Raw genomic sequence first — 72,089 nt, 5'->3', positions numbered from 1 at the left:
TGTTGCTGTGAGCATTAAATAAAATGTTGTGTGTGCTGTGTATTGCAAACCTTAAATTGTTATAGAAATTCTAGTTAAAATTAACATTATTATTAGTAATTGTTTATTATTGCAGTGCTCATTATTTTACAAAATGTACAGTCATTCAATCTTCAATTATATATTCTTCAAGCAAGTGTATGTTTGTCTTTACTAAATTTCTCTTTTCAAAGTTTTTCGAAGAAGTCAGGTGAGAGAAGCATTTTGCTTTAAATATTGAGCACTGCCTCAGAGACCCAATAATTGTCTAGTGTGGGACATGTTATAAAATTTATCTGAGTTTATACTTCTTCATTCATCAATGATAGGTAATAGTATCAGTAATGACTATTCAATTGAGGAAAATATAAATGAAAAAAATTTCAAAACTTGAAAGTCTTCAAAATAGTATATGTAAATATATATTTTGACATATATGCAAAATATACAAACATACATATATATGGAGAGAGAGACAGAAAGAGACAGTGACAGAGAGACAGAGAGAGAGACAGAGAGAGAGAGAGAGAGAGAGAGGTTTCACTGTTAGATGTAGATTCTCAGAGAGGGTATTGAAAAACAGAAATATCTCTCAACATGAAAATATTGATAGCAACATTTCTGACTGTAGCAAAGTGATAAAGACAAAGCAGCTACCCAGGAGTGGTGAAAATGTTTACATATCGTTGGTACATAGCTGAATTAACATATTCAATGCTATAAGACATTGTGATTATGAAAGCTAGGAAGACTTCCATGAAAAGATACAAAGCATTGCAGAGAAAAACCAAAAAACCATCAGGTGTGTGCTGGTGCAAACTGTCTCTCTAGGAAGAAAAATATACTCATGACAAATGCAAATTTAGAATTTTCTCTTATCCTTTCAAATTTTTAATCTGCTAGTCAATGAACATTTAGTACAAAGGATTAAACCCAGCTCTAATTTGTTGTATTTGTTGATTTCTGAGCTGGAAATGCTTACTTTCCATTTTACACTTGCCTCCTAAGATCCTTTAGGAGCTGATCCCATCCAGTACATTTCTGAACAAAACATTATTTACAATGAGTCTTGGAAATAATGTAAATGGAAAGAATGACTACACTAAAACCGAATCAAACATAAGCTTAGAAAAAAAGAAGAGATATTATACCATCTCTTTGTATAGGTGAGATTTATGGATATGGAACCTTGCTTACATTGTTACAATCCTTTTATATTTAAATTATTTTGCTGAGTAGTCTCCTTCCAAATATTCCTCTGTCCATTTTTCATCTTCCTTTTTCATTCTTTCTTTCAAGAAATAGTTCTCTAGGGAAGGGATAGAGATACATTATATTTAAAGATGTGAATTATTTTAAATCAATAAGAGATAGACATCACTAGTTGTTATCACAAAACAACTGAATAACACAGAGTCCATTGAACCTGAACACAATATTCACTCTTGTATGAAACATAATGACATGAGAAGCATGGCACATGATACAGGGGAGATGGTAAGGTAAATCATAAAACTCCAAGCTACTCAAATTTCCTCCTCCAATGAGACAAAATGTAGTTCTTCAGGGCGAATGTAGAATGGCAAAAAGAAAATGAGGGTGGCTTAGAACCATGTTCTTCCTGGGACAACCAGAGAATATTTGAAGAAAGATCCGGATGGACATGTGATCTGAATGGATTGTGAGCTCCTTTAGCCTCACTCCTCTTAAAGAACAAGTCCTGGGGTAGCTAGTTTGGAAGAAACCTCAGTTTCAGCCACAAGAATTTTCATCTCCTAAATGGTATGGGGAGTCAGGTATCTCAGTAGAAAAGATTAAGGGAACCTATGCTGACAGGTACAATCCCAGGTGAGAAGGAACTAGCACATGCTTTATAAGGCAAAAGCAGTAGTGTAGGAACACTACTGGCTATTGACCCTTGGGTTCTTTGGTTGCAGTTTCACCACAGAGAACAAAACTGAAGGTTAAACAGCCAGTTCAGTCATTTCAGGGTGTAAGTAAAATTATTTCTTACATGGGGGCAGCTAGGTGGAGCAGTGGAAAGAGCATTGACCCTGGAGTCAGGAGAAACTGAGTTCAAATGTGGCCTCAGACACTTAATAATTGTCTAGGTGTGTGACCTTGGAAAACTACCTTATACGCATTGACTTAAATAGAAATATTGACTGAAAAATTTTAAAAAGGATTATTTCCAGCACAATGTTCTCTGGAGACCTACCTAGGCCTAGGTGGCACAGTGGATAGATCATTCAAGCTAGAATCAGGAGGATGGGAGTTTAAATTTAGTCTCAGACACTTGTCACTTAGTATCAGTTTGATCTTGGAGAAGTCATTTCGCATCTAGGAATATCTCGAGTCTTCTTATTCATATCTGGCCATTGGAGCCAGCTGACTCTGGAGGAGAGAGTGAAGCTGGTGACCTAGCAGAGCATCTCTCACTCAAATTCAATTCCTCTGATGTCATGGTCTTCGTTGAGAATGAAGTACAAATATCATCACCTATGCCTTGCAAGGGGAAAGGAGATCAGAGATTGAATTCAGGAAAATGCTCCAAAAATAACAGAAAGTTGGTTCTGAGGTAAGAGGAGCACCACGCCACAAGGCAGATAACAAGTTGTTAAAAAAATCTTTCAAATTGATAAAAGAGCAGAAAAAGGGCCAAGGGTTCAATGATAGATAGTTAAATATATAATTGGAGCAGATTGTGGTTCAAATGTAGATGCGGAAACCCCAAGATCTCCCCAAATCCTTCAAAATGCCTCTAAATAATGTCTCAGAAACTCTAGCATTACAGAAAAACAAGTGAAATTATTTTCCAATTCAAGAAAACTAGAAAGTCAGTAGCAAAATTCCATTACACCAGTGTGAGAGAAGAGTACAATCCAGTTCAAGCCCTGGCAGCACAGTCCTGAGCAAAGCAACCCAGGAGCAGACCTCTTGGTCAATACTTTATTGGCAGCAATGGCGATTTCCCAAGCTCTCAGCCCAGACTTGGGAACCACTGCTGCAGTGGCTATAGCTGCTTCAGTTACTCTCGGGCCACAGACTGTAAGGGGACTGAACAACTGATCAGAAGATCTTGGCTAGCACTGAGCCAGAATTCCCTATCCTTGCATCAGGATCACAGGCCTGAGTGACAATCTCAAGAAGAGAAGAAACCCTAGACATCAGAGTTCTTGGCCACAGTGGAGTAGGTTAGGAAGGAGTGTTTATGGTTGCTCACAGAGCTCAGGCAGGAGAGGAGTAAATACCTTTCCTTACACCATATACCTGAAAGAACTGAAAACTAGCAGTTTCTTAGAAGTATCTTTGAAATAAGTTGCAAAATGTCCCTGAAGTATGGAAGACTATGAAAGCAGAATCTCACTTTAACGAAAAGATAAAATCAATTCATAGCCTGGGAAATTGAGCAAAGAAAAAATAAAAAAAATTGATCATAGAAAGTTACTATAGTGACTAAAAAGCTTAAAACACATACTTCAGAAGAAGACATAAGGTCAAAGTTTCTGCATCCAAAGCCTGCATGAACAATTTGAATTGATTCAGGATATGGAAGAGCTCAAAAGGGATTTAGAGAATCAAGTAAAAGAGATGGAGGAAAACTGGGAAAGAACTCTAAGTAATACAAAAAATAATACAATAAGAGTTTGGTGATATTGGAGAATCACTAATTCATAAAAATTGAACGTATTATTTTAGGGGGGAAAGATAGGCATTCAAAGAAATGGGGGATTTTCAAACTTTCTTAACGAAAATACCAGAACTGAAATAAATTGATCCTTACATTCAAACCTCAAGAGAAGCATAAAAAGTAGCCAGGAAAGGCAAGTCATAAGGGACATGGTGATGTTGGACAGTTTATATTCCTACATAGGATCATGATGCTGGTCACTCATATGAACTTTCTGATCAAATGGCCATCTTAAGAGTCCCTTATACACAGAGACTGTATCCTGTAAGAAAGACTTTTTTTTTAAAAAGGAAAAGAACCTGTATAACCAAATATTTATATGACAATATCCATATCTTAGAAGTATCTTTGAAATGACAAAGATGGTGGATTATCATTCTGTTATAAAACATGATGGGCAGAATGATTTCAGTAAAAATAAAACCTAGGAAATATTATACAAACTAGTGCTAAGTGAAGGACCAGTAATAATATAAGGGGACTAGGTGTCAATGATTTAGCTTTCCTCAGAAATACATCAAGGCATTGGGGTTAAGTATTTAAGTAAGTATTTAGTGTAGGTAATTATTATGTGTGTGAGATTTAATTTGAGTTCAGGGCTGGTGCAATAACCACTATAACACCCAGTTTCCCTCCTAAAAGACCTTTTATGCAGAATGCTATCCATTCCGAGAGAAAGAGCTAAGATTTTTCCGAACAAATAGTGAAATATGCTTCTCAAAATCTGTTTACCTTGGGATTTGCCTTTTTAGCGGGGGTCTACATTTTCTTTCCTAACATGACTATTATAACAATATTCTGTATTACTAAAGAATCTTCATATATTTACAGAAAGAGAGAGAGAGAGAGAGAGAGAGAGAGAGAGAGAGATAAAGGTGTCTAAATTCAGAAAGAAACAAGAGGGTAAAGGGAGAAGAAAGGCAGGTTAAAAGAGGGATTTTTGGAGGAGACAGTAGGTTAAGAAATAGGAAGGTGAGGTAAGGTGTAGATGCAAAGCAGAGAAGAAAGGAGGGATAGCAGTAAGGTGAGCAGGGAAATAAGTAACTTTGAATTATAGCTTACAATATGAATTAGCTGAATTCATTCATAAAATGAAAACAGATACCAGAGAAAAAAGTGATATGAACAATATGATGCTTTCACAAAATATTATAAAAATATAAAGAACATACAAATACAAAATAAAGATCCAGAATAGAATTTATGCTCAAAAGGGGGGGATTGTAATCATGTTTTCAGACAAATTTAATGCTAAAAAATATTTGATCACCAGTAAAGAAGAAAGTTACACAATTAATCCATATTTTCTTATACATGTTAAACCACTGAACATATAAGATTAGAATATGACTGTGGTATAAAAATGATGACCTGGTGAATTTAGGGAAAAATGGAAATATATGGACATTTGGAGGATGATGTTACCAACTATCAGAGAGACACAAGGCAATGCAAATAAGTGTAATAAGGTCTTATATAAATATATGTACTGGTGAATCTATATGGGTATATATGGGTAAGATGAACTATTTCTATATATACATATATATATGGATCTGTATGAATATATTTGTATGTGTACATATGTATATGGACATGTGTGTGTATGTATGTAGTACATGTGTGAATATAAATGTATCCTCACTTAAAAGACATAAAGCAAAAAGTACACAGCAGTTAAGAAAAGAAAACCCACAAGAAAAGAAACCCCACAAGAAAAGAAAGAAGAGGTGACTTAGTGGCACAGATGATAGATCACTGGCCCTGGAGTCAAGAGAATGTGAGTTCAAATCTGACCTAAGATACTAAATGTTACCTAGATGTGTGACCTTGTGCAAGTCCCTTAACTCCATTGCCTTACCAAAAGAAGAAGAAAAAAATCAAAGATGGACAGATTTTATCACCCTCTTTAGCATTTATTGTATAGGTTTTCTTGAAATGTAAATTTCTTGCTTTCTATTGAATCCTTTCATATTCTGATGTGTACATGGCATTGTTCAATTTCCTTATTGTTCATTATAGTAAAAGGTGAATTTAAATAAAAAGAAAAAAATGAACTGAGAAGTTAGGAGCAAAGCCAGAATGAATTGGGTCAGACCTCTCCTTGGATATTTACTACCCATGTGAATTTACTTTGCCTATTTAGGTCTCTTTCTTCAGTTTTCAGAGGAAGAAGATTGCCGTATTGCCCTCTATGCACCTTTTATGGTCATATCTTTTATTCTACTTTTTTTTAGGTTTTTGTAAGGCAAACGGGGTTAAGTGACTCACCCAAGGCTACACAGTTAGGTAACTATTAAGCGTCTGAGGCTGGAGTTGAACCCAGATACCCCTGACTCCAAGGCCAGTGCTTTATCCACTACGCCACCTAGCCACCCCTCTTTAATTCTACTTTAAGAGTGGCACGTTTGATTGAATCACTCAATCTTTCCTCCAACCTTTTTAGCAAGGCTAGTTAAAGTAGTGTGCAGTGAGGTGGTTGATACATGGAGTCAGTTGACTCCAACACTTTCACTATGATAAGTCTTTTCCTCTGAGCAAGGTTCATAAGATTCCTTATCTACAGAATATAAGAGTTAGATTAGTTGGAATCTGGGGCCCTCTTTCCTCAGATATGTATAATTTCATCTTTAACCAGGATGGGTTTAATGAATGGCACATCCAAAAAGTTTATAGTATGAAGTCAGGGTATCACTCCTTCCTGAAGTGAAATGACATATTTTCATTTAGAAACAGAGAAAGTCTATCTGACATTTCTATCTCTATATCCTTTATCTCTCTATTTCCTTCATGTTCAATCCACAGAAAGATTCTCAAATTATTGAAATTGGGTAAGTATACACTTGATTGATGAACTCAAGATGAGGTATACGTTCACTAATGCAAATCTGAAAATATTCTCTTAGAGTTTTAGAGAATTTTTCTGACATAATGAGAGAATAAACTACTTACTCAAGGTCCTCTAGCCATTTTGTGTCAGAGACAGGACTGGAACCAAAGCCACCCAAGATCCTGGTGATCTGCCCCAACATCATACTGCTCAAAGTGATGATTCATTAAAATCATTAGGGCAGATTCTCTTATCCCCTTCAGTACTGATGTGGAAAACACAATGAAAAATTGTCTTTAAACTCTATTTTTCCTGGTCCAATCAATAATGAAATATAAATCCTGTGTTCAGAGCTAGTTCAGATGCCTTACTAAATTGGCCAACTAATGGTGCTGTGGTTCCTTGAATGTATAAAGCTATCATTTCTCCTCACCTGGTGCATCCAGAAAATAAAGTGGCATGAAGAATCAGTGAGGTATCCAAGCAGAGAAGTCACTGGAAACTTCTGAAAGATATCAATGAGCCTTCTCTCTTGTTCCTAAGAGAAATATTTCAGATGTTCGGAAATTGATCTTTAAGTGACAATTAGACCTTTGTCATCTTTGTTTTAAGGGAATGAAAATGGTCTCTTCTTTGAGGTTGGAACCATTTCAATTTTTATCTTAACAAATTGCTCAGGGACAGATTTCTTATGGTGGAAAAAAAAAGAACCATTTAGGACCCAGGGCTCTGATTAACCTCCAAAGACTGTAGCTCTTGTCCTCTGATCAAATCACCCTCATCATGGCATGGGACAGAAAGGATAATTATAGCATCTCAGTTATAACTGATACTCGACAGCATGATGTAAAAATGATCCCAAGTTCCCTGACCACTTCCCACTGAGAGGGATCTTAGAAGTGCTTAGCAGGAACATGTTTGATAATATATAGTATCAGAAAAAAGGAAACAAGTTCTGAAAAAGTTTACCTATATTGGAAGTTTTTATAAAATACAGAAGGTTATGTGTTATACTCTCAATGATATCAATGACACCTAATTGCTCAGAAAGCAACTTATAGAGACTTTTCAGAAGGTCATTTTATACACTGAAATAGCCAGAAGTGGGTCTTCAGTAGGTGGGATGTTTGTACTTGTCCACCAGAGGTTCCTGATGTATCACAAGTCACGACAATCTGGAGGGAAAGGATCCTTGTCAATAAATTCATTAACTTCAGAAAAGGGTCCTTTACTAATCTTGGTGTTGATAGGTTATGCTATAAGGGCTTCCACAAGTCCAGGACAGAGGGTGGAGACTATTGATGTGTGTGGTGGTGGGGTGGGGGGGTGTTTGCTTAAGATTGGAAGCCAGTATTTTTGTTCTTTAGTTTTTTTCAATGCAATGGGGTTAAGTGGCTTGGCCAAGGCCACACAGTAAGGTAATTAATAAGTGTCTCAGGCTGGATTTGAACTCAGGTTCTCCTGACATCAGGGCTGGTGCCCTATCTACTGCACCACCTTATTGTCCCTGGAAGTCAGTTTAAAAAAAAAAAAACAACCACTTCAAATCTTAATTTGATCTGATTACCAGAAGGTCCTGTTTAATAGCTAAGGGAAAGGTAACCTCCCAAACATTTTTCTTCATAGAGGGAATTGCAGTGATCATTCTAGTTCATGAGAAATGATTATAAATTATAAATTTCAAATATTTGGGGGAATCTCAAATTTTCTTTTTTATTTTTTCATTTCAACATTACTGTCTTTGAAGCTTGATGTAATCTCTATCTGACTCTATTCAAACTTACAAAATTGTCTAGTCCTAGGTGATTGCCATTCAGTCATGCATGGGTGCAGACCCTTTTGCCTGGATTGTCCAAGTGTGGCTACGGTGTGTGCATAGCTGTGATCTCTTGATCTTAGAGGGACATGAAGTCCCTCTCAGTCTGCTACTGGAAGAAGTTCACTTGAGTCCAAGAGCTCTTTTTTCATACATGAAATGTCAAAAGATATCCCAAGCAATGAAAAATAGCACATGCAGCAGTCTTTCTGAGAAGGATTTCTAGGAAGAAATGAATGAGAATAATACTAATGGGAAGGAATGAGCTGGTTATATTCTCTATCATGGAAATAATGGGCTCCTTACTGAGAACACAGATGTGACATATCATAATGGTGGAAGGAAATCAGCATTCCCTCTGAGAATATTTGATATCTTTTTCTAATTCAGAATTGTAAAATTCTTGTCCATGTCCAAATTTGGCAAAATACCTAACAATCAATTAACAGGAATTTGCTACTGATATACTAAGCACCTTTTTCCTGTACTAAGTGCTAGAATGAAGGGAATAAAATGAAATGACCCAGACTGACAGGTCCATTTCTAACGGGAAAGATGTTATGAGCCTATGTAGAGAAATTCATCATACATACAACAGGAATACAAGGCAGGTTAGAGAGGCAAATAATTAAAGGGGAGGGGAACCAGAAAAGGCTTCTATAGAAGGTAGCATTGACACAAATCCTAAAGAATACTAGTGATTACAGGATATCCAGTTGAGGAAGGAAAGGATTCTAGGTATGAAACATAACATAGCTACTGCTAAGGAAGAGAAGGGAGCTGGATCATTGTGTGTGCATAATGGAAAGGAGGAAGTTGCTTAGCTAATAGTCAACAGCACAGAACCAATAATGACATTTAAAGAAATTTATCAGAAAATCAGCGAATCTAAGAGTACATGAAGCAAGAAGACTTTTATTTGAAACATTTTTCACTTCCATTAAAAAAAGGCATAACATTTGCTCCTGGTGTAAAGTCATGAAGGGACAATAGACCAGGCAGAGTGGTTTTTTTTTTTATTATCTGATACCACTAGCACTGCTATATTAAACTAGAGAATGAATACAGTCTCCACATCTTCAGGGGATATCTCCTTCTTTGGGATCCAATAGGGACCTCAACCCTTAAAATTAGTGAATACCTTGACTATAAGTAGCAGCCATGGTAGAACAAGGTTATGTCTCTTTTATAACTTTCAAGAAATTTGAATGACTTTGCTTGCAGGATGGAGAATAGCATTTGATAATAATCTTAAAAGTTGAGATTTCTAGCAAATTGATTTAAAATTCACTAGCAATTGAGGGGATGGCCCATCATTATTGATGTGCTATATGAATGTAAAGGAATTCAATTGTGCAGGAAGATTTTAGTAAAAGCTGTAAAGACTGTACTAACTGATACAAAGTTCTTTGACCAGGAAAATTTTATACATAATATCAGCAATATTGGGTGAGGATCAACTATGAATAATTCAGCTTTTCTCAGAAACACATTTTTCAAGTCAAGTACAAAGGAAAATGATATCCAAATCCAGGAAAGGAGATAATGCACTCTGAATGCAGATGAAAGGTCCAATCTATAATGAATTGGAACATTATTTCATAGGATTATATATAGCTTTAATTTTTTCATTTAAAACAGCTTATTCAGATTTTTTTTTATTTACCAATTGGAGAATGATTTGGTACCTTATAAATTTGTTGCAATTCTCTATATATTTTAGAAATGAGACCTTTATCATAACTCCTAAATGTGTACATGTTTTTCCCAGCTTTTTTGTTTTCCTTTTCCTTTTGGCATCAGTGACTTTATTAGTGAATGAATATTTTATTTTAATACTGTCAGAATCATTCATTTTTTTAATAATGTTCTCTACTTCATAATTTCATCACCTTTCCATAGATCTTATAGATAAAGTAATTCTTGGTCTATTAATTTATCTTTGGAATCACCCAGCATCCTTTTAAAATTCTTTAAATTTGGTCTCTTTTTGCTTTTGCTTTGTCTGATATCTGGATGGCTACCCCATTTTTTATTCGTTTTATTAAAAACACTATATATTTTCCTTCATCCTTTTACCTTTACACACACACACACACACACACACACACACACACAAACACACACACGTATATATATATATATATATATATATATGTATATATATATATATGGAAATAAAATACATAAACTTATATATATATATATATATATGTATATGTGTGTGTATGTATGAATTTACCTATGTTTCAAATCTTTTCCTGCCAAACAACATAGCATAGGATTTCTGGCTTTTTATATACTCTGCTTTTTTGCATCAATTTCATGGGATCATCTAGCCTATTCACATTCAGAGTTAGGACTACTAACTCTCCATTTCTCTCTATTCTATCCTCTCTATTTCTAATTTTCTATCTCATTTCATCCTCGGCCTCCCTGCCAGTGTTTTACTTGTCACCACCCTGTTCCTCAACCTGCCCCCCTTTCAATCAACCCTCCTCCTTTTCCTTTCCCCTTATCCCCCCTACTCCTAATCTCTCTTCTCTCAATCCCTTTTTCCCTATTCTTTCTCTTTACCCCTCAGTTCTTTGTCAATTAAGATAGATTTTTAATCCCAAATATGTGCATAATTTACTCTGTCTTTAAACACAATCTGATGACAGTGACATTCAAGTTGTCATCACCTGCTTCTTTCTCTCCCTTCATTGACATTAGTTTTCTGTGCCTATTCATGTGATGTAATTTACCCTTTTCTGCCTCCCATTTCCTGTTACTAGTACAATTATTTTTATGCCTCTTGTTTTTTTTAAGAATACTTAGAACCTCTGTCTAAGTATAATCCATTTAATAAGAATACAGTTCTCAAGATTTATTAGTACCCTCTTCTGATATGTTTGTGAATTGTTTTATCTAATTGAACGTTTGTTCTTTTCTGTTTACCTTTTTATATATTTCTTGGTTCTTTTATTTGAAGATTGCATTTTCTGTTCAGTTCTAGTCTTTACATCAGTAAAGTTTAAAAAGTACATATTTTGTTGAATGCTCATCCTTTGCCCTGAAAGAGTATGCTCAGCTGTTCTATGTTGGTGACTTTTGTATTCCAAGCTGCTTTGCCTTCTGGAATATCATATTGAAGACCTCCTAATGCAGAAGCCTCTAAGTCCTAGGTTATCCTGTCTTTTTGGTTTTCAGCAATATTTTCTTCTGGACCTGAAACTTCTGAAATTTGTCTACAGAATTTCCTAGATATTTCACTTTGGAAATAATCAGTAGATTCTGTCAAATACTATTTTACCTTTACTTTATAAACTATCAGACCAGTTTTCCTTGATAATTTTTGGAAAGATGTTTTCAAGGCTTTGTTTTAAATCTTTGCTTTCAGGTAGTGCATTATTCTTAAATTTCCTGCTATAGATCCATTTTCTGGATCAGTTGTTCTTCAAATAATGTATTTTATGTTTTCTTCTATCTTTTCTTACGCTTTGAGATTTTTTTAAACCACTTTACATCACAAAATCACATTAGCTTCCACTTATTGTATTCTAATTAACGTATTGATATTTTTCATCTAGCTTTTGTTTCGTCCTTTTGCAATTTGGCCAGTTTTAGGGTGAGAGAATTTTTTTTTCCTTGACCAATTCTATTGTTTATGGATTTGTTTTCTTTAATCGAGTTGCTGATTATTTCCCCTAAATCTCCTGCATGCTTCTCATTTGTTTTTCCAATGTTTCTTCTTCCTCTCTTACTTGATTTTTAAAATTCATTTGCTGATCTTCCAAGAAAACTTTTTGTTCTTGAGTCAGTTCATATTCCACTTTGAGATTTCACGTCTTTTTATTTTGACTTTCTCTGTACTTTAATGAAGTTTTCTTAGTTTAGGACATTTTTTTCCATTTCTTAAAAACTGATTTGCCTTGTTTATAAAGTTGACCTTTTCTCCTGAGTGACAGGTGGCACTGGACCAAGCTTCTTGTGCTCAGTGCCTTGGGTCTGCTAACTCACTTCCACATGATGCCCTCTTTTGCTATCAGATTGTTCCCAGCACTGGGTTTGCCCAACCTAGGCACTGTCCCTCTCATCTCATTCTGGGGCATGTGATGCTTTCTCCACTGGCCTGGTATATATTTGCCTTACCAAAGTAGAAATAAGGGATCTTAGTTGACTCTTTTCTGTTGTAGCTAAGAGTCTCCCAAAGGCTTCCACACACCCAGTTAGCAGTTTTCTGTGCCCCCCCCCCAAATATGTGAGGCACATCTTTGCTGAAGTTATTGTAAGTTATGTTATACTGGGAAACTCCTCCAATCTGTCTTTTTGTGGTATTAGAAGTTTCATTTAATGTTGTTCATGAGGAAACCTGGGAAGAGCTCATGAAAGTTTCTGCTTTCTCTTTGCTATCTTGGCCATGCCCTCTTAGGTATATGTTTTATTCCAAACCAGTAAAAACATCACCTAAGTGTGGGAGAAAGGAGAAATGTGTTTGATAATTGTTTGGTATCTTTTGAGGAGATAGATAAAAGTTGAAAAATGGTATATTCTTCCCAAAATATTTTGTCTTCCTCATGGAGGATGTCCTGAAATGATTCCAAAAGAAGAATCCATCATCCTCAAGTTGTGAGATTCTTCATGTCTTTCTCCTTGGAGATGTTATTGTAGTGATTATATGAAGGCTTGGAAGAGGAACACATCTTCTATAAGTGATCCAGAATCAACCTCATGACAATAGCTAGCCGAGCACACAGGGAGAAACAAATAAAAGCAGGGAAATTTTGCTCCTACTGAGAGCATTACTGGCAGCTGTTGGGTGCACTCATTTAACAAGGTCAATAATTTATTCATGTTGTAAAGACTGAAGATGGAAAACAAACTAACATAAAATTAAACTGAGGTATTCATTTTAATTGTCCAAATGAAGTTGTCTAATCCTTTTACATATCTTTATTTCTTTTTTTACATAATCTCATTATTTATCCAAGATCTATTAACGTCATTGACTTATGCATTGACAAAGACTCTGAGGAATTTAATTTTTGGATAAATCAAATTCCTTCAGGTATATGTATGATGCATAGTAAATTTAAGGCAGAAAGTAATGATAAAGGTGGATCAAGAAGACACATGCCCCCCAAAAAACAAATCTAAGGCATTTATGATTTGAGAATGAAGGATGTATGAACATAGTCCAGGAGGACCTTTTTCGCCCATGAGATGTCAAGAGACACAACAAGGAGTGAAAAAGAACATATGCAGCAGTCCTTCTGAGAAAGATTTTCAGGAAGAAATGAATAAAAATCATACTAACAGGAAGGAATGAATTATTTTTGATCTATATCAAAGGAAATAATTGTCTCCTGGCTGAGAGCATAGATGCGAGTTATTACATAGGTGAAAAGTATTAAACATTCCATCTGAGAATATTTCTTATTGTTTCTAATTCAGAAAACTAAAATTCTCGTCAACATACAAATTTGCCAAAATATATATCAATCAACTATCATGAATTTCCTACTGACATATTAAGCACCTTTTATTACGCTAAGTGTTGGAATTAAGAGACTAAAATGAAATGATCCATAGAGACATGTCCATTTCTTCTTTTTTTTTTTTTAGGTTTTTTTTGCAAGGCAAACAGGGTTAAGTGGCTTGCCCAAGACCACACAGCTAGGTAATTATTAAGTGTCTGAGACGGGATTTGAACCCAGGTACTCCTGACTCCAAGGCCAGTGCTTTATCCACCATGCCACCTATCCGCCCCTACATGTCCATTTATAACAGGAAAGAGGCTATGGGCCTGCATAGAGAAAATCAGTACAAATACAAGAAGACACAAAGCTGTTCAGAGAGGCAAAACACTAGAGGGCAGGGGGATCCAGAAAGGACTTCCATAGAAGCTAGCATTGAATGTGAATCCTAAAGGGCAAAAGGGATTACGAGATATATACTTGAGGAAGGAAAGGATTCTAGGCATGACACATGACATAACTACCACTAAGAGACAGATGGTAGCTGGAGTATTGTCTGTGCATAATGGAAAGGAGATCGTAGCTTGGCTAGTTGTCAAAGGAACAGAAGTCATGATGAAAGTTATGGAGGTTTATCAAAAAAATTGGGAATCTAAGAGTTCATGAAGCAAGAGGACTTTTATTTGATGTATTTTCCACTTGCACAAAAGTATGTCTTGAATGTTATTGCTGGTGTGAAATCATGAGGGACAACAGCCCAGTTAAACTGTTTTCTTTTTTTCTTTTTTTTTAACTCTGATGGCAACAGTACTGTTGTCATCAACTGGAGAATTCATATGGTTTCTTCATCTGCAAGGTATTTCTTCTCTGCTAGGATCCCAAGAGGAACCTCAACTTTAAAACTTATGAATACCCTAACTATACATAGTAGAATTATGCTTGACCCACCAGTTATAGAGTGCATAGAACAAAGTTATGTCTCTTTTATATCTTTCAAAAATGTTAATGACTTTCCTTGCAGGTTGGACAATAGAACCTGGTAAAAAAAATCCGAAACATTGAGATTTCTAACAAATTGATTTAAAGATAACTGGAAATTGAGTTAATAAAAATCAATTGTGTATATCACTTGACTGTAATAGAATACAATTGTGCAATGAGAAATAATGAGGCAATAGATTTCAGAAAAGACTGTAAAGATTGTATTAACTGATACAAAGTTTGTTGTGAAGTTAAGCACTTTATACAATATCAGCAATATTGTGTGAGGATCAACTATGAATAATTCAGCTCTTTTCAGGAAACACATTTTTCAAGTCAAGTGCAAAGGAGTTAGTTACACAGGAAAATGATTTATATATCCAGAAAAGGAACCGATGAATTCCAAATGTAAATCAAATTATGCTTTTCACTTGCTTTATGCTTTATTATATTTTTTAATCATTTAACAACTTTAACTAATATGAAATAATTTTTATGTAACAGTACATGCAAAGCCTATATTAAATTAACTACTATTTTAAAAGAAGTTGAATAACGAAGGGAGAAACATTGGGAATTCAGTGTTTTGTATATATAGTAAATTTGTTTTTACAAGTATTTGGGAAAATAAAATACTTAAAAAATCTTTAAAGCAAGGGGAAAAAGAAATCAAAAAAATAAAATGTAAAGGATTTAAGGTTAACATGTGTAATTTCTGAAAACTCATTAGAAGTTTTTTAATTATCTTGGCAGCTCGTACAAAGTCATATAGAAATACAGATAGGTGAGCAGAATTTGATGGATGATATCTAAAAATGAAATTCAAGGTATCAAATAAGGACATGCAGTGGGAACAATAGAAAATAAATGATAGAATTGGGTAAATTTTCTGATACAAATGAGGCATAATAGAGTTTTTGCAATAAAGGGAAAGATGTTAGTACTGGCAAGAAATGCTAGATGTTTATTTCTATCAGAATTGGTTCAAATATAAATTAATGTACCCACTCAATGAAGAATAAAAACCTATATTACTCTACAAAATATTTCCAGGAAAGAACAACGAGAGGTTGGTATATAACCTCATAAAAGAACTCTATCGTGGAGTATAGTGAAAGGAAACAAAATAGGAAAAAAGAATAAAAGAAAGGGGATAAAAGATGTAAATATAAAGTGATTTACCGAAAACGAGTAAAGGCTTGCCTCATTAACTTTGTCAGAGCTGTCTTCATGACCTTGTTTCTCAAGCTGTAAATGGCAGGATTCAGTGTGGGGGGCACCACAACATAAAACACAGATACCAACAGGTCAATTACAGAAGGGGTGTCAGAGGTTGGTTTTACATGAGCCCCAAAAGCTGTTGTAAAAAATACAGTGGTCACGATGAGGTGGGGCAGACAGGTGAAGAATGCTTTGGACCTGCCTTCTGTGGATGGCATCCTTAAAACAGTGGAAAAGATGTAGACATAAGAGATAATAATAAAGAGAAAACAGCCCAAACCCAAAATTAAAAATGCAATTATGGTTCCAAATTCAGCAGTATTTAACTGTGAACAGGACAGTTTGAGCAGATGGGGGATCTCACAGAAGAACTGGCCAAGCTTATTACCCTTACAGAAGGGTTCAGAAAAGGTGCTGGCTGTGTGCATGATACCTGAGAGACTGCCACTGACCCAAGAACCAGCTGCCATCTGCACACAGGATCCTCTGCTCATTAGAGTCTCATAATGGAGGGGGTGGCAAATGGCTGCATATCGATCATAGGACATCACAGTCAACAGGGCCAATTCAGCACAGACAAATAAAACAATGCAATAAATCTGTATGACACATTGAGTGATAGATATGGAATTTCTGTGGGTCAAGGAGATGAGGATGGCCTTGGGTACTGTAACAGAGATAAAGCAGAGATCTATGAAAGACAAATGCCTCAGAAAGAAGTACATGGGAGTCTGAAGGTGTGGGTCCATGGCAGTAACAAGAATAATGAGTAGATTCCCCATTAGAGCTGCCAGATAAATCAGGAAGAAAAGCACAGCATGTAAGATCTGTAGCTCCCAGACATCAGAGAAGCTCATGAGGAGGAAATTGGTGATGAATGTTTGATTGTTCATTGCTTTCCTATGGACACAGAAGAAATAATGGGAAGAGACCAAGGAGACATTGAAATATTGCTCTTTATGCCTCGGCAAACAGAAGAGTAGTTTGTTAAATTCAAAGCACTGAAAGGGAGAACAGTCAAATGGGTAACCTTCGATGATCTTTTCTATTCTTATGAATTTCTCCTTGAATGCAGGAGTCAAGGCACAATGTAGTGTTCCAGTGCTTGTGCTTCAGTCCTCTCCATCAAGCTCAATCTTATTTCAGAGGTCCATTGCCTAGAAGAGCAATAATTAAATTAGAAAGATTCTGATGATGGGAGTTCAAAAGACTTTTGAGGTCAGATTTTTGCCTGGGGAAAACAAAAAGATTATGAAACAATCCAGATGTTGTAAACCAGAATATAGAAAATTGTGATGCACAAATGGAGTGATAGGAGCATACACAAAAAGGAGATTTTCCATTATTGGTGAGCGTCCATCTCTTCAATATTTTCTTAAGCTCTACTCAGTATATAACTATATAATGGAATGACTTCAAAAAATAAGGAAAGCATACAGAAAACAATGGCCTTGAATTGAAACTTATTTTGTATATAAAGAAATATTTAAATATCCTTTTAAAATGCAAGGGACAGTTTAAATAGAAAAGAAGTCAATAAAGGAATTAAATGAACATTTATATTGGGTCTAGTATGTGCCATACATTGTACAAATAGTTGTTTCTTTTATACTTCCTCCTTTTTTTTTACTTCCTTCCTTCTTTCCTTTCTTCCTTCCTTTCTTCCTCCCTTCCTTCCTTCATTCCTTCCTTCCTTCCTTCCTTCCTTCCTTCCTTTCTTCCTTCCTTCCTTCCATCTTCACGTCTTCCATTCTTCCTTCCTTTCTTCCTTCTTTACAAAACTATCTAAACTGTTCCTTACAGTGACAGACTATAAGTGACTTCTCATAACAAAAGCCAGTAAGTGTCTGATTCCACATTTGAATTAATATCTTCCTGATTTCATGACTAGCTACTATCAAGTTTGCATTATGTAACGAGCAATACTGAAGGCCAAGTCTACAAAGAGAAAACCACCAAGTATGGAATAAAGACGTGTATTGCTACACCCAAAACGCAACAAGTAAGTGTATGTCCTTTGATCCAACAGTAACATTTTGGGGTCTATACCCTGAAGATATTAAAAAGGATAAAATATAACTTGTATGGAAATATTCATAGAAGCCCTATTGGTGATGCCAAAGAATCAGATATTAAGTAAATGTACTTCATTTGGGGAATGGCTTAAAACACTGTGGCATATGCACATCATGGGACACTATTGTTCTATTAGAAACCAGGAGGAATGGGAATTCGGGGAAGCTTAGAAGGATTTGCATGAATTGATGCTGAGTGAGATGAGCAGAACCAGAAAAAAATTGCACACCCTAACAGCAACATGGGGGCGATGATCATCCTTGATGAACTGATGTTGAACGAGATGAGCAGAACCAGAACAACATTGTACACCTTAACAGCAACATAGGGTTGATGAACAGACTTGATAGACTTTCTAAATCATTCAATGCAATGACCTGGGAAAATTTGGGGGTATCTGTGATGGAGATTACTATCTGTACCCAGAGTAATTATTTTGCAGTCTAAACAGAGACCAAAGACCATTACCTTTAATTTAGAAAAAATACTGTTATCCTATTAGGTAATTTTGCTATCTGTTTATATTTTAGTATTTTATTTCTTTAAGGATATGATTTCTCTCTCCATCACATTCAACTTAAATCAAAATATACAATGGAAACAATTTAAAGTCTAACAGACAGCCTTCTGTCGGGGAGTTGGTGGAGATGGAAGCAAGATTATGGGAAAAAGGGGGCAGCTAGGTGGCATAGTGGATAGAGAACTGGCCTTGGAGTCAGGAGTACCTGGGTTCAAATCGGGTCTCAGACACTTAATAATTACCTAGCCGTGTGGCCTTGGGCAAGCCCCTTAACCCCATTTGCCTTTCAAAAAGCTAAAAAAAAGATTATAGGAAAAATTGTAAAATTTAAAAATAAAAAAAAATCTTTCTAAATTTGAAAAAAAAAATGGCTAATTTTGCAAGCCAGAAGAAAATGTCTAAAAATTCAGAGTTCAACAATGAAGCCAAGGACAAGATTGAGGTGTCCTAATAATTCACCAGGAGGTCAAGGAGTAGTTCCTGCTGGTCTAGGTGCAATGAAATGACACATTGGCCCTTTATCTCACTGGAAGAATTGAAATTAATTATTCCCAGAATGTGAAATCAGTATTAACAACCATATCAGTCTTCTACAGTGATCATTTTGCTGAGGTCTGGGCAGTCTCAGTGTTTATGGAAAGGCCATATGGTATTTCGTTTTATCCTCAAAACCACTATGTTGACCAGAGGTATATTGGGAGATGGGGGCAGAGAACCATTAACATGATCCCTATGGAAACTTGCACTCAATCTTTTTGTCAAGTTTTTACTTGTGAAGCCCAGAAAATATTTAAATCTTCCTTCCACTTGCCAACCTTTCTCAAAACCTGAGCAAGTTCCCATCCCCTCCACTAATACTTCACCAGCCCATAGAAGCCTAGCTCCTTCTTATTGTATGAACTCAAAGAGGTTACTGTCCTGATTTCCATCTTTTGTAAATTTTTCAGCCAATATATCTTTTCATATCTTGAGTACCCAGGAATTGACATGAAAGTATATCTTACTAGGGGAGAAAATATCATGGATGAAAGCTCCAAGACATAGATACCAGTAGTTCCTTTTCCAGCAAAATGGTAGCCTCATTCTTCTATGGTCTGAAGTAAAAAAGAAAACATAGGGTGACAATAAAACTGTCCTCAAGTGTACAAGTTTAGTAATATCATTGATTAAAGTTGAAAGTAGGTCCCAGCAGATTGGGAAGAAGTCACAAGAAATACAAATGTGACCTTAGGTTACGAATTACATTTCAACATGCCAATTTTGTCATAGATACTAGATAATTTTACTCCCTAGATGGGTTCAAAGAAAGGAATGAAGTGAGAAAGAATGATAGTAATCATTGATTGGTTCTATGACATAAACTTTAACTTTATAATGTACTTGAATAAGTATTACATTATCTATGTTGCATGATAAAATAAATATATTATATTTCAATTTTTGTGATTCTAATTTACAGAGTGACCAGTTCATGTTAATTTATTAAACTGAACTTGTAAAATTTCACAGTAAAGAAAAATTCACTTCTTGCCTTTGTAATAAATATAATACAGTTTACATTGTCTAAAATGATAGATGAATGATAGATATATAACAATTCATGAGTTATTTAAAAGGAAGGAGAGAAATGGTTTTCACTCTAATTTGTCAGTCAAAGATGAGAATGAAATGTAGATGTTAATTTCTTTACAGGGGTGTGTATATGTGTGCTTCTGTGTGTGTATGTTTGTTTGAATGTTAGTGAGTGTATGTGAATATGTATATAAAAAATGGAAATGTGATGGCTTGAATTCTCTAGGGCTCAAATAATTTTTCTAAGTATATGCTTTAAGGATCACTGGAATAAAGGAAAAAAGTATACAAAAGCCCTGGGTACTTCCAGAAAAATGGTACCCAACTGAGGACAAAGTTATTTCATTTTACTTTCATATATTCAGCACCTAGCACAGAGATGGCCCAGAGTAGACTCTTAAATAAACAATCAATGGGCAATTGATCAACTGATGTGTCTTCCTGTCAAATAATCTCTTTTCTATAAAATGTAATCTCTTTCAGTGTAGAGAATACTGTATTTAGTCTTTTCAATAATAGTACCTAGAACAGAATCTGGAACATGGCAGTGTTTAAGGAATGTTATAGATTAATAATCCTCTCAATATTTGACCAAGGTAACTGTACACTCATGAAAATATTGAACAAAATGCCTTGGCACACATATTGTCTCATTCAAAAATCAAGCTATAAGATGGATAAGTGAGGAAGAGTTTCAGAGAGGATAGTGTTGATGAGTTCATCAAACAGGAAACATATATTAAGTATTACAGTACACTGACTTGCCTTAAACCTTGTGGAGTGGTCATGAGGGGAAAATTCAATAATTCAGGGAATGGTTGCCTCGCTAGGTCTTCCCCTCACAGGAGTAAACACTTCAAAAATGGCCAAATTGCCTCCTAAATTTCCAAACTGGAAAAAGAGGCATGCTGCATATTCTGTCACTGAAAATTATAAGAAACTGGGCTAACAGAAAACAAAACTTTATCAGAGAATTGAGAAGCTAGAAAGTGTAGCAGCTAATACAATATCTCTGAAGAATGGCCTGGGACTTGAAAAAGCAATTCATGATTGTCTCTTGATGCTCAAAGAGAAACAATTGACATGTCACTTGGATTATCTCACCATACCTGGGGGCACTCTTACAGTGGAGAGATCAGTTCTGGAAACCACATACCAAGAAGAATGAGAATCACATGAATATCATACAAAGGAAGCTCGTGGAATGGAAGACTGAAAGAGCTAGACAGGGAGGGAGAAAGGTGTATTGAGGAATGAGGATATTAATTAACTTCAGGTACTTGAATAGCTATGGAGTGAGAGATAAAACTATGCCTGTGATGTAAGAGTTAGGGACAGTAGATGGGAGATGGAGACAGCTAAATTTAAGTGTGATTAAATAGAAAAAATAGCAATATTAGCAAAAGCAAAATTCTCATGATTATCAAATGGATTTATCCACAGAAACATGGACTTTCTCAGAAGATCATCAGTTGTCTTTCACCAGAAGATTCCAAGCAAATGTTGAAAGGATGAATACCTATTAGGAGTATTGTTAAAAGGAATTCTTGGACTTAATGACCTCTAAGATTGCATTTCATATTTTGTGAAATTCTGAGTAATATAGAAAGGATATTCTCTAAATCAACTTTCTAAGCCTTCCATATAGCCCTATTACCATCCAGAAAACCCTTCCCGATCAAATGTATACAGCTTTATAATTGCTTTGCCCCTTGTTTCACAGAGAATCTGAATTAACCGAAAAAAATTCAGTTGAAGTTTTTAGCCACTTAATGTTTTCACAGTGTCATTTTTACATTTGAAAGAAAGAAATGTGAAGAATTCAAAATTATAGGATGTGAGGGAGGGAAGGAATTTTTAGCATATCTCTCTCTCTCTCTCTCATTAGATGTATGAGCCTTAATAAGTTAGTTAACGGATCTCAGTCTTAAGGGCCTCATCCATATAATGGAGATAATATTCACACCTACCTCCCAATGTTGCTGTGAGCATGAAATAAAATGTTATGTGTGCTGTGTTTTGCAAACCTTAAATTGCAATAAAATTCTCGTTAAAATTAACATTATTAGTAGTAGTTGTTTATTATTGCAGTGATCATTATTTTACAAAATGTACAGTCATTCAATCTGCAATTATATTCTTCAAGCAGGACTATATTTAAACCTGCCCAGTTTGTCTTTACTAAATTTCTCTTTTCAAAGTTTTTCTAAGAAGTCAGGTGAGAAAAGCATTGGTGGTTTAAATATTGAGCACTGCCTCAGAGACCCAATAATTGTCTAGTGTGGGACATGTCATATAATTTATCTGAGTTCACACTTCCTCATTCATCAATGATAGGTAATAGTATCAGTAATGAATATTCAATTGAGGAAAATATAAAAGAAAAAAATTTCAAAAATTGAAAGTCTTCAGAATAGTATATGCAAATATATATATTTAGACATGTATCTAAAAATACATACATACATATATATACATACATACATACATATATATATATATATATATATATATGGAGAGAGAGAGAATGACAGACAGAGAGAAACAGACAGAGAGACAGGCAGAGAGAGAGAGAGAGAGAGAGAGAGAGAGAGAGAGAGAGAGAGAGAGAGAGAAAGGGAGAGAGGTTCCACTGTTAGGTGTAGATTCTCAAAGAGGGTATTGAAAAAAGAGAAATATCTCTCAACATGAAAATATCGATAGCAACATTTCTGACTGTAGCAAGGAGATAAAGACAAAGTAGCTACCCAGGAGTGGTGAAAATGTTTACATAGTTGTTGGTACATAGCTGAATTACCTATTCAATGCTATAAGAAAGCTTGACTATAAAAGATAGAAAGACTTCCATGGAAAGATACAAAGCATTGCAGAGAAAAACCAAGAAACCAACAGGTGTTTGATGTTGCAAACTGTCTCTCTAGGGAGAAAAATAATACTCATGATAAATTTAAATTTAGAATTTTCTCTTATCCTTTCAAATGTCTAATCTGCTAGTCAATAAACATTTAGTACGAAGGTTTGAACCCAGCTCCAATTTCTTGTATTTGCTGCTTTCTGAGCTGGAAATACTTACTTTCGATTTTACACTTGCCTCCTAAGATCCTTTTGGAGCTGATCCCATCCAGTACATTTCTGAAAAAAAACAGTATTCATGATGATCTTTGGAGATAATGTAAATGGAAAAAATGACAACACTAAAACTGAATCAAACAAGCTTAGAAAAAAGAAGAGATATTATACCATCTCTTTGCAGAGGTGAAATTTATGGATATGGAACATTGCTTACATTGTTAGAATTCTTCTACAGTTGAATTATTTTTCTGAGCTGTCTCCTTCCAAATATTCCTCTGTCCATTTCATATCTTCCTTTTTCATTCTATATTTCAAGAAATAGTTTTCTATGGAAGGAATAGAGATATATTGTATTTTTTTAGGGGGGTTTTTTTGCAAGGCAAATGGGGTTAAGTGTCTTGCCCAAGGCCACAAGGCTAAGTAATTATTAAGTGTCTGAGACTGGATTTGAACCCAGGTACTCCTTACTCCAGAGCTGGTGCTTTATCCACTGCGCCACCTAGCTGCCCCAAGATATATTGTATTTAAAGATGTGAATAGTTTTAAATCAATAAGAGATAGAAATCAATAGAAATAGTTATGACAAACAATTGAATAACACAGAGTCCATTGATTATGGACACAGTATTCACTATTGCATGAAATATAATGACATGACAAACATGGTACATGATCCAGGGGAGATAGTAAGGAAATTCATAAAACTCCAAACTACTCAAATTTCCTCCTCCAATGAGACAAAATATAGTTCTTCGGGGTGAATGTAGAGTGGCAAAAAGAAAATGAGGGTGTCTTAGAACCAAGTTCTTCCTAGGACAACCAGAGAATATTTGAAGAAAGATCCGGATGAACATGTGATCTAAATGGATTGTGAACTCCTTCAGCATGGCTCCTCTTAAACAATAATTCCTGGGGCAGCTAGTTTGGAAGAAGCCTCATTCTCAGCCACAGGAATTTTCATCTCCTAAATGGTATGGGGAGTCAGGTATCTCAGTAGTAAAGATTAAGAGAACCTGTGCTGCCAGGTACAATCCCAGGTGAGAAGGAACTAGCACATGCTTTGTTAAGGCAAAAGCAATAGTGTAGGAATGCTACTGGCTATTGACACTTGGGTTCTTTGGCTGAAGTTTCACCATAGAAAACAAAACTGGAGGTTAAACAGCCAGTTCAGTCTTTTCAGGGTATAAGTAAAATTATTTCTTACATGGGGGCAGCTAGGTGGAGCAGTTGAAAGAGCACTGACCCTGGAGTCAAGAGAAACTGAGTTCAAATGTGGCCTCAGACACTTAATAATTGTCTAGGTGTGTGACCTTGGAAAACTACTTTATACCCATTGAGTTAAATAAAAATATTTTAAAAAAAATTTTTAGAAAAGATTATTTCCAGCACAATGTTCTCTGGAGACCTACCTAGGTCTAGGTGGCACAGTGGATAGATCATTCAAGCTAGAATCAGGAGGATGGGAGTTTGAATTTAGTCTCAGACACTTGTCACTTAGTATCAGTGTGATCTTGGAGAAGTCACTTGACATCCAGGAATATCTTGAGTCTTCTTTTTCATATCTGGCCACTGGACCCAGCTGATTCTGGAGGAGAGAGTGAAGCTGGTGATCTAGCAGAGCATCTCTCCCTCAAATTCAATAACTCTGATGTCCTGGTCTTCTTCGAGAATGAAGTACAAATATCATCACCTATGCCCTGCAAGGGGAAAGGAAATCGGAGATTGGATTGAGGACAATGCTCCAAAAATAATGGGACGTTGGATCTGAGGTCAAGGGAACCCCACCCCACAATCCAGATAACAAGTTGTTAAATTTTTTTTCAAATTGAAAAAAGAGCAGACAAAGGACAGAGGGCTCAATGATAGACAGGTAAATATATAAATGGAGCAGATTGTGGTTCAAATGTAGATGCTGAAGCCCCTGAGATCTCCCCAAATCCCTCAAAACACCTCTAAATAATGTCTCAAAAACTCTAGCATTACAGAAAGACAAGTGAAATTATTTCCCAATTCAAGAAAACTACAAAGTCAGTAGCTAAGTTCTGTTGCAACAATTAAAGCCCTGCCAGCACATTCCTGAGCATAATAAGCCAGGGGCAGACTTCATGGTCAATAATTTATTGGCAGCAATGGCAATTTCCCAAGCACTCAGCCCAGACTTGGGAACCACTGCTGCAGTGGCCATAGCTGCTTCTGTTACTCTCAGGCCACAGACTGTAAGGGGACTGAACAACTGATCCGAAGATCTTTGCTAGCACTGAGCCAGAATTCTCTATCCTTGCATCAGGATCACAGTACTGAGTGACAATCTCAAGATGAGGAGAAACCCTAGACATCAAAGTTTTTGGCCACAATGGAGCAAGTTAAGAAGGAATGTTTGTGGTTGCTCACAGAACTCAGGAAGGAGAAGAGTAAATACCTTTCCTTATACCACATACCTGAAAGACCTGAAAACTAGCAGTTTCTTAGAAGTATCTTTGAAATAAGTTACAAAATGTCCCTAAAGTATGGAAGACTATGAAAGCAGAATCTCACTTCAACGAATAGATACAATCAAGTCATAGCCTGGGAAATTGAGCAAATAAAAAATAAAAAAATTGATCATAGAAAGTTACTATAGTGACTAAAAAGCTAAAAACACATACTTCAGAAGAAGATATAAGGTCAAAGTTTCTGCATCCAAAGCTTGCATGAACAATTTGAATTGATTCAGGCTATGGAAGAGCTCAAAAAGATTTAGACAATCAAGTAAAAGAGATAGAGGAAAAACTGGGAAAAGAACTCAGAATAATACAATAAATAATACAGTAAGAGTTTGGTGATATTGGAGAATCACAAATTCAGAAAAAATTGAAGATATTCTTTCAGGGGGAAAACATAGATATTTAATGAAATGGGGGATTTTCCAACTTTCTTAACGAAAATACCAGAACTGAAATAAATTGATCCTTACATATAAACCTGAAGAGAAGCATAAAAAGTAGCCAGTAAAGGCAAGTCATAAGGGACATGATGATGTTGGACAGTTTATATTCCTACATAGGATCATGATGCTGGTCGCTCATATGAACTTTCTGATCAAATGGCCAACTTAAGAGTCCTTTATACACAGAGACTGTATCCTGTAAGAGAGACTATTTTTTAAAAAGGAAAAGAACCTGTATATCCAAATATTTATATGACAATATCCATATCTTAAAAGTATTTTTAAAATGACAAAGATGATGGATTATCATTCTGTTATAAGACATGATGGACAGAATGATTTCAGTAAAAAGAAATCCTAGAAAAACTTATACGAACTAGTGCTAAGTGAAGGACCAGTAATATTATAAGGTGACCAGATGTCAATGATTTAGCTTTCCTCAGAAATATATCAAGGCACTGGGGTTAATTATTTAGGTAAGTATTTAGAGTAGGTAATTATTATATGTGTGAGATTTAATTTGAGTTCAGAGCTGGTGCTCCATCCACTGTGACAGCCAGTTTTCCTCCTAAAAGACATTTGATGCAGAATGCTATCTATTCTCAGAGAAAGAGCCAAGATTTTTCAGAACAAATATTGAAATATGACACTTAAAATCTCTTTCATTGGGGAATTCCCTTTTTAGAGGGGGTCTACATTTTCTTTCCTAACATGACTATTATAACAATATTCTGCATTACTTAAGAATCATCATATATTTACAGAGAGAGAGACAGAGAGAGAGAGAGAGAGAGAGAGAGAGAGAGAGAGAGAGAGAGACAGATATAAAGGTGTCTAAATTCAGAAAGAAACAAGAGGGTAAAGGGAGAAGAAAGGCAGGTTAAAAGAGGGATTTTGGAGGAGGGGTAAGTTAAGGAATAGGAAGGTGAGGTAAGGTGTAGATGCAAAGCAGAGAAGAAAGGAGGGATAGCAATAAGGTGAGGAGGAAATTAAGTGACATTGAATTATAGCTTACAACATGAATTAGATGAAGTCATTGATAAAATGAAAACAGATACCAGAGAAGAAATTGAAATGAACAATGTGCTGCTTTCACAAAATGTTATGAAAACATAAAGGACATACAAATATAAAATAAAGATCCAGAATAGAATTTATGTTCAAAATGGGGGGATTGTAATCATGTTTTCAGACAAATTTAAAGCTAAAAGATATTTGATCACCGGAAAAAAGGGAAGTTACACATTTAATCAATATTTTTATGCATGTTAAACAACTTAATATATAAGATTGGAATATGAATGTGGTATAAAAAAGATGACCTGGTGAATTTAGGAAAAAATGGAAAGATATGGACTTTTGGAGGATGATGTTACCAAATATCAGAGAGACACAAGGCAATGCAAATAAGTGTAATAAAGTCTTATATAAATATATGTGCTGGTTTTCTATATGGGTATATATGGGTATGATGAACTATTTCTTTGTATATATACAAATATATATGTATATATATGGATATGTATGAATATATTTGCATGTGTATATATGTATATGGACATATGTGTATGTATGTAGTATATGTGTGAATATAAATGTATCCTCATTTAAAAGACATAAAGCAAAAAGTACACAGCAGTTAAGAAAAGAAAACCCACAAGAAAAGAAAGAAGGGGTGACTTAGTGGCACAGAGGCTAGATCACTGGCCCTGGAATCAAGAGAATGGGAGTTCAAATCTGTCCTAAGACACTAAATGTTAACTAGCTGTGTGACCTTGTGCAAGTCCCTTAACTCCATTGCCTTAGCAAAAGAAGAAAATAAGAAATAAAAGCTGGAGAGATTTTATAACACTCTTAAGCATTTATTGCATAGGTTTGCTTGAAATGTGAATTTCTCACTTTATATTGAACCCTCTCATATTCTGATGTATACATGGAATTGCACAATTTCCTTATTTTTCAGTAAAGATAAAGGTGAATTTAAATACAAAGAAAAAATTGTACTAAGTTAGGAGTGAAGCCAGAAGGAGTTGGGTCAGATCTCTCCTTGGATATTTACTACCCATGTGAATTTACTTTGAATATCTAGGTCTATTGCTTCCTCTGCAAGAGGAAGAAGATGGCCATATTGCCCTCTATGGATCTTTCATGTCCACATCTTTCATTCTAATTTAACAGTGGGATGGTGGATTTAATCACTTGATTTCTTCCAACCTTTTTAGCAAGGCTAGTTAATTTAGCGTGGAGTGAGGTGGTTGATACATGGATTCAGTAAAGTCCAACACTTACACCTTTCCTCTGATTAAAATTCCTAAGATTCCTGATCTACAGAATATAGGAGTTAGATTAGCTGGAATCTGGGGCCCTGTTTCCTCAGATATGTATAATTTCATCTTTAACCAGGTTGGGTTTAATGAATGGCACATCCAAAAATGTTATAGTATGAAGTCAGGGTATCACTCCTTCCTGAAGTGAAATGACATATTTTCATTTAGAAATAGAGAAAGTCTATCTGACATTTCTATATCTATATCCTTTATCTCTCTCTTTCCTTTATGTTCAATCCACAGAAAAATCTTCAAATGCTTTATATTGGGTGAGTATACACTTGATTGATGAACTCAAGATGAGGAATACTTTCACTAATGTAAATCTGAAAATATTATCTTAGAGTTTTAGAGAATTTTTCTGACATAATGAAAGATTAAACTACTTACTCAGGATGCTCTAGCCATTTTGTGTCAAAGACAGGATGGAACCAAAGCCACTGAAGGTTCCAACCTAGTGGTCTGTCCCAACATCATACTGCTCAAAGTTATGATTCATTAAAATCTACAGGGCAAATAATCTTATGCCCTTCGGTATTGGTGTGGAAAAACACATTGAAAAAAAATGTCATTACACTCTATTTTTCCTGGTTCAATCAATAATGAAATATAAATCCTGTGTTCAGAGCTAGTTCAGGTGTCTTACTACATTGGCCGACTAATGGTCTTGTGGTTCCTTGAATGTATAGTGCTATCAATTCACCTCACCTTGTGCATCCAGACAATAAAGTGGCATGAAGAATCGGTGAGGTATCCAAGCAGAGATGTGACTGGAAACTTCTGAAAGATATAAATGAGCCTTCTCTCGTTCCTAAGAGAAATATTACAGAAGTTGGGAAGTTGATCTTTAAGCAGCCATTAGACCTTTATCATCTTTGTTTTAAGGGAATGAAAATGGTCTCTTTTTTGAGGTTGGAACCATTTCAATTTTTATCTTAACAAATTGCTCAGGGACAGATTTCTTATGGTGGAAGAAAGAACCATTTAGGACCTGGGGCTCTGATTAACCTCCAAAGACTGTAGCTCTTGTCCTCTGATCAAATCACCCTCATCATGGTATGGGACAGAAAGGATAATTATAGTATCTCAGTTATAACTGATACTCGACAGCATGATGTAAGAATGATCCCAAGTTCCCTGACCACTTCCCACTGATAGGGATCTTAGAAGTGCTTAGCAGGAAAAATTTTTGATAATACATAGAATCAGAGAAAAACAAAATAAGTTCTGAAAAAGTTTACCTATATTGGAAGATTTTATAAAATACAGAAAGTTATTTGTTATATGCTCAATGATGTCAATCATACCTAAGTGCACAGAAAGCAGCTTATAGAGACTTTTTGGAAGGGCATTTTATACACTTAAATAGCCAATAGGTGGGTCTTCACTAGGTGGGATGTTTGTACTTGTCCATCAGAGATTGTTGATGTATCACAAGTCATGACCATCTACAGGGAAAGGATCCTTATCAATAAGTTCATTAACTTCAGAAAAGGGTCCACTACTAACCTTGGTGTTGATCAGTTATGCTAGAAGGGCTTCCAGAAGTCCAGCATGGAAGGAGGAGGTTATGATTGTGTGTGTCACTGGGGTCTTAGCTTATGATTGGAAGCCAGTCTTTTTATTTTTTATGTTTTTGCAAGGCAATGGGGTTAAGTGGCTTGTCCAAGGCCACACAGCTAGGTAATTATTATGTGCCTGAGACCTGATTTGAACTCAGGTCCTCCTGACACCAGGGCTGGTGCTCTATCCACTGCACCACCTTATTGTCTCTGGAAGTCAGTTTTTAAAAAAGAAAGAAACAACCATTTCAAATCCTAATTTGATCTGATTACCAGAAGGTCCTCTTTAATAGCTAAGGGAGAGGTGACCTCCCAAACACTTTTCTTCATAGAGGATATTGTACTGGTCATTCAAATTCATGAGAAATGATTATAAATTATAAATTTCAAATATTTGGGGGAATCTCAAATTTTCTTTTTCTTTTTTCATTTCAAGATTACAGTCTTGGAAGCTTGATGTAATCTCTACCTGACTCTGTCCAAACTTACAAAATTCTCTAGTCCTAGGTGATTGCCATTCAGTCATGCATGGGTGGAGATCCTTTTCTCTGGATTGTCCAAGTGTGGCTATGGTGTGTGTATAGCTGTGATCTCTTGATCATAGAACGACATGAAGTCACTCACAGTCTGCTACTGGAAGAAGTTCACTTGAGTCCAAGAGCTCCTTTTTCATCCATGAGATGTTAAAAGGTAGCCCAAGCAAATAAAAATAGCATGCATATGCAGCAGGCTTCCTGAGAAGGATTTCTAGGAAGAAATGAATGAGAATAATACTAATGGGAAGGAATGAGCTGGTTATGTTCTCTATCATGGAAATAATGGGCTCCTTACATTGAACATAGATGTGACATATCATAAAGGTGGAAGGTAATCAGTATTCTGTTGGAGAATGTTTGATATCTTTTTCTAATTCAGAAATGTAAGAGTCTTGTCCATGTCCAAATTTGGCAAAATACATAACAATTAATTAACAGGAATTTGCTACTGATACACTAAGCACCTTTTCCTGTACTAAGTGTTAGACTGAAGGGAATAAAATGAAATGATCCATACTGACAGGTCCATTTCTAACAGGAAAGATTCTTTGTGCCTATGTGGAGAAATTCACCATATATACAACAGGAATAGAAGACAGGACAGAGAGGCAAATAACTAAAGGGGAGGGGAACCAGAAAGGGCTTCCTTAGAAGATGGCATTAAAGATGAACAATAAAAGACGCAAGTGATTACAAGATATCCAGTTGAGGAAGGAAAGGATTCTAGGTATGAAACATAACATAGCTACTGCTAAGAGAGAGATGGGAGCAGTAGTATTCTGTGTGCATAATGGAAAGGAGGAAGTTGCTTAGCTAATAGTCAAGGGTACAGAAGCAATAATGAAATTTAAAGAGATTTATCAGAAAATCAGGGAATCTAAGAGTACATGAAACAAAAAGACTTTTACTTGATACATTTTTCACTTCCACAAATAAAAGGCAAAACTTTTACTCCTGCTTCAAAGACATGGGGGTACAAGAGCCCAGGCAGAGTGTTCTTTTTTTAATCTGATGCCACTAGCACTGCTATATTAAACTAGAAACTGAGTACAGTCTCCACATCACAGGGGATGTCTTCTTCTTTGGGATCCAATAGGGACCTCAACCCGTAAAATTATTGAATGCCTTGACTATAAGTAGAAGCCATGGTAGAACAAGGTTATGTCTCTTTTATAAATTTCAAGAAATTTGAATAACTTTGCTTGTGGGATGGAGAATAGCATCTGATAATAATCTTAAATGTTGAGATTTCTAGCAAATTGATTTAAAATTAAATGGCAACTGAGGGGATGCCCATCAATTTTTAATGTGCTATATGAATGTAAAGGAATTCAATTGTGCAGGAAGATTTTAGAAAAAGCTGTAAAGACTGTACTAACTGATACAAAGTTCATTGACCAGGAGAACTTTACACATAATATCAGCAATATTGGGTGAGGATCAACTATAAATAATTCAGCTTTTCTCAGAAACACATTTTTCAATTCAAGTACAAAGGAAAATGATATCCAAATCCAGGAAAGGAGCTAATGCACTCTGAATTCAGATGAAAGCTCCAATCTATAATGAATTGGAAAATTATTTCATGATTATATATAGCTTTAATTTCTTCATTTAAAACAGCCTATTCAGATATTTTGATCATTTATCATTTGGAAAGTGACTTGGAACCTTATAAATTTGTTGCAATTCTCTATATACTTTAGAGATGAGACCTTTATCATAACTCCTAAATGTGTATATTTTTGCCAGCTTTTTGCTTTCTTTTTACTTTTGATATCATTGATTTTATTAGTGCATGAACGTTTTATTTTCATATGATCAAAATCAGTCATTTTGTGTTTTATAATGATCTCTATTTCATAAATTTGTCACCTTTCCATAGATTTTATAGATAGAGTATTTCTTGGTCTATTAATTTATCTTTGGAATCACCCAGCATCCTTTTGAAATTATTTAAATTTGGTCTCTTTTGGCTTTTGCTTTCTCTGATATCTGGATGGCTAATCCAATTTTTATTCTTTTTATTAAAAACACTATATATTTTCCTTCATCCTTTTACCCTTACACACACACACACACACACACACACACACACACACACACACACACATACACAAACATATATATATGAATATATGGAAATAAAAATATATAAACATATATATATATGTATATATGAATTTACCTATGTTTCAAATCTTTTCCTGCCAAACAACATAGCATAGGATTTCTGGCTTTTTATATACTCTGATATTTGCATCAATTTCATGAGAGCATCTAGCCCATTCACATTCAGAGTTAGGACTACTAACTCTCCATTTCTCTCCATACTATCCTTTCCATTTCTAATTTTCTATCTCATTTCATCCTCTGCCTCCTTGCCAGTCTTTTACTTCTGACCACACTGTTCCTCAGCCTGCCCCCTTTCAATCAACCCTCCTCCCTTCCCTTTCCCCTTATCCCCCCTACTCCTACTCTCTCTTCTCTCAGTCCCTTTTCCCCTATTCTTGCTCTTTGCCCCTCAGTTCTTTGTCAGTTAGGATATATTTTTAATCCCAAATATGTGTATGTTATTCTGTCTTTAAACAAAATCTGATGAGAGTGAGATGCAAGTTCTCATCACCTCCTTCCTTCTTTCCCTTCATTGACATTAGTTTTCTGTGCCTATTCATGTGATATAATTTACCATTTTCGGCCTCCCATTTCCTGTTACTAGAACAATCCATTTTATGCCTCATGTTGTTTTCTTAACTATACTTAGAACCTCTGTCTAGGTATACTCCTTTTAATAGGAATACAATTCTCAAGATTTAATAGGACCCTCTTCTGATATATGTCTGTGAATTGTTTAAGCTATTTGAACAATTAGTCTTTTCTGTTTACCTTTTTGTATATTTCTGGGGTTTTTTATTTGAAGACGACACTTTCTGTTCAGTTATGGTCTTTACATCAGTAAAGTTTAAAAGGTACATATTTTGTTAAATGCTCATCCTTTGCCCTGAAAGAGTATGCTCAACTGCTCTATTTGGTGACTTTTGTATTTCAAGCTGCTTTGCCTTCTGGAATATCATATTGAAGACCTCCTAATGCTGAAGCCTCTAAGTTCTATGTTATCCTGTCTTTTTTGGTTTCCTGCCATATTTTCTTCTTGACCTGATAATTCTGAAATTTGTCTACAGAATTTCCCATATATTTCACTTTGGAAATAATCAGTAGATTCTTTCAAAGACTATGCTACCTTTAGTTTTTAAAATATCAGACCAGTTTTCCCTGATAATTTTGGAAAACTGTTTTCAAGGCTTTTTTTAAATCTTTTCTTTCAGGTAGTCCATTATTCTTAAATTTCCTGCTATAGATCCATTTTCCAGATAAGTTGTTCCTCAAATAATGTATTTTATGTTTTCTTCGATATTTTCTTATGCTTTGAGATATTTTAAACCACTTTATGTCTTCAAAAATGTATTAGCTTCCACTTATTCTGTTCTAATTAAAGTATTGATAATTTTCATCTAGCTTTTATTTCTTCCTTTTTCAATTTGGCCAATTCTACTGTGAAAGGATTTTTTTTCCTTGACCAATTTTATTTTTTATGGACTTCTTTTCCTTAATCAAGTTGATGATTATTTCCCCAAAATCTCCTGCATGCTTCTCATTTGTTTTTCCAATTTTTCTTCTTCCTCTCTTACTTGATTTTTTAAATTCATTTGGTGATCTTCCAAGAAAACTCTTCATTCTTTAGTCAGTTTATAATCCTCTTTGAGGTTTCACATCTTTGTATTTTGACTTTCTCTGTACTTTAATGTAATTTTCTTTGGTTAGCACATTTTTTCCATTTCTTAAAAATTGATTTGCCTTGTTTCTGGTTTTTAAAGTTGACCTCTCTTCCTGAGTGACACTGGACCAAGCTTCTTGTGCTCAGCGCCTTGGGTATGCTAACTCAGTTCCACATGATGCCCTGTTTTGCTATCAGATTGTTCCCTGCATTGGGTTTGCCCAAGCTAGACACTATCCCTCTCATCGCATTCTGGGACATATGATGCTTTCTCCATTGGCCTGATATATAGTTGCCTTGCCAAAGTAGAAGCAAAGGATCTCAGTTACTCTTTTCAGTTGTAGCTAAAAGTCTCCCAAAGGTTTCTACACACCCAGGTAGCAGTTTTCTGTGTCCCCCATATGTGAGGCACACCTTTCCTGAAGTTATTGCAAGTTATGTTATCCTAAGAAACACCCCCAATTCAACTTTTTGTGGTACTAGAAGTTTGATTTAATGTTGTTTATGAGGAAAACTGGGAAGAGCTCATCAAAGTTTCTGCTTTCTCTCTGCTATCTTGGCCATGGCCCCTCAGGTATATGTTTTCTTCCAAACCAGTAAAAACATCACCTAAGTGTAGGAGAAAGGAGAAACATGTTTGCTAATTTTTTGGTATCTTTTGAGGAGATAGATAAAAATTGAAAAGTGGCATATTCTTCCCAAAATAATTTATTCCTATCGTGGTGGATGTCCTGAAATGATTCGAAAAGAAGAAACCATCATCCTGAAGTTGTGAGATTCATTATCTCTTTCTCCTTAGAGATGTTATTGTAGTTATTTTATGAAGGCTTGGAAGAGGAACACATCTTCTATAAGTGATCCAGAATCAACCTAATGACAATAGCCAACCAAGCACAAAGGGAGAAACAAATAAAAGCAGGGAAAATATTGCTCCTACTGAGAGCATTACTGGCAGTTGATTGGAGCACTCATTTAACAAATCAAGAATTTATTCATGTTGAAAAAGACTGAAGATGGAAAATAAACTAACATAAAGTTAAACTGAGGTATTCATTTTAATTGTCCAAATGAAGTTGTCTAATACTTTTACATATCTTTATTTCTTTTTTATATAATTTCATTATTTTTCCAAGGCCTATTAATGTCATTGAGTCATCAATTGACAAAGTCTCTGAGGAATTTAATTTTTGGATAAATCAAATTCCTCCTGGTATATGTATGATGCATAGTAAATTTAAGCCAGAAAGTAATGATAAAGGTGGATCGTGGAGACACATGACGAAGAAAAACAAATCTAAGGCATTTATGATTTGAGAATGAAGGATGTATACACATAGTCCAGGAGGTCCTTTTCTGCCCATGAGATGTCAAAAGACACAACAAAGATTGCAAAAGAGCCTATGAGGCAGCCTTTCTAAGAAGGATTATCAGGAAGAAATGAATAAGAATCACACTAACAGGAAGGAATGAATTGTTTTTGATCTATATCAAGGGAAATAATAGTCTCCTGGCAGAGAGCATTGATGTGTTATTACACAGGTGAAAAGTAATAAACAGTCCATCTGAGAATATTTGTTATTGTTTGTAATTCAGAAACCTAAAATTCTTGTCAATGTACAAATTTGCCAAAATACATATCAATCAATTATCATGAATTTCGTACTGGCATACTAACACTTTTTATTATGCTAAGTGTTGGAATTAAGAGACTAAAATGAAATGATCCATAGAGACATGTCCATTTCTAACAGGAAAGATGCTATGGGCCTGCATCGAGAACATCAGTACAAATACAAGAAGAAGATACAAGGCTGTTCGGAGAGGCAAAACACTACAGGGCAAGGGGATCCAAAAGGACTTCCATAGAAGCTAGCATTGAATGTGAATCCCAAAGGGCAAAAGGGATTAGAAGATATATAGTTGAGGAAGGAAAGGATTCTAGGTATGACACATGACATAACTATTGCTAATAGAGAGATGGGAGCTGGAGTTTTGTGTGTGTGTAATGGAAAGCAGGACGTAGCTTGGCTATTTGTCAAGGCAACAGAAGAAGTGATGAAACTTATAGAGATATATAACAAAAATTGGGAATCTAAGAGTACATCAAGCAAGAGGACTTTTATCTGATGTATTTTCCACTTGCACAAAAGAAAGTCTTGAACATTATTGCTGGTGTGAAATCATGAGGGACAACAGGCTGGTTAGAATACTTTTCTTTTTCCTTTTTTAACTCTGAGGCCAACAGTACTGTCATCATCAACTGGAGAATTCATATGGTTTCTTCATCTGCAGGGCGTTTCTCCTCTGCTAGGATCCCAAGAGGAACCTCAACCTTAACACTAGTGAATCCCCTGACTATACATAGCAGAATTATTCCTGACCCACCAGTCATAGAGTACATAGAACAAAGTTATGTCTCTTTTATAACTTTCAAAATTGTTAATGACTTTCCTTACAGTTTGGACAACTGAATCTGATAAAAAAAAAAAGATCTTAAACGTTGAGATTTCTAACAAAATGATTTAAAGATAACTGGAAATTAAATGGAAAAATCAATTGTGTATATTATTTGAATGTGATAGAATACAATTGTGCAATGAGAAATAATGAGCCAATAGATTTCTGAAAATCCTGTAAAGATTGTGTTAACTGCTACAAAGTTCAATGTCAAGGTAAACACTTTATACAATATTAGCAATATTGTGTGAGGATCAACTATGAATAATTCAGCTCTTTTCAGGAAACACATTTTTCAAGTCAAGTGCAAAGGAGTTACACAGGAAAATGATTTATTTATCCAGAAAAGGAGCTAATGAACTCTGAATGTAAATCAAATTATACTTTTTCACTTGCTTCATGCCTTGTTATGCTTTTAAAATTATTTCACAACTTTAACTAATATGAAAGAATTTTTATGTAACAGTACATGCAAAACCTATATTAAATTAACTACCATTTAAAAGAAGTTGAACAAGGAAGGGAGAAACATTGGGAATTCAATATTTTTGTAAATATAGTAAATTTGTTTTTACTTGTATTTGGGAAAAATAAAATGCTTAAAAAAGCTTCAAAACAAGGGGAAAGAAATAAAAAAAATGTAAAGGATTTAAGGTTAAAATGCATAACTCCTAAAAATTCATTAGAATCTTTTTAATTATCATGGCAGCTAGAACAAAGTCATATAGAAATACAGATAGGTGAGTTGAATTTGATGGATGATATCTGAAAAATGAAAATTAAGGTATCAAATAAGAATATGCAGTGGGGAAAATACAAAATAAATGATAGAATTGGGTAAATTTTCTGATTGAAATGAGGCATACTAGAGTTTTTGCAAGAAAGGGAAAAATGTTGGTATTGGTAATTGTTGCTCAATGTTTATTTCTATCAGAATTGGTTCAAATATAAATTAATGTACACACTCAATTAAGAATAAGAATCTATATTACTCTACAAAATATTTCCAGGCAGAACAATGAGAGTTAGGTACATATCCTCATAAAAAGAACTTTATCTTGGAGGATAGTGAAAGAAAAGAAAATAGGGGAAAAAAAGACTAAAAGAAAGGAGACAAAAGATGTAAATATAAAGTGATTTACCGAAAATGAGTAAAGGCTTGCCTCACTAACTTTGTCAGAGCTGTCTTCATGTCCTTGTTTCTCAAGCTGTAAATAGCAGGATTCAGTGTGGGGGGCACCACAACATAGAACACAGATACCAACAGGTCAAGTACAGAAGGGGTGTCAGAGGTTGGTTTTACATGAGCTCCAAAAGCTGTTGAAAAAAATACGGTGGTCACAATGATGTGGGGCAGGCATGTGAAGAATGTTTTGGACCTGCCTTCTGTGGATGGCATCCTTAGAACAGTGGAAAAGATATAGACATAAGAGATAATAATAAATAGAAAACATCCCAAACCCAAAATTGAAAATGCAATTATGGTTCCAAATTCAGCAGTATTTGACTTTGAACAGGACAGTTTGAGCAAATGAGGGATTTCACAGAAGAACTGGCCAAGCTTATTACCCTTACAGAAGGGTTCAGAGAAGATGCTGGCTGTGTGCATGATGCCTGAAATGTATCCAGTGGCCCAAGAAGCCGCTGCCATCTGCACACAGGCTCCTCTGCTCATGAGAGTCTCATAATGAAGGGGGCGGCAAATGGCTGCATATCGATCATAGGACATCACAGTCAACAGGGCCAATTCAGCACAGAAAAATAAAACAATGCAATAAATCTGTATAACACATTCAGTGATAGATATGGAGTTTCTGTGGGCTAAGGAGATGAGGATGGCCTTGGGTACTGTAACAGTGATGTAGCAGAGATCTATGAAAGACAAATGCCTCAGAAAGAAGTACATGGGAGTCTGAAGGTGTGGGTCCATGGCAGTAACAAGAATAATGAGTAGATTCCCCATCAGAGCTGCCAGATAAATCAGGAAGAAAAGCACAGCATGTAAGATCTGCAGCTCCCATACATCAGAGAAGCTCATGAGGAGGAAGTTGGTGATGAATGTTTGATTGACCATTGCCTTCCTAGGGAAACAGAAAGATTATTTTGAAGGGATCAAGGAGACATTGAAACATAGCTGTGTACGCCATGAGAAACAGAAGACTGCTTTGTTAAATTCAAAGCACTGAAAGGGAGAACAATCACCTGGGTAACTTTCAATGATCTTTTCCAGTCTTATGAATTTCTGCTTGAATGCAGGAGTCAACTTTCAGTCCTCTCCCTCAAGCTCATTCTCATTTCAGATGTCCTTTGCATAGGAGAGCAATTAATTAAGTTAGAAAGATTCTGCTGATGGGAGTTCAAAAGAGTTTTAAGGTCATATTTTTTGCCTGGGAAAAAAAGAGAATGAAAGAATCCAGATGTTGTAAACCAGAATATAGGAAATTGTGATGCACAAATAGACTGATAGGAGCCTACAGAAAAAGGAGACTTTTTATTATTGCTAAGTTTCCATCTCTTCAATATTGTGTTAACTCTACTCGGTACAAAGCTGTATCATAGAATGACTACATAAACATGGAAAGCATACAGAAAACAATGGCCTTGAATTGAAAATTATTTTCCTTATAAAGAAACATTTAAATATCATTTTAAAATTCATGGGAGAGATTAAATAGAAAAGAAGTCAATAAAGGAATGAAATAACATTTACATTTGGTCTAGTATGTACCATACATTGTACAGATAGCTGTTTCTCTTTTACTTCCTTCTTTCTTTCCTTTCTTCCTTCCTTCCTTCCATCCTCAGTTTCTTCCATTCTTCCCACTTTTTTCCTTCTATACAATTATAACTCATTTGTTCCTTACTGTGACAAACAGACTATAAGTGACTTCTCATAACAAAAGCAAGTAAGTGTCTGATTCCACATTTGAATTAATATCTTCCTGATTTCATGACCAGCTACTATCAAGTTCGTGTTATGTAACGAGCAATACTGAAGGCCAAGTCTACAAAGAGAAAACCACCAAGTATGGAATAAAGACTTCTATTGCTTCTAGACCCTGAAGACATTATAAAAAGGATAAAACCATCACAGGTACAGAAATATTCATAACAAGCCTTTTGGTGGTGGCAAAGAATTGGAAATTAAGCAAATATCCTTCAGTTGGGGAATGGCTTAACAAACTGTGGCATATGTATGCCATGGAACATTATTATTCTATTAGAAACCAGGAGGGATGGAAATTCAGGGAAGCCTAGAAGTATTTGCATGAACTGATGCTGAGTGAGATGAGCAGAACCAGAAAAACATTGTACACCCTAACAGCAACATGGGGTTGATGAACAACCTTGATGGACATTTTCATTCCTGCAGTGCAATAATCAGGGACAATTTTGGCGTAGCTGTGATGGAGAATACCATTTATAAATAAAACCTGTTATATTATTTTTTTCTTTTCTTCTTTGGGTTTTTATGTTTTCTTTTTTTACTTAATTTATTTTGAATTCTACAATTTTTCCCCCAATCTCACTTTCCTCCCCCACACCCCCACAGAAGGCATTCTGGTAGGCTTTACATTGTTTCAGTGGTATACACTGTTCTCAGTTGAATATGATGAGAGAGAAATCATATCTTTAAGGAAGAAAAATGCAGTATAAGAGATAGCAAAATTAAATAATAGATAATAGGTTTTTTTTAAACTAAAGGTAATAGTCTTTGATCTTTGTTCAAACTCCACAATTCTTTAGCCAGACACATTCTCTGCAAACGTTACTGAGCAGAAGAGCAGAGGATACTCACAGCCTTGGACATGCAGAGCCAAGCCTGCAGTAGCCAAAGCTCTTTGACCAGTATGGAAACCACTTTTCTGAATTCATCAAGGCCAACCTGGGGAAAAACCAGGACAGGAAACCCTGTAATCTTAAAATGTAAATTTGCTATCTCTTCTTATCACTTTGCTATCTTTTATTCCTTAAAGATATGATTTCTTTCTCATACCAACTGAAATCAATATATACAATAGAAACAATATAAAGAATTACAGACTGCCTTGTGTGGGGAGTGGGGAGGGAGGGAATCAAGATTAGGGGTAAAAAGTATAAAATTCTATAAAATATTTCAAAATTTTGGAAATAAAGACTTCTATTGTAAGCCAGAAGAAATTGTCTAAAATTCACAGTTCAACAGTGAAGCCAAGGACAGGATTGATGTCTCCTAATAATTCACCAGGAGGTCAGGTAGTGGTTCCTCCTAGTCTAGGTGCAATGAAATGACGCAGTGGCCCTATATCTCACTGGAAGAATTGCAATGAATTATTCCCAGAATATGAAATCAATAAGAACAACCATATCAGTCTTCTTGAGTAATCATTTTGCTGAGGTCTGGACAGTTTCTGGGTTTATGGAGGGGCCATTTCATATGGAATCTCATTTTACCCTCAAAGTCACCATGTAGAACATAGGCATGTTGGGAGATGGGGACAGAGAGCCATTAACATGATCCCTATGGAACCTTGCGCTCAACCTTTTTTTCAAGTTTTTACTTGTGAAACCCAGATAAAAATTAAATCTTCTGTCCACATGCCAACCTTTCCCAAAACCTGGCAAGTTCCCATCCCCTCCACTAATACTTCACCATCCCATAGAAGCCTAGCTCCTTCTTATCTTATGAACTCAGAAAGCTTTACCAGCCTGATTTCAATCTTTTGTAAATTCTTCAGCAAACTAATCTCTTTTCATAACTTGAGTACCCAAGAATTTACATGAAAGTTTATATTGCCAGGGGAGAGAATATCAAGGAAGAAGGATCCAAGACATAGATAGTTATAATTCCTTTTCCAGGAAAATGGTAGCCTCATCCTTCTATTGTCTGAAGTAAAAAAGAAATCATAGGATGACAATTAAAACTGTCCTCAAGTATCTAAATTTAGTAATATCATTGATTGAACCTGAAAGTGGATCTCAGAGGACTGGGGAGAAGTCACAATAAATAAGAATGTGACCTTAGGTTACAAATTACATTTCAACATGCCAATGTAATACTGAAGCAGGTACCAAATAAAGTCACTCCCTAGATGGATACAAAGAGAGGAGGGAAGTCAGAAAGAATAATATTAATCATGAATTGGTTCTATGACATAATCTTTAACTTTATAATATATTTGAATAATTATGACATTATCTGTTATATGATATAATAAATATATTTCAGTTTTTGTGATTCTAATTTACAGAGTGATCTGTTCATGTTCCTTCATTAAATTGAACTTGTAAAATTTCACAGTAAAGAAAAAATCACTTCTTCCCTTTTTAATAAACGTGACACAGTGCATGTTAAGTCTAAAATGATAGATATATAACAATTCATGAGTTATTTAAAATGAAGGAGAGGGAGAGAAATGGTTTTCACTCTAATTTGTCAGTCAAAGCCGAGAATGAAATCTAGGTGTTAATTTCTTTAAAGGGTTGTGTCTATGTGTGTCTCTGTGTGTGTGTATGTGTGTGTGTGTGTGTGTGTGTGTGTGTGTGTGTGTTTGAATGTTAGTGAGTGTGTGTGAATGTGTATAAAAAATGGAAATGTGATGGCTTGAGTTCTCTATGCCTCAAATAGCTTTTCTAAATGTATGCTTTAAGGATCACTGAAAGAATGGAAGAAAGGATACAAAAGGCCTTGGTATTTCCAGAAAAATGGTACCCAACTGAGGACAAAGTTGTTTCATTTTTACTTTCATGTATTCAGCACCTAGCACAGAGATGGCACAGAGTAGACTCTTAAATAATAAATCAATGGGCAGTTGATTAATTGATGTGTCTTCCTGTCATATACTCTCTTTTCTATAAAATGTAATCTCTTTCAGTCTAGAGAATACCTGTATTTAGTCTTTTCATTAATAGTACCTAGAACAGAAGCTGGAACATGACAGTGCTTAAGGAATGCTTATAGATTGATAATCCTCTCAATATTTGACCAAGGTAACTGCACACTCATCAAAATATTGAACAAAATGCCTTTGCACCCAAATTGTCCCATTCAAAAATCCAATGAGGAGATGGATAAATGAGTTAGAGTTTCAGAGAGGATAGTGTTGATGAGTCCATCAAGCAGGAAACACATATTATGTATTACATTACACTGACTTGCCTTAAACCTTGTGGAAAATTCAATAATTCAGGGAATGGTTTCTTCTCTATGTCTTCCTCTCACAGGAATAAACACGTCAAAAATGATCAAATTCCCTACCAAATTTCCAAACTGGAAAAAGAGTCATCCTGCATATTCTGTCACTGAAAAATATAAGATACTGGGCTAACAGAAAACAAAACTTTATCAGACAATTGAGAATGTAGAAAGTGCAGCATCTAATACAATATCTCTGAAGAATGGCCTGGGACTTGGAAAGGCAATTCATGATTGTCACTTGACGCCCAAAGGGAAACAATTAGGATATCATGTGGATTATCTTGCCATACATGTGGGCACTCTTAGAGTGGAGAGATCATTTCTTTAAACCACATATCAAGAAGAATGAGAATCACATGAATATCATACAAAGAAAGTTCATGGAATGGAAAACTGAAAGAGCTAGACAGTTTTAATGTGGGGAGAGACAAAGGTATATTGAGGAATGAGTTTATTAACTAACTTCAAGTACTCAAATAGCTATGGAGTGAGATATAAAACTATACCTGTGATGTAAGAGTTAGGGACAGTAGATGGGAGATAGAGACAGCTAAATTCATGTTTAATGAAATAGAAAAAACAGCAACAGTAGCATAAGCAAAATTATCTTAATTCTCAAATTGATTTATCCACGGAAATAATGGACTTCCTCAGAAGATCATCACTTCTCTTTTACCAGAAGATTCCAAGAAAAAGCTGTGTGGATGATTACCTATTAGGAGTATTGTTAAAAGGAATTCTTGGACTTAATGACCTTTAAGACTTGTTTTTCATATTTTAGGAAATTCTGAGAAATATAGAAAGGATTCCTTCTGTATCAACTTTCTAAGCCTTCCTTCTAGCCCTATTACCACCAAGGAATCCCTTCCCCATCAAGTGAGTACAACTTTTTAATTGCTTTGCCCCTTATTTCACAGGGAATCTGAATTAAACCACAAAATTCAAGTGAAGTTTTTAGCCAGTTTTCACACTGTCATTTTTACATTTGAAAGGAAGAAACCTGAAGAATTCAAATTTATAGGATGTGAAAGATGGAAGGGATTTTAGCATCTCTCTCTCTCTAACTAGATGTATGAGCATTAACAAGTCAATTAATCCATCTCAGTCTTAAGGACCCCATCCATATAATGGAGATAATATTAGCACCTATGCTCTAGTGTTGCTGTGAGCAGTAAATAAAATGTTGTGTGTGCTGTGTTTTGCTAACCTTAAATTGCTATAGAAGTGCTAGTTACAATTAATATTACTATTAGTAAATGTTTATTATTGCAGTGATCATTATTTTCCAAAATGTACAGTCATTCCTTCTGCAATTATATATACTTAAAATAGGACTATGTTTAAACCTGCCCAGTTTGTCTTTACTAAATTTCTCTTTCCACAAATTTTTTTAAGAAGTCAGGTAAGAGAAGAATTGTTGCTTAAATATTGAGCACTGCCTCAGAGATCCAATAATAGTCTACTGTGGGATATGTCATATAATTCCTATAATTTATCTGAGTTTACACTTCCTCAGTCATCAATGATAGGTAATAGTATCAGTAATGACTCTTCAATTCAGGTACATATAAAAGAAAAAAATTTCAAAACTTGAAAGTCTCCAGAATAGTATATGCATAAATATTTAGACATATAAGCAAATATATATATATATATATATATATAGATAGATAGATAGATAGAGAGAGAGAGAGAGAGAGAGATAGACAGACAGACAGACAGACAGAGACAGAGAAAGACAGAAGGAGAGAGAGACAGAGAGAGACAGACAGACAGACAGAGAGGTTTTACTGCTAGCCAGAGATTCTCAAAGAGGTTATTAACAAACACAAAAGTCTCTCAATAAGAAAATATTAATAGAAACATTTCTGACTGTAGCAAAGAGATAAAGGCAAAGTAGCTACCCAGCAGTGGTGGAAATGTTTACATGTTGTTGGAACATGACTGATTTAACTATTCAATGGTATAAGAAATAGTGATTATGAAAGATGGGCAGACTGACATGAAAAGATGCAAAGCATTGCAGGCAAAACCAAGAAAGCATCAGGTGTGTGTTGGTACAAACTGAATCTCTGGGGAGAAAAAATATAGTGATGACCAATTTAAAATTAGAAATTTCTCTGATCATTCAAATTTTCAATCTGCTAGTCAATAAACATTTATTACAAAGGCTTAAACCAAGCTCTAATTTGTTGTATTTGCTGATTTCTGAGATGGAAATGTTTGCACTTTCCATTTTCTACTTGCCTCCTAAGATCCTTTTGGAGCTGATCCCATCCAGTACATTTCTGAAAAAAAAACAGTATTCACAAAGATCCTTGGCAATAATGTAAATGGAAACGATGACAAAACTAAAATGGAATCAAACTTGAGCTTAAAAAAAAGAGATATTACACCATCTCTTTGTAGAGGTGAGATTTATGGATGTGGAACATTGCAACATTGCTTACATTGTTAGACTCCTTTTACATTTGAATTATTTTGCTGAGTGGTCTCCTTCCAAATTTTCCTCTGTCCATTTTTCATCTTCCTTTTTCATTCTTTGTTTCAAAAAATAGTTCTCTAGGGAAGGGATAGAGATATATTTTATTTAAAGATGTGAATTATTTTAAATCAATAAAAGATAGACATCACTAGAAATAGTTATTACAAAACAACTGAATAACACAAGGTCCATTGAATCTGAACACAGTATTCACTATTCTATGAAACATAATGATATGAGAAGCATGGCACATGATCCAGGGGAGATGGTAAGGTAATTCATAAAACTCCAAGCTACTCAAATTTCCTCCTCCAATGAGACAAAAAGTAGTTCTTCAGAGTGAATGTAGAGTGGCAAAAAGAAACTGAGGGTGGCTTAGAACCATGTTCTTCCTGGAACAAACAGAGAATATTTAAAGAAAGCTCCTGGATGGACATGTGATTTGAATGGATTGTGAGCTCCTTCAGCCTCGCTCCTTCTAAACAACAAGTCCTGGAGCACCTAGTTTGGAAGAAGCCTCAGTCTCAGACACAGGAATTTTCATCTCCTAAATAGTATGGGGAGTCAGGTATCTGAGTAGTGAAGATTAAGGGAACCTGTGTTGTCAGGTACAATCCCATGTGAGAAGGAACTAGCACATGCTTGGTTAGGGCAAAAGCAGTAGTGTAGGAATGCTACTGGCCATTGACAATAAAGAGTTCTGGGGTTGCAGTTGCATCATATAGGCTAGAACTGAAGGTTACATATTAACTTCAGTCTTTTCAGTGTATAAGATTATTTCTAGCATAGGGCACAACTAGGTGGAGCAGTGGATAGAGCACTGGCCCTGGAGTCAGGAGAAATTAAGTTCAAATCTAGCCTCAGACTTAATAATTGTCTAGCTGTGTGACTTTGGACAAGTACCTCAAACCCCACTGCCTTAAATAAATTTTTAAAAAAAAAATTTAAAAGATTATTTTCAGCATAGGTGTTCTATGGAAAGCTACCTGTGCCTAGGTGGCACAGTGGATAGATCATTCAAGCTGGAATCAGGATGGGAGTTCAAATTTAGTCTCAGACACTTGTCACTTAGTATCTGTGTGATCTTCGACAAGTCACTTCTCATCCAGGAATATCTCGAGTGTTCTTATTCATATCTGGCCACTGGACCCAGCTGACTCCAGAGGAGAGAGCGGGGCTGGTAACCTAGCAGAGTACCCTCCCTTAAATTCAATTCATGTGCTTATCATAGTATCACCTCCTCTGATGTCTTAGGCTTCTTTGAGAATGAAGTACAAATATCATCACCTATGCCTTGCAAGGGAAAGGAGATCAGAGAATGGATTCAAGACAATGCTCCAAAAATAACAGAAAGATGAATCTGAGGTCAGAGGAACACCACCCAACAAGCGAGATAACAAAGTGTTAAAAAAAATTTTTATTTGAAAAAAAGAGCAGACAAAGGGGTCAATAATATATCAGGAAATATATAAATGGAGCATATTGTGGTTCAAATGAAGATGCTAAAGCCCCCGAGATCTCCCCAAATCCCTCAAAACACCTCTAAATAATGTCTCAGAAACTCTAGCATTACAGAAAGACAAATGAAATTATTTTAAAATTCAAGAAAACTAGAAAGTCAGTAGCAAAGTTCTGTTGCACCAGTGTGAGAGAAAAGTACAATCCAGTTCAAGCCCTGCCAGCACAGTCCTGAGCAAAGCAAACCAGGAGCAGACTTCATGGTTAATACATTATTGGCAGCAATGGCGATTTCCCAAGCACTCAGCCCAGACTTGGAACCACTGCTGCAGTGGCCATAGCTGCTTCAGTTACTCTCGGGCCACAGACTGTAAGGGGACTGAACAACTGATCAGAAGATCTTGGCTAGCACTGAGCCAGAATTCTGCATCCTTGCATCAGGATCACAGGCCTGAGTGACAATCACAAGATGAGGAGAAACCCTAGACATCAGAGTTTTCAGCCACAATGAAGCAGGTTAGGAAGGAGTGTTTGTGGTTACTCACAGAGCTCAGATCAGGAGAGGAGTAAATATCTTTCCTTACCATGTACCTTGGAAGACCTAAAAACTAGCAGTTTCTGAGAAGTACCTTTGAAAAAAAACTTGCCAAAAACCCCTGAATTTTGGAAGACTATGAAAAAAAGTCTCACTTTAACAAATAGTTAAAATCAATTCACAGATGGGAAATTGAGGAAATAAGAGAAAAAAAATCTGATCATAGAAAGTTACTACAGTGCCTGAAAATCTTAAAACACACCCTTCAGAAGAAGATACAAAGCCAAAGTTTGTGAATCCAAAACCTGCATGAAAAATGTGAATGTATCCAGGCTATGGAAGAGCTCAAAAATGACTTTGAGAATCAAATAAAAGAGAAAGAGGAAAAACTGGGAAAAGAAATCCATGCAATGTAATAAATAATTGGTGATATTGGAGAATCATTAATTCAGAAAAATTGAACATATTCTTTTGGGGGAAAAGATAGATATTTAATGAAATGAGGGACTTTCCAACTTCCTTGATGAAAATATCAGAACTGAAATAAATTGATCCTTACATACAAACCTCAAGAGAAGCATAAAACGTAGCCAAGAAAGGCAAGTCATAAGGGACATGGTGAGGTTGGACAGTTTATATTCCTACAAAGGATCATGATACTGGTAACTCATATGAACTTTCTGATTACTAGGCCAATTAAAGAGTCTTTTATACACAGAGACTGTGTCCTGTAAGAGAGATTTTTAAAAAAGGAAAAGAACTTGTATAAACAAAATATTTATATCAGCATTTTTAATGACAAAGATGATGGATTATCATTCTGTTATAAGACATGATAGGCAGAACGATTTCAGTAAAAATGAAACCTAGAAAAAAATTATATGAACTGATGTTAAGTGAAGGACTAGTAATTTTACAAGGTGACCCAGTGTCAATGACTTACCTTTCCTCAGCAATATATTACCCCAAATCAAGGCAATGGGGCTAAGTATATAGGTAAGGATTTAGTGTAGGTAGTTATTATGTGTCTGAGATCTAATTTGAGTCCAGGGCTGGTGCTCTAACCAGTGCAACACCCAGCTTCCCTCATAAAAGACCTTTGATGCAGAATGCTGTCCATTCCCAGAGAAAGGGCCAAGATTTTTCAGAACAAATAGTGAAATATGCCTCTCAAAATCTCTTTATTTTGGGAGTTCCCCTTTTAGGGGTGTCCATATTTGCTTTCCTAACATGACTGTTATAACAATATTCTGTGTTACTAAAGAATCTTCCTTTATTTACACACACACACACACACACACACACACACACACACACACACACACAAACACACACATAAACCCACAGAGAGAGAGAGAGAGAGAGAGAGAGAGAGAGAGAGAGAGAGAGAGAGAGAGAGAGATAAAGGTGTCTAAATTCAGAAAGAAACAAGAGGGTAAAGGGAGAAGAAAGGCAGGTTAAAAGAGGGATTTTTGGAGGAGGAGTAGGTTAAGGAATAGGAAGGTGAGGTAACATATAGATGCATAGCAAAGGAGAAAGGAGGGATAGCAATAAGGTGAGGAGGAAAATAAGTAACATTGAATTATAGCTTACAATATGAATTAGCTGAATTCATCCATAAAATGAAAACAGATACCGGAGGAAAAAATTGAAATGCTGCTTTCACAAAATATTATAAAAATATAAAGAACATACAAATATAAAATAAAGATCCAGAATAGAATTATGTTCAAAAGGGGGAGACTGTAATCATGTTTTCAGACAAATTCAAAGCTAAAATATATTTGATCACAAGAAAAAAGGGAAGTTAAACAATTAATCAATATTTTCTTATACATATTAAACAACTGAACATATAAGTTCCAAATATGATTGTGGTATAAAAAAATGATGACCTAGTGAATTTCGGAAAAAATGGGAAGATATAGACTTTTGGAGGATGATGTTAACAACCATCAGAGAAACACACGGCAATGTAAATAAGTATAATAAAGTCATATATAAATATATGTGCTGGTGAATCTATATGGGTATATATGGGCATGATGAACTATTTCTTTCTCTCCATATAAATATATAGATAGATGATATAGATATAGTAGATATAGATATGATATGGATATGGTTATATGGATATGGATATGGATATGGATATGTGGGAATATATTTGAATGTTTATATATATATATATATATATGTATGGACATGTATGTGATATATGTATGAATATAAATGTATCCTCCCATAAAGACATAAAGCAAAAAGTACAGAGCATTTAAGAAAAGAAAACTCACAAGAAAACAAAGATGGGGTAACTTGGTGGCACAGATGATAGAGTACTGGCCCTGGAGTCAGGAGATTGTGAGTTCAAATCTGACCTAAGATACTTAATGTTGACTAGCTGTGTGACCTTAGGCAAATCACTTAACTCCATTGCCTTACCAAAAGAAGAAAAATGAAATCAATGATGGACAGATTTTATAACACTCTTTAGCATTTATTATATAGGTTTTCTTGAAATGTAAATTTCTTGCTTTATATTGAATCCTCTCATATTCTGATGTGTACATGGCATTCTTTAATTTCCTTATTTTTCAGTAAAGTTAAATATGAATTTAGATAAAAAGAAAAAATAGAACTGAGAAGTAAGGAATGAAGGCAGAAGTACTTGGGTCAGATCTCTTCGTGGATATTTACTACCCATGTGATTTTACTTTGCCTATCTAGATCTCAGTTTCTTCCTTTGCAAGAGGAAGAAGATGGCCATATTGCCCTCTATGGATCTTTCATGTCCATATCTTTCATTCTAATTTGAGAGTGGCATGGTTGATTGAATCACTAGATTTCTTTCAACCATTTTAGCAAGGCTAGCTAAATTAGTGTGGAGTGAGGTGGTTGATACATGGAGTCAGTTGACTCCAACACTTTCACTATGATAAGTCTTTTCCTCTGAGCAAGGTTGCTAAGACTCCTTATCCACAGAATATAGGAATTAGAGTAGATGGAATCTGGGGCCCTAGTTCCTCAGATTTGTATAATCTGATCTTTAGCCAGGATGGGTTTAATGAATGGCACATCCAAAAAGTTTCTACTATGAAGTCAAGGTTTCACTGCTTCCTGAAGTAAAATGATAGACATTTTCACTTAGAAATAGAAAAAGTCTATCTGCCATTTCTATCTCTATATCTTTTATCTCTCTCTTTCCTTTATGTTTACTCCACAGAAAAATCCTCAAATGGTTTAAATCTGATGAGTATATACTTGTTTGATGAACTCAAGATGAGGAATACTTTCACTATTGCAAATCTTAAAATATTCTCTTAGAGATTTAGAGAATTTTTCTGACTTAATGAGAGATTGAACTACTTACTCAGGTTCCTCTAGCCATCTTGTGTCAGAGACAGTACTGGAACCAAAGCCACCCAAGATCCTAGTGGTCTGTCCCAACATCATACTGCTCAAAGTTATGATTCATTAAAATCTATGGGGCAGAAAATTTTATGCCCTTCAGTACTGGTGCAGAAAACACGATGAAAAATTGTCTTTAAACTCTCTTTTTCCTGGTTCAGTCAATAATGAAATATAAAACCTGCATTAAGAGCTAGTTCAGATGCCTTACTAAATTGGCCGACTAATGGTCCTGTGGTTCCTTGAATGTATAAAGCTATCATTTCTCCTCACCTGGTGCATCCAGAAAATAAAGTGGCATGAAGAATCGATGAGGTATCCAAGCAGAGAAGTCACTGGAAACTTCTGAAAGATATCAATGAGCCTTCTCTCTTGTTCCTAAGAGAAATATTTCAGATATTCAGAAAGTGATCTGTAAACTACCATTAGACCTTTGTCACCTTTGTTTTAAGGGAATGAAAATGGTCTGTTCTTTGAGGTTTGAACCATTTCAATTTTTGTCTTAACAAATTGCTCAGGGACAGATTTCTCATGGTGGAAGAAAGAACCATTTAGGACCCAGGGCTCTGATTAACCTCCAAAGACTGTAGCTCTTGTCCTCTGATCAAATCACCCTGATCATGGCATGGGACATAAAGGATAATTATAGCATCTCAGTTATAACTGATACTCGACAGCATGATGTAAGAATGATCCCAAATTCCCTGACCACTTCCCACTGAGAGGGATCTTAGAAGTGTTTAGCAGGAAAAAATTCGGATAATATATAGTATCAGAAACAAAGGATATAAGTTCTGAAAAAGGTGACCTATATTTGGAGATTTTTATAAAATACAGAATTTCTGTGTTATTTCCTCAATGATATCAATCATACCTAAGAGCACAGAAAGCAGCTTATAGAGACTTTTTTGGAAGAGCCTTTTATATACTGACATAGCCAGAAGGTGGGTCTTCAGTAGGTGGGATGTTTGGGACTTGTCCATCAGAGAGTCTTGATGTTTCACAAGTCATGACCACCTAGAGGGGAAGGATGCTTATCAATAAATTCATTAACGTCAGAAAAGGGTCCTTTACTAACCTTGGTGTTGATCAGTTTTGCTAGGAGGGCTCCCAGAAATCCAGGAAGGGGGGAGGAGGCTATATTTGTTTGTGTGTTTGTGTTTGTGTTTGTGTGTGTGTGTGTGTGTGTGTGTGTGTGTGTGTGTGTGTGTGTGTGTGTGGTAGGGGCGATCTTGCCTTAATGGAGTCTAGGGATGTTGGAGGCCAGTTTTTTTTTTTTTTGGTTTTTTAGGTTTTTGCAAGGCAGTGGGGTTTAGTAGCTTTCCTGAGGCCACACAGCTAGGTCATTATTAAGTATCTGAGACCAGATTTGGGCTCAGGTCCTGCTGACTCCAGGGCTGGTCCTCTACCCCCTGTACTTCCTAGCTGCCCCTGAAAGCCAGTTTTTTAAAAAACAAAGAAACAACTTTTTGAAATCCTAATTGGCTTTGATTACCACAAGTTCCTCTTTAATAGCTAAGTGAAAGGTGACATCCCACACACTTCTATTCATAGAGGATATCTATCCTCTATGAAAAGATCTACCATTCTGTGTCAGCTCTCTCAGTTTCTGCACTGGTCATTCAAGTTCATGAGAAATGATTATAAATTATAAATTTCAAATGTTTTAGGGAAACTTAGATATTATTTTTTCTTTTTTCATTTCAAAATTACAGTCTTTGAAGGTTGAGCTAAACTCTGTCTGATTCTGTCCAACCTTTCAAAATTCTCTAGTCTTAGGTGATTGCCATTCAGTCATGCATGGGTGGAGATCCTTCTGTCTGGATTGTCCAAGTGTAGGTATAGTGTGTGTATAGCTGTGATCTCTTGGTCTTTGAGGGACATGAAGTCCCTCTCAGTCTGCTATTGGAAGAAGCTCATTTGAGTCCAAGAGCACCCTTTTCATTCATGAGATTTCAAAAGATATACCAAGCAATGAAAAATAGCATATGCAGCAGGCTTCCTGAGAAGGGTTTCTAGGAAGAAATGACTGAGAATAATACTAATGGGAACGAATGAATTAGTTATGTTCTCTATCATGGAAATAATGGTCTCCTTGCTGAGAGCATAGATGTGACATATCATAAAGGTGAAAGGTAATAAGCTTTCTGTCAGAGAATATTTGATATCCTTTTCTAATTCAGAAACCTTAAATTCTTGTCCATGTCCAAATTTGGTAAAATACATAACAATCAATTAACAGGAATTTGCTACTGATATACTAAGCACCTTTTCCTGTACTAAGTGTTAGAATGAAGGGAATAAAATGAAATGATCCATACTGAGAGGTCCATTTCTAACAGGAAAGATGGTATGTGCCTATGTGGAGAAATTCACCATATATACAACAGGAATAGAAGACAGGACAGAGAGGTAAATAACTAAAGGGAAGGGGGATCAGAAAAGGCTTCCGTTGAAGGTGGCATTGAAGATGAATCTGAAAGGACACAAGTGATTACAAGATTCATAGATGAGGAAGGAAATGATTCTATGTATGAAACATAACATAGCTATGGCTAAGAGAGAGATGGGAGCAGGGGTATTTTGTGTGCATAATGGCAAGGAAGAAGTTGCTTAGCTAATAGTTAAGGGTACAGAAGTAATAATGAAATTTAAAGAGATTTATCAGAAAATCAAGGAATCTAAGGGTACATGAAGCAAGAAGACTTTTATTTGATGGATTTTTCACTTCCACCAAAAAAATTCATAATTTTGAATCCTGGTGTAAAGTCATGAAGGGACAAGAGACCAGGCAGAGTGTTTCTTTTAAATCTGATGCCAACAGCACTGCTATAATAAACTGAATGAATATAGTCTCCACATCTGCCAGGGGGTATCTCCTCCCTTGTGATTCTAAAAGGGACCTCAAACTTTAAAATTACTGAATGCCTTGACTATAAGTAGCAGACAGGGTAGAACAAGTTTATGTTTCTTTTATAACTTCGAAGAAATTTGTGAGATGGATAATAACATCTGATAATAACCTTAAAAGTTGATATTTCTAGCAAATTGATTTAAAATTAACTGGCAATTGAGGGGATGCCCATCAATTTTTGATGTGCTATATGAATGTAAAGGAATTCAATTGTGCAGGAAGATTTTAGAAAAACCTGTAATGACACTATTAACTGATACAAAGTTCATTGACCAGGAAACCTTTATATATAATATCAGCATTATTGGGTGAAAATCAACTATGAATAATTCAGGTTTTCTCAGATACACATTTTTCAAGTCAAATACAAAGGAAAATGATATCTAAATCCAGCAAAGGAGCTAATGCAGTATGAATGCAGATGAAAGCTTAATTTTTCACTTACTTCTTGCCTTTTTGTAATTTTCTAAATCTTTTCATTTAAATAATATGAAAGATTTTTTACATGATAGATCATGCAAAAGCTATTGTCTACCTTTTTAAAAGAAGTTGAGGAAAGGAAGGAAAACATTTGAATATCAAAGTTTTATGAATATACTCAAAATTTCTTTCACAAGTAATTGAGGAAAAATAAAATGCTTTAAAAAAGCTTCAATGGAAGTACAAAAGAAGCAGTAAAAAGAAACAAAAACAGAGTTATGGTTAAACTATTTCCTTTCCTAGAAGGGAATATGATACTGGTAGCTCATAAGAACTTTCTAATTAGTATGGCAGTTAGAAGGATATATAGAAAGATGGATAGGTGAGTTAAATTTGATTGATATCTTAAAAAAACTGAATTTGAGTGATCAAAATAGGAAATGCACTGGGAGAAATATAAAAGACATGGTAGAATTGGTAAAATATTCTGATGCAAAGGAGGTGTAAAAGAGTTTTTCTAGTAAAGGGAAAGATGGTGGTGCTTACAGGGAATGCAATTTTTTTAAATCAGAATAGGCTCAAATATAAATTAATGTACACATTCAATTAAAAATAAGAATCTGTATTACTCTACAAAATATTCATAGGACTGGATTATAAGAGAAGAAGGTGAATATCCTCATAAAAGGAGGCTGATTTTGGAGGACAGTGAAAGAAGTTAAAATTGGAAAATAAGATTAAAAGAAAGGGGGGGGAGAGCTTAAGATGAATAGATTTATCAAAAGCAAGGAAACTCCTGCCTCACTAACTTTGTCGGATCTACCTTCATGTCCTTGTTTCCCAAACTGTAAATGGCAGGATTCAGTGTGGGGGTCACCACAACACAGAACACAGACACCAACAGGTCAGTCACAGAAGGGGTGTCATAGGTTGGTTTTACATGAGCAACAAAAGCTGATATAAAAAAATGCAGTGGTTACTGTGAGGTGGGGCATACATGTGAAGAATGCTTTGGACCCCTTCTGTGGATGGCATCTTTAGAACAGTGGAGAAGATGTGGACATAAGAGGTAACAACATAGAACAATAAGCCAAGACTCAAAATTGTAGTTGTAATAATGCTTCCAATTTCAACAAAATTAGGGTGTGAACAAGAGAGTTAGAGTAGTTGAGGGATGTCACAGGAGAACTCGCCAAGGACATTGGATTTACAGAAGGGTGCACAGAAAAATGTTGACAATGAGCAGCCCATGAAAGCCAAATGCTTCAGAAAGAAGAACATAAGAGTGTGAAGGCCTTGATCAATGGTGATGACAAGGATAGTGAGTAGATTCCCCATCAGGGCTGCCAGATAAATCAGGAGAAAAAAGCACAGCATGTAAGATCTGCAGTTTCCAGATATCAGAGAAACTGGTGATGACTATTTGATTGTCCATTACCTTCCTAGGGACACATAAGGAAAGAGGAAGGGATAAGGGAAAGGTACCTCTGTGATCTATTGAAATCATAGGATTTCTTCTAAAAATCATAGGACTGAAAAAGAACAGCCATCTGGGTATTCTTTGATGACTTTCCATTCTCTGGGGGATTACTTGAGGTAATTCCTGGCTTCACTTCACCATCTTGACTCTGCATGTCCCCTTCTTCCCCATTCCCTCCCTCTTCCCACCTCCTGGCAATTCTGCCTTTTAAGGAATTCTTTTCCTCATCACTTTTTCCTTTTGGTCCACACTGGTTTTTAAGATATTATTTTCTTTGATATTTGTTAAAATCTCCTTCACTTTCTGCATTGCTCTCATTTTTTCTTCCCAGCATTTCCTATACCTCCCTTACTTGATTTCAAAATAGTTTTTGATGTCTCCCATGTCCTGAGACCAATTGATATTTTCTTGGAGACTTTGAAAGCAAAAGTTTTGACCTTGTTATATTCTTCTGAATGAATTCAGATCTTCTATACGATGTGTCTATGGTGAGTTTCTTTTTTCTTCTGTTGTTTCCCATTTCCTCAGCCTATGACTTGATTAAAAAAATAGTTTTTTTAAAAAAAATTATTTATTTTAGGCAATGGGCTTCAGGGAATTTCGCAAGGTCACATGGCTAAGTAATTATTAAGTGACTGAGGTTGGATTTGAACTTAGGTTCTCCTGACTCCAGGGCTTGTGCTCTATCCACTGAACCACTTAGCTGTCCAACTATGACTTGATTTTAACTCTTTTTTTTAGGGTGGGTCTCCATTTCTAGATACAACTATTTAGAGTTTTCTCAACTCTTTTCAGAGATATAATCAAGGACCTGCAAGTTTCCATTTCTTCCAAGTCTGATGAGAGACTATGGCTACTCAACTGACCTGGCACACTGAACCATGGATGGCCACAAACAATCCTGTGTCTCCTGGAACTGTGTGGAGATTCCCTGCTCTACTAAGGCAGTAAGCTCCGTTTTCCTTCTCCTCCTTTTCCTGAGACTGGGGCCTGAGTCTGACACAGATCTGAGTATGGGTAAGAACCAGAGTCCTTCCTTGGGGATATTAAAGAGGCTCCTGCATTCTCCCTCAATTGCCCTACCTTTCATGGACTGGGAGCTCCGGAAGACTCTCTGGAGACCCCTTCCAGGTCTGCTGGGCTCTTTGCTGAGCTGCTAAAGTTTAAGCTTGGTATATTTCTCTCTTATCTTGGTGTGACAGTTTTGCTGTTGATCTTCCAAGATGTCCTTAGCAATCCCTGGACTGAGAAATTTGAAAACCACCATGATTGCCGCTGACTCAGGTATCCCCTACGTTGTACCTGGCTGGCTGGGGCAGATTAACTCTGATGCAGTATGGGCTCCCTTGTGGATCCTTTCTGACCTGTTGCTAAAAATAAATAAATAAATAAACAAATAAACGAATAAATGAATAAATAAATGAATAAAATAAATAAACAAACAAACAAATAAACAAACAAATAAATAAACCCTTTCTGCTGATTTTCCAAATGTCCTTAGGCTGGAAAATTGTTTTACTCAGCTTTTTGAGGGTATGACTATAGAATTTTATTAAAGTCATTATTTAAAAGTATTTAAACTGGTTTGAGGAAGAGTTCAGGTGAGTTGCTGCCTTTACTCTGTTTTCTTGCCTCTGTGCCTCTATTTATTTCTACATTAAATCAAAAAAATATGTTCAATGTTTGAGTAGGTACCATATACAACTGAGAAAAAATGTACATTTCTTTCTATCCCTTTCAATTTTCAAGAGTGCTACTATATCTTACTTTTCCAAAATTCTATTCACCTCCTTACTTTCTTTCTCAGCTATTTTATGGTTAGATTTATTTGATTATGAAAGAGGCAGAATGAAGTCCACCACTAGTATAATTTTTCTGTTCATTTTTTTTGTACAACTCATTTAACTTCTTCAAATTGTAATGCTATATCCCTTGGGCCACACAGGTATAGTACTGATACTTTATGGTACAATTTAGGATACATATTTTTGATAAGCATGTTTACAGATTAGTCATTTTTTGATATGAAAAATTAGGATTAAAGGAGAAATATGAGGAGTAATTTTTATGTAGTGTTCATCAGATTCTGAAGGGTTGTTTTATTTCTTTTGTTTGTTTTATTTTTCTCCCTCTGGATTTGGATATAATCAGACTAAAATGGTTATCCTAACTTTCTGAACTGTTGAGAGAAGCTGCTTCCATCAAAGTTGATCACCTCACAATGTTTTTGTTAATGTGAACATTTTTCTCTGGGTTCTACTCCCTAAGCTCTGCATTAGATCCTGTAAGTCATTCCAAGCTTCTCTAGAATTCAAGCATTTATGATTTCTTATTGAACAATATTATTCCATACCAATCATGTACTAAAACTTGTTAAACCATATCCCAATTGATGAACATCCCTTCAATTTCTAATTCTTTGCCCCTAGAAAAAAGAGTTACTATAAGTATTTTGGGATATTGTAAGACTTTTCCCATTTGATTATGATTTCTTCTGGATATAGACCTACAACTGGAATGGCTAGGTCAAAGGGTCAGAATAGTTTAATTGTTCTTTGGGAATAGTTCCATAATGCTCACCATAAAGGTTAGATCCCTTCACAACTCCACCAGCAATGCATTAATGTCCCAATCCTCTCACAATCTCTCCAACATTGCTCATTTTCTCTTTTCCTCATCTTGGTCAATCTGATAGATGTGAGGTGATACCTAATTGTTATTTTAATTTGCATTTCTCTGATCTATAATGATTTGGAGCATTATTTCATATGATTAAGTATAGCTTTAAGTTCTTCATGTAAACAGTCTATTCATATATTTTGATCATTTATCAATTGGGGAATGACTTGTACCCTTATAAATTTGTTGCAGTTCTCTATATATTTTAGAAATGAGATCTTTATCCTAAATCCTAAATGTGAAAATTGTTTCCCAGCTTTCTGCTTTCCTTTTACTTTTGGAGAATTGATTTTTTTTAGTGCCTGAACATTTTATTTTAATATAGTCAGAATCATTCATTTTGCATTTTATAATGTACTCTTATTCATAAATTTATCCCCTTTCCATATATCTGATACATAGCATATTTCTTGATCTACTAATTTGTCATTGGGATCACACAGTTTACTTTTGAAATTCTTTAAATTAGATCTCTTTTTGCTTTTGCTTTGTCTGCTATCAGGATGGCTAACCCACTTTTTAATCTCTTCAGTAAAAACACTACATATTTTCAATCAACCTTTTACCTTTACATATATATGTATACATATTTATATTTATTTATATATAAATATAAATATACATACACACATTTATATATATATATATGTATATATATATAAATTTATCTGTGTTTCAAATCTTTTCCTGGCAAATAACATATCATAGCATTTCTGGTGTTTTATGCACTCTGCTTTTTGCTTCAATTTTTATGGGAGCTTTCATCCCATTCATATTCAGAGTTAGGAATGCTAACTCTCTATTTCTCTCCATCCTATCCTCTCCATTTCTCTCTCTCTCTCTCTCTCTCTCTCTCTCATTTGATCCTTTGCCTCCTTGCCAGTGTTTTATTTCTGACCACCCTGTTCCTCACCCTGCCTCCCTCTTCTATCAGTCCTCCTCCCCTTAATTTTCCCTTATCCCCCCTACTCCTACTCTCTCTTCTCTCAGTCCCTCTTTCCCTTTTATTTCTCCTTGCCCCTCAATTTCCTGTCAGATAAGATAAATTTCTAATCCCAGATTTGTGTATATGTTATTCTGCATTTGAACAAAATCTGATGAGAGTGAGATTCAAGTAGTTGTCACCTGCTCCCTTCTTTCCCTTCACTGACATTAGTCTTCTGTGCCTATTCATGTGATTTATTTTACCCTTTTCTGGCTCTCCTTTCCCGTTACTAGTACTTTTTATGCCTCGTGTTGTTTTTATAAGTATACTTAGAACCTTTGTCTAAGTATACTCCTTTTAATAGGAATACAGTTCTCAAGATTTATTAGTACCATCTTCTGATATATGTTTGTGAATTGTTTAATCTTATTGAACTCCATTTATTCTTTTGTGTTTACCAATTTATGTATTTTTTGGTTTTTTAATTTGAAGACCACATTTTCTGTTAAGTTCTGGTCTTTTCATCTGGGAAGTTTAAAAGGCACATATTTTGTTGAATGCTCATCCTTTCCCCTGAAAGAGTATGCTCGATTGTTCTAGTTGGTGACTTTTGTATTGCAAGTTACTTTGCCTTCTGGAATATGATATTGCAGGACACCCAATATTTCAATGCTGAAGCCTCTATGTGCTAGGTTATCCTGTCTTTTTGGTTGCCTGTAATGTTTTCTTCTTTACCTGATAATTCTGAAATTTGGGTACAATATTCCTTAGATTTTTCCTTTTGGAAATAATCAGTAGATTCTTTCAAAGACTATTTTACCTTTGGTTTCTAAAATATCAGACCAGTTTTCCTTGATAATTTTTGAAAAGATGTTTTCAAGGCTTTCTTTTAAATCATTCCTTTCTGATATGCCATTATTCTTCAATTTTCTGCAATAGATTTATTTTCCAGATCAGTTGTTTTTCAAATGATGTAGTTTATATTTTCTTCTATCTTTTATTATGTTATGAAAATTTTTTAAACTATTTCATGTCTCAAAAAACTCATTAACTTCCACTTATTCTGTTCTAATTAGAGTATTCATATTTTTCAGCTAGCTTTTGTTTCCTCCTTTTTCAATTTGGCCAATTCTACTGTGAAAGGATTTTTTTTCTATTTTTTTTTCTTGGCCAATTCTATTTTTTATGGAGTTGTTTTCTTTAATCGAGTTGCTGATTATTTCCCCTAAATCTCCTGCATGCTTCTCATTTGTTTTTCCAATTTTTCTTCTTCCTCTCTTACTTGATTTTTAAAATCCATTTGCGGAACTTCCAAGAAAACTTTTTGTTCTTGAGTCAGTTTATAATCCTCTTTGAGGGTTCACTTCTAGGCATTTTCACTTTCTCTGTAATTTAATGTAATTTTCTATGGAGAGGACTTTTTTCCCCCATATCCCAAAGATTGGTTTGCCTTGTTTGTGGTTTTTAAAGTTGACCTCTCCTCCTGGGTGACAGGTGGAATTCTCCCAAGTTTCTTATGCTCAGTGCCATGGGTCTTCTCACCCACTTTCACATGACGCCCTCTTTTGCTAACAGATTGCTCCCTGCACTGGGTGTGCCCAACCTAGAACCTGTCCATCTCTTGGCATTCTGACGCATGTGATGTTTTCTCTACTGGTCTGACATATAGTTGCCCTGCCAAGTGGTAAAGAAGGACCTTAGTTACCCTTCTCTGTTGCAGCTAAGAGTCTCCCAAAGGCTTCTACACACACAGTTAGCACTTTGCTGTGCTCCCCCTGTATTTGGTGAGGCACACCTTTCCTGAAATTATTGCAATATATTTTAAACTGGGAAAGTCCTCCAATCAGTCTTTTTGTGTAATTAGAAGCTTGATTTAATGTTGTTTAGGAGGAAAGCTAGGAAGAGCTCATGGGAGTTTCCGCTTTCTCTCTGCCATCTTGGTCATGCCCCCTCAGGTATATGTTTTATTCCAAAACAGTCATAAACATCTCCTAAGTATTGGAGTAAGGAGAAACAAGTTTTCTAAGATGTTTTTGTGATCTTTTGAGGAGATAGATAAAAGTTGAAAAATGGTATATTCTTCAAAAAATAATTTGTCCCCATCAAGGAGGATGTCCTGAAATGATTCCAAAGGAAGAATCCATCATCCTCAATTTGTGAGATTCTTCAAATTTTCCTCCTTGGAGATGTTATTGTGGTGATTTTATCAAGGCTTGGAAGAGGAAAACATCTTCTATAAGTGATCCATAATCAACCCAACAACGTCAGCCAGCCGAGCACACAGGGAGAAACAAAACAGGGCAAATATTGCTCCTACTGAGAGCATTACTGGCAGCTGATTGGAGCACTCATTTAACAAATCAAGAATTTATTCATCTTGTACAGACTGATGATGGAAAATAAGCTACCATAGAGTTAAACTGAGCCATTCATTTTTAATTATCCATATGAAGTTGTCTAATACTTTTGCTTATCTTTACTTCTTTTTTTAGATAATCTCATTATTCTTCCAAGGGCTATTAAAGTCATTGAGTAATGGACTGACAAAGTCTCTGAGGAATTTAATTTGTGGATAAATCAAATTACTGCAGGTAAACACATGATGCATAGTAAATTGAAGCCAGAAAAGAATGATACAGGTGGATCATGGAGATGTATGATGAAGAAAAAAAAATCTAAGGCATTTGTGAATTGAGAATGAAGGATATATAAACATAGTCCAGGAGGTCCTTTTTCACCCATGAGATGTCAAAAGAAACAACAAGGAGTGAAAAAGAGCATATGCAGCAGCCCTTCGGAGAAGGATTTCCAGGAAGAAATGAATTAAGAATCACACTAATGGAAAAGAATATATTGGTTTTGATATATACAGGGAAATAATAGTCTCCTGGCTGAGAGCATAGATGTGACACAAGTGAAAACTAATAAACTCCATCTGAGAATATTTGTTATTGTTTCTAATTCAAAAACCTAAAATTCTCATAATGTCCCAATTTGCCAAAATAAATATCAATCAATTAACAGGAATTTCCTACTAAGCACCTTTTCCTGTGCTAAGTGCTTGAATTAAGAAACTAAAATGAATGAAATGATCCATAAAGACATGTCCATTTCTAACAGGGAAGATGCTATGAGCCTGCATAGAGAAAATCAGTACAAATACAAGAAAAAGATACAAGGCTGTTCAGAGAGGCAAAACACTAGAGGGCAGGGGGATCCAGAAAGGACATCCGAAGAAACTAGCATTGAAGATGAATCCTAAAGGACACAGGGGATCACAAAATATATATATAGATGAGGAAGGAAAGGATTCTAGGTATGAAACATGACATAACTACTGCTAAGAGAGAGATGCAAGCTGGAGTATTGTGTGTGCACAAAGGAAAGGAGGAAGTAGCTTGGCTATTTTTCAAGTGAACAGAAGTAGTAATGAAACTTAAAGAGGTTTATCAAAAAAATTGGGAGTCTAGGAGTACATGAAGCAAGAGGACTTTTATATGATGTATTTTTCACTTGCATGAAAGAAAGTCTCATAACTTTATATTCCTCCTGGTGTGAAATTATGAAGGACAACAGGCCAGTTAGATTGCTTTTCTTTTTGTTTTTGTTTTTTAGTTCTGATGCCAACACTACTGTTGTCATAAAATGGAGAATGCATATAGTCCCTTCATCTGCAAGGGATTTCTGCTCTGATGGGATCCACCTTAACTAGTGAATACCCGATATATACAAAGCAGAAATATTTTTGAGCCACCAGTTACAGATAGATTAGAAGAAGGATATGTCTCTTTTATAACATTCAAAAATGTGAATGACTATCCTTGAAGGATGGATAAATAGCATCTGATAAAAAAAAAATCTTAGGGGCAGGTAGGTGGTGCGGTGGATGGAGCACCGGCCCTGGAGTCAGGAGTACCTGAGTTCAAATCCAACCTCAGATCCTTAATAATTACCTAGGTGAGTGGCCTTGGGCTAGCCACTTAACCCCATTGCCTTGAAAAACTAAAAAAAAATCTTAAAAGTTGAGATTTCAAACAAATTGATTTAAAGATAACTGAAATTGAGTGAATATGCATCAATTGGGTATACAATTTGAATGTAATGGAATACAATTGTGCAATGAAAAATAATGAGCCAGAAGATTTCAGGAAAGACTGTAAAGATTGTATTAACTGATACAAAGTTTGTTGTGAAGTTAAACACTTTATACAATAGCAGCAATTTTTCCGTGATGTACATGCAAAACCTCTATCAAATTGACTACCTTTTTTTTAAAAGAAGTTAAGCAAGGAAGGGAAAAAGAGTTAGAACTCAAAGTTTTGTAAATATATTAAATTTGTTTTTACATGTATTTGGGAAAAATAAAATACTTTATAAAGCTTCAAAACGAGGGGAAAAGAAGGCAGGAAAATAAAGAGTAACAGATTTAAGGTTAAAATGTTTAATTTCTAAAAAATAATAAGAACTTTAATTATTATGGCAGCTAGAAGAAAGACATAGATGGATAGGTGAGTTGAATCTGATGGATGATATTTAAAAAATGAAAATTAATGTATCAAGTAAGGAAATGCAGTGGGAAAAATACAAAATAAATAATAGAATTGGGTAAATTTTCTGATACAAGAGAGACAAACAGAGTTTCTGCAATAAAGGGAAAGATGTTGGTACTGGCAAGGAATGCTAGATGTTTCTTTTCATCAGAATTGGTTCAAATGTAACTTAATGTACAAACTCAATTAAGAATAAGAATCTATATTACTCTACAAAATATTTCCAGGACAGAATAATGAGTGATACGTAGATATCCTCATAAAAGGAGGCTGATCTTCGAGGAAAGTGAAAGGAAATAAAATTGGAAACTAAGATTAAAAGTAAGGGGAAAAAAGATGTTAAGGTGAAGTGATTTACCAAAAACAAGGAAACTCTTGCCTCAGTAGCTTTGTCAGAACTGTCTTCGTCTCCTTGTTTCTCAAGCTGTAAATAGCAGGATTCAGTGTGGGGGGCAACACAACATAGAACACAGACACCAACAGGTCAAGTACAGAAGGGGTGTCAGAGGTTGGTTTTACATGAGGAGCAAAAACTGTTTTAGAAAATACATTGGTCAGGGGCAGCTAGATGGCGCAGTGGATAAAGCACCAGCCTTGGAGTCAGAAGTACCTAGGTTCAAATCCAGTCTCAGACACTTAATAATTACCTAGCTGCATTGCCTTGGGCAAGCCACTTAACCCCATTTGCCTTGCAAAAACCTAAAAAAAAAAAATACATTGGTCACAATGAGGTGGGGGAAGCATGTGAAGAATGCTTTAGACCTGCCTTCTATGGATGGCATCTTTAGAACAGTGGAGAAGATGTAGAGATAAGAGATAATAATAAAGAAAAAACAACTCAGACCCAAAATGGAAAATACAATTATGGTTCCAACTTCAGTACTGTTTGACTGTGAACAGGACAGTTTGAGCAGATGAGGGATCTCACAAAAGAACTGGCCAAGCTTATTACCTTTACAGAAAGGTTCAGAGAAGGTGCTGGCTGTGTGCATCTTGCCTGCAATGTTTCCAGTGGCCCAAGAACCCACTGCCATCTGCATACAGGCTCCTCTGCTCATGAAAGACTCATAATGAAGGGGGCAGCAAACGGCTACATATCGGTCATAGGACACCACAGTCAACAGGGCCAATTCAGCACAGATAAAAAAAAAACAATGCAATAAATCTGTATAACACATTCAGGGATAGAGATGGAGTTTCTGTGGACTAAGGAGATGAGGATGGCCTTGGGTACTGTAACGGAGATGTAGAAGAGATGTATGAAAGACAAATGCCACAGAAAGAAGTACATGGGAGTCTGAAGGTGTTGGTCCATGGGAGTAACAAGAGTAATGAATAGATTCCCCATCAGGGTTGCCAGATAAATCAGGAAGAAAAGCACAGCATGTAAGATCTGCAGCTCCAGAGAAGCTCATGAGGAGGAAGCTGGTGATGAATGTTTGATTGGTCATTGCCTTCCTAGGGAAACAGAAAGATTGTTGGGAAGGAATCAAGGAGACATTGAAACATAGCTGTGTATGCCATGAGAAACAGAAGACTGCTTTGTTAAATTCAAAGCACTGAAAGGGAGAACAGTCACCTGGGTAACCTTCTATTATCTTTTCTATTCTTATGAATTTCTGCTTGAATGCAGGAGTCAAGCTACAAGGTAGTGTTCCAGAGCTTGTGCTTCAATCTTCTCCATCAAGCTCCTTCTTATTTGAGATGGCCTTTGCATAGGAGAGCAATAATTAAGTTAGAAAGATCATGCCGATGGAAGTTCAAAAGCCTTCTGAGATTAGATCTTCAACTGGGAAACAAAGAGAATGAAACCATCAAGATGTAGTAAACCAGAATATAGAAAATTGTGATGCACAAATGGGGTGATAGGAGCATACAGAAAAAAAGGAGACTTTTCATTATTGGTAAGAGTCCATCTCTTCAATATTGTGCTAAACTCTACTCAGTACAAAGCTATATAATGGAATGACTACATAAACATGGAAAGCATACAGAAAACAATGGCCTTGAATTGAAATTTATTTTGTATATAAGAAAATATTTAATTATAATTTTAAAATTCAAGGGACAGATTAAATAGAAAACATTAAAGGAATGAAATAAACCTTTATATTGGGTTTATTATGTTCCATGCATTGTACAAATAGCTGTTTCTTTTTACTTCTTTCATTCCTCATTTCTACCTTCCTTCTTTCCTTCCTTCCATCATCACTTTCTTACATTTTTCCTTCCTTACAAATATATCTAATCTGTTCCTTACTGCAACAACCAGACTATAAGTGGCTTCACACAAGAAAAGCAAATAAGTGTCTGATTCCAAATTTCAATTAAAATCTTCCTGATTTCATGACTAGCTACCATCAAATTTGCATTATGTAACGAGCAATACTAAAGGTCAAGTCTACAAATAGACAAAAACACCAAGTATGGAATAAATAATTCTATTGCTATGCCCAAAGGGCAAGAAATATGTGTACACCCTTTGATTCATCAATACTACCACTGGGTCTACACCCTGAAGATATTATAAAAAAGGATAAAAACATTGCTTGTACAAAAATATTCATAGCAGCACTGTTTATGGTGGCAAAGAATTGGAAATTAAGTAAATGTCCTTCAGTTGGGAAATGACTTATCACACTGTGGTAGATGTATATCATGGAACACTATTGTTCTATTAGAAACCACGAAGGATGGGAATTCAGGGAAGCCTGGAAGGATCTGCCTGAACTGATGCTGAGAGAGATGAGCAGAACCAGAAAAACATTGCACATCATAATAGCAACTTGGGGGTGATGAACAAACTTGAAAGACTTTCTCATTCATTCAGTGCAATGATCAGGGACAATTTTGTAGTATCAGAGATGGAGAATACTATTTGTATCCAGAGAAAGAATTGTGGAGTTTAAATATCACCAAAGACTATTACCTTTAATTTAAAAAAAAACTTTTTTATATGATGTAATTTTGCTATCTCTTATACTGCATTTTTCTTCCTTAAGTATATGATTTCTCTCACATCACATTCAACTTAGATCAATGTATACCATGGAAACAATGTAAAGACTAACTGCATTCTATGGGGAGTGTGGGGGTAGAGAAGCTAGATTGGGGAAAAATTGTAAAACTCAAAATAAATAAAATCTTTATAAATTTTGAAAAAAAAATGACTTCTATTGTAAGCCAGAAGAAAATGTCTGAAAATTCAGAGTTCAACAGTGAAGCCAAGGACAAGATTGAGGTGTCCTAATAATTCACCAGGAGGTCAGGTATTGGTACCTGCTGGCCTAGGTGCAATGAAATGACCCACTGGCCCTTTATCTCACTGGAAGAATTGCAATGAATTATTACCAGAACATGAAATCAGTATGAGCAACCATATCAGTCTTCTTGAGTGATCATTTTGCTGATGTCTTGGCAGTCTCTGGGTTTATGGAAAGGCTGTTTCATATGGCATCTCAAAACCACCATGTGGACCAGAGGTATATTGGGAGATGGGGACAGAGAGCCATCAACATGATCCATATGGAACCTTGCACTCAATCTTTTGTTTTTCAAGTTTTTCCTTGTGAAACACAGAAAAAGTTAAGTCTGCCTTCCACATGCCAACCTTTCCCAAATCTGAGCACAGTTCCCATCTCCTCCACTAATACTTCACCAGTCTGTAGAGCCCTAGTTCCTTCTTATTGTCTGAACTCAGAGATCTTTTCCATCCTGATTTCAATCTTTTTTTTTTAATTCTTCAGCTAATTAATCTCTTTTCATAATTTTAGTACCCAGGAATTGACAAGAAAGTATATCTTACTAGGGAAGAGAATATTATGGTTGAAAGATCCAAGACATAGATAGTAGTAATTCCTTTTCAAGGAAAATGGTAGCCTCATCCTTCTATTGTCTGAAGTAAAAAAGAAATCATAGGGTGACAATTAAAACTGTCCTCAAGTATCTAAATTTAGTAATATCATTGATTGACCTTGAAAGTGGATCTCAGAGGATTGGGAAGAAGTCACAAGGAATACAAATGTGACCTTAAGTTACAAATTACATTTCAACATGACAATGTGATAGCGAAATAGGTACCAAATAAAGTCACTCCCTAGCTGGGTTCAAAGAGCAGACAGAAGTCAGAGAGAATAATATTAATCATGAATTGGTTCTATGACATACCCTTTAACTTTATAATGAATTTGAATAATTATTACATTATCTATGATTTTCTTTTTCTTTTTTCATTTCAACATTACTGTCTTTGAAGCTTGTTGTAATCTCTATTGGACTCTGTCCAAACTTACAAAATTCTCTAGTCTTAGGTGATTGCCATTCAGTCATGCATGGGTGGAGATCCTTTTGCCTAGATTGTCCAAGTGTGGCTATGGTGTGCATAGCTGTGATCTCTTGATTTTAGAGGGACATGAAGTCACTCTCAGTCTGCTACTGGAAGAAGTTCACTTGAGTCCAAGAACTCCTTTTTTATCCATGAGATGTTAAAAGATAGTCCAAGCAATGAAAAAGAGCATATGCAGCAGGCTTCCTGAGGATTTCTAGGAAGAAATGAATGAGGAATAATACTAATGGGAAGGAATGAATTGGTTATGTTCTCTATCATGGAAATAATGGTCTCATGGAAATAATGGTCTCCTTGCTGAGAACATAGATGAGACATATCATAAAGGTGAAAGGTAATCAGCATTCTATCAGAGGATATTTGATATCTTTTTCTCATTCAGAAACCTAAAAGTCTTGTCCATGTCCCAATTTGGCAAAATACCTAACAACCAATTAACAGGAATTTCTACTGATATACTAAGCACCTTTGCCTGTATTAAGTGCTAGAATGAAGGGAATAAAATGAAATGATCCAGACTCACAGATCCATTTCTAACAGGAAAGATGCTATGTGCCTATGTGGAGAAATTCATCATATATACAACAGGAATAGAAGGCAGGAAAGAGAGGTAAATAACTAAAGGGGAGGGGAACCAGAAAGGGCTTCCATTGAAGGTGGCATTGAAGATGAATCCTAAAGAATACTGGTGATTACAAGATATCCAGTTGAGGAAGGAAATGATTCTAGGTATGAAACGTAACATAACTACTGCTAAGAGAGAGAAGGGAGCAGTAGTATTGTGTGTGCATAATAGAAAGGAGGAAGTTGCTTAGCTAATAGTCAAGGGTACAGAAGCAATAATGAAATTTAAAGACATTTATCAGAAAATCAGAGAATCTAAGAGTACATGAAGCAAGAAGACATTTATTTGTTGCTTTTCACTTGCACAAGAAAAGTCATAATTTTTACTCCTGGTGTAGTTATGAAGGAACAAGAGACCAGGCAGAGTGTTTTTTTTAATCAGATGCCACTAGCACTGCTATCATAAACTGGAGAATGAATAGGGTTTCCATATCTGCAGGGGATTTCTCCTCCTTTGGGATTCAATGAGGGACTTCAAACTTTAAAATTACTGAATACCTTGACTATAAGTAGCAGACAGGGCCAATAAGTTTATATCTCTTTTATAACTTTCAAGAAATTTAAATGACTTTGCTTCTAGGTTTGAGAATAGCATCTGATAATAATTTTAAAAGCTGAGATTTCTAAAAAATTGATTTAAAATTAACTGGCAACTGATGGGATGCCCATCAATTTTTGATGTGCTATATAAATGTAAAGGCATTCAATTGTGCAGGAAGATTTAATGACATTATTAACTGGTACAAAGTTCATTGACCAGGAAAACTTTATACATAATATCAGCATTATTGGGTGAGGATCCACTATGAATAATTCAGCTTTTCTCAGAAACACATTTTTCAATTCAAATACAAAGGAAAATGATATCTAAATTCAGCAAAGGAACTAATGCAGTATGAATGCAGATGAAAGTTTATGTTTTCACTTACTTCTTGCCTTATGAGTTTTTAAGTCATTTCATTTTAATAGTATGAAAGATTTTTTAAATGATAGTGCATGAAAAAGCTATATCAAACTGTCTACCTTTTAAAAAAGGAATTGAGTGAGGGAGGGAAAAAATTTGGATCTCATCATTGCTTTCACATGTAATGAGGGAAAAATAAAATATTTTTAAACAGTGTTAAAAGAGGTGTAAAAGAAGCAGGAAGAAGAAACAAAAACAGGTTTGAGATTAAATTATTTCCTTTCCTAGATGGGAAGATGATACTAGTAACTCATAAGAACTTTCTAATTAGTATGGCAGCTAGAAGTACATATAGAAAGATGGATAGGTGAGTTCAATTTGATTTATGATATCTAAAAAAATGAATTTGAAGTATCAAAATAGGAATTGTACTGGGAAAAATATAAAAGAAGTGATAGAATCAGGTAAATTTTCTGATACAAAAGAGTTATAAAAGTGTTTTTGCAATAAAGGGAAAGATGAGGGTGATTAAAGGGAATGCAGATTATTTTTAATCAGAATTGGTTCAAATATAAATTAATGTATACACTAAATTAAAAATAAGAACCTATCTTACTCTACAAAATATTTGGAGGACTGGATGATAAGAGAATAAGGTAAATATCCTCATAAAAGGAGGCTGATCTCAGAGGATAGTGAAAAGAATGAAAATTGGAAAATAAGATTAAAAGAAAGGGGGGGAGGGAGAGCTTAAGCTCTTAAGAGATTTACCAAAAGCAAGGAAACTCCTGCCTCACTAACTTTGCCAGAGCTACCTTCATGTCATTGTTTCTCAAACTGTAAATGGCAGGATTCAGTGTGGGGGGCACCACAACATAGAACACAGACACCAACAGGTCAAGCACAGAAGGGGTGTCAGAGGTGGGTTTTACATGAGCAACAAAAGCTGTTGTAAAAAATACAGTGGTCACAATGAGGTGGGGCAGGCATGTGAAGAATGCTTTGGACCTGCCTTCTGTGGATGGCATCTTTAGGACAGTGGAAAAGATATAGACATAAGAGGTAACAATACAGGAAAAACAGCCAAGACCCAAAATTGTAGTTGCAACTGAGGTTCCAATTTCAGTAAAATTAGGCTGTGAACAGGAGAGTTTGAGCAAATGAGGGATCTCACAGAAGAATTGCCCAAGCACATTGCCTTTACAGAAGGGTTCAGAAAAGGTGCTGGCTGTGTGCATGATACCTGACAGACTGCCACTGACCCAAGAAGCCGCTGCCATCTGCACACAGGCTCCTCTGCTCATAAGAGTCTCATAATGAAGGGGGTGGCAAATGGCCGCGTATCGGTCATAGGACATCACAGTCAACAGGGCCAATTCAGCACAGACAAATAAAACAATGCAATAAATCTGTATGACACATTCAGGGAAAGATATGGAGTTTCTGTGGGTCAAGGAGATGAGGATGGCCTTGGGTACTGTAACAGAGATGTAGCAGAGATCGATGAAAGACAAATGCCTCAGAAAGAAGTACATGGGAGTCTGAAGGTGTTGGTCCATGGTAGTGACAAGAATAATGAGTAGATTTCCCATCAAGGCTGCCAGATAAATCAGGAAGAAAAGCACAGCATGTAAGATCTGCAGCTCCCAGACATCAGAGAAGCTCATGAGGAGGAAGTTGGTGATGAATGTTTGATTGGCCATTGCCTTCCTATGGACACAGAGGAAAGAATGGGAAGAGATCAAGGAGACATTGAAACATAGCTCTGTATGCTATGGGAAACAGAATATTTCTTTTTAACCTCAAAGTACTGAAAGGGAGCACAGTCACCTGGGCAATCTTTGATGACTTTTTCTATTCTTATGAGTTGCTGCTTGGATACAGGAGTCAGTCATCCTCTGAGTCAATCTCTAACTGAAGATTCAAGGTGGTCTTTCAATGATTGTGCTTCATTCCTCCCAGACAAGCTCATTCTTATTTCAGATTTTTTTTTTTGCAAAAGAGAACAATAATTAAGTTAGAGAAACCCTGGAGATGGTTGTTTAAAGGGTTTGTAAGATCAGATTTTTTGAGTGGGACTAAAAAGAGAATGGAACAACTGAGATATTTTATCCCGAAACAAAGAAAATTAGCATGCACAAATAGAGGGATAGGAGAATACAGAGAAAGGAGATTTTTCAACCTTGGCAAGAGTTCATCTCTCCCATATAGTGGTAAGCTCTAGTTAGTACAAAGCTATAATGGAAATGCTGTAAAAATGTGGAAGAAATCCAGAAAACAACTTCCATAAATTGAAACTTATTTTATATATAAACAAACATATCATTTTAAAATTCATGGGACAG

General features: G+C 35.5%; 3 protein-coding genes across 3 annotated transcripts; all 3 read right to left on the bottom strand.

Annotated features, from left to right (window-relative positions):
* Window positions 1-15,973: 15,973 nt before the first annotated feature.
* LOC141509233 (olfactory receptor 14A16-like) lies at window positions 15,974-16,909 on the bottom strand. The gene has a single exon (XM_074218602.1). The coding sequence runs from the start codon at window positions 16,907-16,909 to the stop codon at window positions 15,974-15,976; it is 936 nt and encodes a 311-aa protein (XP_074074703.1).
* A 21,068-nt stretch (window positions 16,910-37,977) lies between these two features.
* LOC141509223 (olfactory receptor 14L1-like) lies at window positions 37,978-38,913 on the bottom strand. The gene has a single exon (XM_074218591.1). The coding sequence runs from the start codon at window positions 38,911-38,913 to the stop codon at window positions 37,978-37,980; it is 936 nt and encodes a 311-aa protein (XP_074074692.1).
* A 12,911-nt stretch (window positions 38,914-51,824) lies between these two features.
* Window positions 51,825-71,447, bottom strand: LOC141509215 (olfactory receptor 14A16-like). The gene is made up of 5 exons (XM_074218578.1): window positions 70,516-71,447; window positions 65,106-65,329; window positions 64,824-65,036; window positions 55,061-55,191; window positions 51,825-51,920 (listed from the first exon to the last, which is right to left on the bottom strand). The coding sequence occupies exons 1-5, from the start codon at window positions 71,445-71,447 to the stop codon at window positions 51,825-51,827; spliced, it is 1,596 nt and encodes a 531-aa protein (XP_074074679.1).
* Window positions 71,448-72,089: the final 642 nt, after the last annotated feature.

Source organism: Macrotis lagotis, chromosome 1 (assembly GCF_037893015.1).
Source record: "Macrotis lagotis isolate mMagLag1 chromosome 1, bilby.v1.9.chrom.fasta, whole genome shotgun sequence".
Classification (NCBI taxonomy): Eukaryota; Metazoa; Chordata; class Mammalia; order Peramelemorphia; family Peramelidae; genus Macrotis; species Macrotis lagotis.
The sequence above is the reverse complement of the archived record's forward strand: the minus strand, read 5'-3'. Positions and strand labels throughout refer to the sequence as shown.

Coding starts and splice junctions, on each gene's coding strand:
- LOC141509233 (XM_074218602.1), bottom strand. CDS start 16,909: ATGAACAATCAAACATTCATCACCAATTTCCTCCTCATGAGCTTCTCT.
- LOC141509223 (XM_074218591.1), bottom strand. CDS start 38,913: ATGGTCAATCAAACATTCATCACCAACTTCCTCCTCATGAGCTTCTCT.
- LOC141509215 (XM_074218578.1), bottom strand. CDS start 71,447: ATGGCCAATCAAACATTCATCACCAACTTCCTCCTCATGAGCTTCTCT. Junction 65,330..70,515: donor CAGGAGTTTCCTTGCTTTTG/GTAAATCTCTTA, acceptor CTGTTTCCCTAG/GAAGGCAATGACCAATCAAA. Junction 51,921..55,060: donor TGGGAAACAAGGACATGAAG/GTAGATCCGACA, acceptor CTTCCCCTCTAG/GTGGTCATGACTTGTGAAAC.